This window comes from Eretmochelys imbricata, chromosome 3, assembly GCF_965152235.1.
Source record: "Eretmochelys imbricata isolate rEreImb1 chromosome 3, rEreImb1.hap1, whole genome shotgun sequence".
Classification (NCBI taxonomy): Eukaryota; Metazoa; Chordata; order Testudines; family Cheloniidae; genus Eretmochelys; species Eretmochelys imbricata.
Genome location: NC_135574.1, coordinates 97,435,745 through 97,505,492, shown reverse-complemented (window position 1 = coordinate 97,505,492; position 69,748 = coordinate 97,435,745). Strand labels below are relative to the sequence as shown.

Here is a 69,748-nt window from a genome sequence, read left to right as displayed (position 1 = left end):
GAAGTGAGCTGTAGCTTAAGAAAGCTTATGCTCAAATAAATTGGTTAGTCTCTAAGGTGCCACAAGTCCTCCTTTTCTTCTTATGAACTAATAAGCAGATTTGTGCTTCCAATGCATGTTTCTACTCCACAACTCCTATGGGCCTAAAATGGTATGTTACTTAATTGGAGAAACTGAGGTGTTCTCATTGCTGCTCTGTTTGACCTGAGTGGCTAGTCAGTTTGGGGCCCTGTGGGTGTTCCAGCTGGGAGTAGAAATTAGTGATAGGTATTACTTTGATGCATTTTGTTCATTTACAGAGAAGGTACCAAGTCCTGTGTTTCTGAATGCCGAATGAATCAAATGGCAGGAAACAGCCTTTTTTTTTTGCTCCCAGCACCAAAAGCACTCTTTTCAGCCTGCACCTCTGACCCAGAAACCCAGGTTTCTTCCAGGAACAGCCAGCATGCTTTTAGCTGCTCCGTTAGGCTGTCTCTCTTTGTGGTCTACCTCCCCCCAGCACACACCTACCACAATACGCAGCAAAAGCTCCTGAGCAGGTTCACACGCTCCTTTTCCTTTCAGTAGGGCTTATTTTCACAGTTATGTTAACTGAAGGAAGAGCTCACACCTATCAACCTCAATCCCATAACAAGTTTCCACCCAACTCATAACACTTTTTTCCAAACTCTTATTACCCACAAAGGGCTCTTCTGTTTTATTTACTGTGATTTACTGCTGTGTAGGTCTCTTATGTGCATAAAACAAACAAACAGAAAACACTTTGTATTTTCTTAGTTTAAATGAAAAAGGAGAACAATTAAGGAATTCATGTTTTCTTCACCTTTTTTTCCAAATTACTGTCAGCCTTATAGGAAGGTTTAGAAATATGTTAGAAACTGCTTCAACTGGTGAGTTAAAGTCCTTAGAGTTGAATTTGCAGGGATTAGAGGCAGAGGACAAGATTTTTCCGGTGTACTTAAACTGTGCTTTGTACAGTTGACTGCAGGGAGAGGAGGAGGATTGGCTTTTGATTCTGGGGGCCTCAGGGCTTCTCTAACTTGAGCCAGCAGGAGCAACCCTATAGAAATAGCCGGAATTGCCAGTGCAACACAGTATGCTCCAGCAACTTCTCCTCCTGACCTTAGTATGCCTGAACAAGGGGAATCCTTAGCTGCCTTTTTAAAATCAACTTTCAGTCCCATTTGGGCCTCCAGAACTGTAGAGAAGAAATGCACCAGGGTCCTACATCAGGCCCAGAGTATTCTTGATTGAAGGCGCTCAGCTCTAGAAGTTTCTTTTCCTGATGGTCTAATCCTAATGGTCTTTTCCTGATGGCCTGATCTGGCTGATGTTTAGCGCATAGTGTGAGATGACTCATACTTTTGCCCAAGAGAAAGTGACTATAGTATGAATGGATGCACTTTTCCTTCTTTTTCGTTCCTTTAAGATCTCCATCCCCTGCGTAAATAAAATTCAAACGTACAGAAAAAGCAAATTGGACAAAGAAACATCTCTCCGTATGAGCAAACAACAGTGTGTGTGTATGTGGGGGGGCGGGGGAGGGGGAGGGAGAGTTGTGGATTAAAACATTTAAAGCTTCAATTTATTCAAGGCAAAAGTGAAAAGCAATTTTAAAAAAAGCAACAGTATGGTTGCAGGTTCACAATGTTGAATCGACAACATACTGATCTACATGAAAACAAATCTGAGGAGGAAGAATGAGAGGAATGAAGATAGGGAGACACAGGAAGGGAAAAAGAAGACAAAGGCTCTTTGAGAAGGGAAGTGAAGACTACGGCTGTCACTCCACTACAGCAGCACAGCTGCACCACTGTAGCATAGATACTTCTGACATCAACTGAAGGGTTTTTTCCATTGATATAGTTAATCCAGCTCTCCAAGTGATGCAGTTAGGTTGACAGAAGACTTCTTCTTTCGACCTAACTGCGTCTACACTGCATATTACGTCAATCTAACTACACTGCTCAGGGCATGACATTTTTCACAGCTCTGAGTGATGTAGCTAGGTCAATCTAATTTTTAAGTGAAGACCAGGTCTAAGTGAAGGTTCATTAGCTTGTCTGATGAGAACCTACTGTGACGCGTTGGACCCCCCTGTCCCGCCACCTGATGTGCTGGGGTCCCACTGAGCCCACCCATTCCACTAGCCTGGGCTCCCTCACCCTGCCCTGCTGCACACACACACACAGGTAGGGATGCACCCCGCTGTAGAATTACACAGAGTCTGCAATCAGCTGTGTGTGGGAAGACTCAGCTCAGAGAATTGCCCAGTACTCTGGTGCACACACCCTCTGGAGTGTAAACTTAAAATTATATTGCCTTGCACTGTATGGAGATCTATACTGTGTAAACTCATGAAATTTGCCCCCTCCCTCAGTGTGGAGGAAGATATGCACAGCTTTTTTCCCCACCCTCGAGTCATGAATTGCACAAACTGCATTATGGAATAAACAAAAAATAAGTTTATTAACTACAAAAGATAAATTTTAAGTTATTATAAAGGATAGCAAACCGATCAAAGCAGATTACTGATCAAATAACACAAAACATGCAAATTAAACTTAATACCCTAAGGAATACTGGATAATTTCTCACCCTAAATGTTGTTTCAATTAGATTACAGAGTTTCTTGAAGGTAAACTGCACTGCTTGCAGCTTAAATCTCCAGCGATTCCTTTTACAGGGTGACCTTTCTCGCCTGGGCTCAACCCCTGCCTCCCCCAGCTTAGTTCCTTTGTTTCTTCTGGTGTTTTCAGCAGTCTTCCTTCTTGGATAGGGAGGCAGTGGACAAGAGCCCAGATTAACTCACTCCCTATCCTTAAATAGGATTTGCATGTGGCTGGAACGCTTTGTTTCCTAGTTTGGCCCCCACCCCTTCCCGTGGAAAAGTACCAGCATTTCAGGATGGTATCCTGTACCAGGTAACATGATCACATGACCCTGCAATGTCAAAGCAGCATCCCAGGAAGCTTCTCAGGAAGGAGGGAGATGAGTATCTTCAAAGTCCTATTGTCCTTCCTAATGGCCCATCCAGGCTGTTTGCATATTGTCTGGTGGGCGTTCCCCAGGTTAAAACACAGTTGTAATGATTACATAATCAGTATTCTAACTTCATATACAGAAATGATACATGCATACAAATAGGATAATCATAGTCAGTACATCATAACCTTTCCAATGATACCTGACATGACCTATCTTGCACAAAACATATCTTAGTTATGCCATATTCATATCATAAGCATATTGCTGAAGAATATGGGGCATTGGGTCACACCTACAATAAAAGTTAACCAAAAAGAGTTTTTAGTAACATTTCTTGCATTTCCTTGTACTGGGAGAACAAGTCAGGTTGTCTCTCCTAGACAGGATGATTTTTTTCCTCCATTAGGCGGATAGAAGCTAAATCTGATTTCCACTGTGAGGATGGTGTATGAGAGGGATGGGGAACTTTCCAGTGTCTCAGTGAGACTATTTACACAAGATGAGTAAGAGCTATTAGGACACATTTTAGAGATAAGTATGGGCTCATCCTCATCAAAGCCAAGAATGCAGAGTCTAACAGAAAGGATGATATGGCAGCTTAGTTCGTCTACCTGAGGGCCAAGGCGGTAAACCTCAGTGCTAGTCAGAAACCAGAATTTTTGTTCTATGGTAAATGCCAAAATTTTGAAAAAAAAATGCAAATATGAACAAAAAGTGGAAATTTCAAAATGTAGTGTGGAATAAAAATGCCAAAAAATTTCAATTTAGAACTATTGAAATATTTTTTTAATAATTTTTTTTTTCAAATTTTACATTGTCAAACCAAATCAATTCAACATCATTGAAACAACTTTTATATTAAAGTGTTAACTATAAAGTATATAAATAAAATATAATACTAAATATTTTAATTTACACTCAATTCAAAACTAATCAAAATTATAAGGTAAAAATGAGATGTTATTACCATATCAAAATGACATGTTTCTACATTTTTTAACTGAAATGAGAAAGTTGAAATGAAAGAGACAACTTGGGTGAAGTAATATATTTTATTGGACCACCATCTGTTGATGAGAGAGACAAGCTTTTGAACTTTTGGACCAACTTCTGCTGGTGAGAGAGATACAAGCTTTCAAGCTTACACAGAACAGAATTTTGTCCAACAGAGGTTGGTCCAATAAAAGATATGACCTCAGCCACCTTGTCTCTCTAATATCCTGGGACCATCATGGCTACAACAGCAAAGTTGAATTGATTCATTGAAACTTTTTCCCATTGAAAATGTTGTTGAAATATATCTGTTCCCATGAACTGTTCTGATTTCAACAAAAGAGCATTTATCTGAAGATTTTTCAACTAGCTCTAGCTGGCCCTCAAGGGGGGATATCAAGGGCAGGACCAAACAATGTGTGATAGTGAGTGATATGAATGGCTATCACTTTGTAGATTCAACTAGTCTTATAATCTGATTTTTCTCTGATAGAATCTGTTCAGTATTAATAAGTTCATTTTACAGTGTGCTGGATTTATTTCCAAACTTCATCCGCCAGAAATATTTCATGTTTGTCATTCCACATTGTTTAACCTGTTATTTTGTTGTTCGTTTTTTGCCAACAAATTTGGTGATGGGTAAATGTTTAAAGACCTAAATTAAGTTATTAAATATAATAAATTCAAAAAGCAGTATTCCCTCTTTCTCTATATTTTTATGGAAAACGTGGCCAAATTCCTGTTTTCCAGAAGTTCTGTAATAAACAGTTCTGTCTGTTATTTATATAGTTATTTGATCCACATAGAACTCGCTAATTATGCTGGGGAATGTATAGTAATATTATGAGTTTCTCTTTGCATCTTCATTGGCTCTGCCTGACAACCAGGCTAGTCAGAAAAGCAAATACACATTTCATTGTCTAGTGTAGATTGGGCTAATGCATTGCTTGCCAATCACATTTTAAGAACATAATTCTAGTGTATCAATTATTCTTTATACACATGCTGTACATACATCATGCAAGAATATTAATGATCAATAAGCTATTAGTTTTCCAGTATTATGTGCCACCTTCTGGATATATATCATGACAACAGTGTGTTAGACGTAGTGAGTATATCAAGCCTGACAGGAGTTGCTGAAATAGAATAATGAACCACCTGTGGGTTTCTGCATCACACCCACCTTATAGAAATTTCATCTAGACACATTTCCCTAGTTTTTGTATTAGAATGTCATGTGGGACTGTCAAAAGTCTTATTCAAATCAAGATATATCACATCTACAGCTTCTCCCCTATCCATAGGTAAATACTTCTGTTGAAGAAGGAAATAAAGTTGGTTTGGTATGGTTTGTTCTTGACAAATCCATGTTAGCTATTCCTAATTACCTTATTGTCCTCCAGTGTCCTACAAATTGATTGAAACCTGGAAAGATATTGGAACAAATTGTTAAACAAAGTTAGGCTGACTGGTCTATAAGGCCCCTGATGCTCTTTGTTCCACTTTTTAAAGATAGGTACTATGTTTGCCCATCTCCAGTCTTCTGGGACCTCAACTCCTGGAGTTCTTAAAGATGATTCCTAGCAATTCCAAGGTTGCTTTAGCTATTTTGTAAATATTCTAGGATGAATTCCATCAGGTCCTGTCAAACTGAATACATCTAACTTATCTAAATATTCTTTAACCTGTTCTTTCCCTATTTTGACTTGCATTCTTTCCTCCGTGCTGTTAATATTAATTGTGTTGAGTATTTGTAACCTTTTAATGAAGACTGAAGAGAAACACACATTCTTGAAGCTTTCTTGAAGTGATCAGTTATTAACCCTCCTTCCCAACTAAGTAGAGGACCTACACTTTTGTTTCAGAGGGGTAGCTGTGTTAGTCTGTATCCACAAAAACAATGAGGAGGCTGGGTGGCAGCTTAAAGACTAACTGATTTATTTGGGCATAAGCTTTCATGGGTAAAAAACCCACTTCTTCAGATGCATGGAGTGAAAATTGGTTTGTCTTTCTCTTGCTCCTAATATATGGAAAGAACCTCTTACTGCCCTTGATGTCCCTTGCTAAGTATAATCATTTTCCTTAGCCTTTCTGATTTTGTTCCTGCATACCTGTGCTATTCTTTTATACTCCTTCTTAGCAATTTGACCATGTTTCTACTTTTTGTAGGATTCCTCTTTGATTTTAAGGTCATGTGTCAAGGTTCCTTCCCCACTCTGATGTGGGGACCTGCATGAAAGACCCTCTAAGCTTATTCTTACTAGCTTAGGTTAAAAACTTCCCCAAGGTACAAACTTTGCTTTTTCTTTGAACCCTATGCTGCCACCACCAAGCATTTTAAACAAAGAACAGAGAAAGAGCCCACTTGGAGACGTCTTCCCTCCAAATATCCCCCCAAGCCCTACACCCCCTTTCCTGGGGAGGACTTGATAAAAATCCTCACCAATTTGTACAGGTGAACACAGACCCAAACCCTTGGATCTTAAGAACAATGAAAAATCAATCAGGTTCTTAAACGAAGAATTGTAATTAAAGAAAAGGTAAGAGAATCACCTCTGTAAAATCAGGATGGTAAATACTTTACAGGATAATCAGATTCAAAACCTGGAGAATCCCTCAAGGCAAAATCTTAAGTTACAAAAAGACACAAAAACAGGAATATACATTCCACCCAGCACAGCTTATTTTACCAGCCATTTAACAAAAGGAAATCTAATGCATTTCTAGCTAGATTACTTACTAACTTAACAGAGTTTCTGAGACTGCATTCCGGATCTGTTCCCTGCAAAAACATCACACAGACAGACAGACCCTTTGTTTCTCCTTTTTGTCTTGTCTTGTCTTGTCTTCTCATTGGTCATTTTGGTCAGGTGCCAGCGAGGTTACCTTAGCTTCTTAACCCTTTACAGGTGAAAGGGTTTTGCCTCTGGCCAGGAGGGATTTTATAGCACTGTATACAGATAGGTGGTTACCCTTCCCTTTATTTTTATGACATCATGTAAGAGCTCCTAATGGAACCATATTGGCCTCCTACTATTCTTCCTATCTTTCCTTCACATTGGGATAGTTTGCAGTTGTGCCTTTAATATTATCTCCTTGAGAAATTGCCAGCTCTCCTGAACTCCTTTTCATCTTAGATTTTCTTCTCATGAGACCTTACCTACCAGTTCTCTTGTAAGGTCTGAGGCCTTTTTCTAAAGCCATATTAGGAGAGCAGCAACCACGAGCCAAGAAGCAGAAAGTCACATCCTGACATTCCATCTAAATTACATTAAAATAATGTAATATCGGGCTATTAAGAAGGTGAATCCTGTCCTAATAGCACCCACCATCACCAGATAAAGAAACAGATCTTAAGATGTTTAAAGAAAACTTTGATTGCATTCTGTCTGGCAAAAAATCACTTATCAACAGTTGTGATTGTGAAATTTATACTTTTATTGTTTTGCCTTTATGGTCCCCACTTCTCTATTGTTTGTCTGTATGATTTCTGTCTGATTCTTTAATTGTTTCTGTCTCTTGGATAACTAATTTTGCAAGATTTAAAGGAAGTAAGTTGGTGGGGTATGATTGGTTAAAGAATTGTTTTGCAATATGTTGGGACTGGTCAAAAATTATTTTGCAATATTTTAATAAAATAATTGATTAAGGTTTAGTTAAGCAGGACTCAAATGTCAGTATATAAACTGGGGTCCAAAAGGAAGTTCTTTGGAACCAACTCCAGGACACAGCCCAAGATCAGAGCTGCCAGACCTCAACACCCTGCCAACTATATCATACATGAGCTGGAATCTTCAGATGACCTGATTCTGACTGGCCAGCAGGAAAAGTTCATCTGCCTTATTGGGAGTGGTGAGCATTGTATACTTAGCATGTGCATTCTGTGTTGGTGATTGTTAATAAATAGAGATTAAGGATATTACTATGTAAGGCTCTTTCACTGAACCTAGGAGGGGAAAGGGTGGGTGCCTAAATTAACAGGGTTACACCTTGAACTCATGGAAGAGTAAAGGTGTGTGCCCTAGAGTGCGCAAGTAACAGATTTGGGTTATGCCTTGATCCCACAGAAGGGTAAAGGTGGGTGGCTAGAGTGTGCAGGTAACACTCTGAGTTTGTTAAAATCTGATTGGTTGAAGTCCATTGTCCTTATTCTGCTGCTTTCACTCCTTCCTTTCCTTAGAATCATGAAATGTATCATGTTGTGATCACTTGTACCTGAATTGCCTTCACTCTTCAGATTTGCTACAAATTCCTCCCTCCCAGTATATCAGAATCAAGTCTAAAATGACTGTTCCCCTGGTAACTTTCTCTAATTTCTGGAACAAACAGTTGTCCCCAGTACATTCCAATAACTTGGAAATTTTGTGCTTTGCTGTATTACTTTTCCAGCAGATGTCTGGATAGTTAAAGTCCCCCATTACTACTAGGTCTTGTATTTTGGATGTTTCTGTTATGTATTCTAGAAACGCCTCATCTACCTCCTCTTTCTGATTTGGTGGTCTATAGCAGCCCCCTACTATGACATCACTCCTATTCTCCCTCTTTTGTCTTTACTCAGAGACTCTCATTTGGTCTGCCTCCCACTTCCTTCTGCACCTCAGAACAAGTGTATGTTTTCTTGATGTATAATGCAACACCTCCTCCCTTTTTACCTTGCCTGTCCTTCCTGAACAAGCTATATCCCTCTATGCCAGTATTCCAGTCCTGAGACTTATCCCACCAAGTCTCTGATGCCAATTAAGTCATAATGTAGCATATGTACTAATGTTTCCAGTTCTTCCTGTTTATTCCCCATACTCCCTGCATTTGTGTATAGACATCTAAAGTGTTGAGCAGATTCCCCCACTGATTTCCCTCCTGTTGCTCCTATAGCCCCATTGTAATCAAACTCAGAAGGAAGAAAAAGAGGTATTTTTATTGTTGTTTTTATTTTGATATACTTGGGAGATACTCAGATACAAAGTGATACTGGCCAGATAATGCTTGGATATGTAGACAAATCTACATAATATTCACAAGAATAAATAAATATTTGAATAGTCTTTAGTAAATTAGAATGGCACTCTTTCTATTTTTACCAAATATGTTAGGATTTCATCAATGAAATACTAGCTTGTTTAATCAAAGCATACATTAATTAATTACATATGGAATTATCTCTAGCAGAGGAGAACAGTTTGGCAGTGTCTCTCTACCTTTACCAATTGCATTAGGAGTTTTCTAATGAAATGTAATTATGATTTTGCTATACTTGAAATGCAAATCAAGGAAATGAACAAAGGAAAATCCAGTTGTTGTCATCCTGCTGCTGCATCAGAAGGCGTCTGGCATCACTGTCTCCTCATGCTAGTCTTCCTTAAAAAGAAGAATAAATAATTGATCGAAATCTATTGTTTCCCTGGAATGAATTCTGAAGGAAAATTGTCTCCATCTACTGCAACCTAATTCTCCTGTTTGCCTTGCAATCCGATACTGCCATGTGCCGCTAAGGAGAACTGCAATTGAGCCTCAAGGCCTGGGCGTGGTTCTTGTCGTTTAATCTCTTCTTTTCTTTTCTCTTCCCTTTGCTGCTTCCTCCCTCCCCCACCCTCTCTCTCCGAGGCCCAGTGAGGTCAGCTCAGGAATATTGCTGCATTTCTCTGAGATACTCTGGCACAGCTTGGTACCTCGTGTGTGTATGCATTTTACCAGCCCAGCAGCAGACAAAGTGGTGGTGAGTAATGAGACTGCCTTACAGTAGAGCCATTGTTGGTGTTCGGGTTTTTTGATTTGTTTTTGTTTTGGTTTTTTTTTTTAGTAATGTTCAATACGATTAAAACTCAACACATTGTAAATCATCTAGGGTAACCCTGCGAAAACGCCCTCTTCCTTCTGCATCCTAAAATCGGGACAAAAGCCAGAAGCACCAACAAGCTTTAATAAACACGCTTGCAGTGTGTGCAGCACATTGAAACCTACTAGAATAAGAAGGACGTGATCTGTGCTGGGAGAGTGAACAAATTAAATGGAAGCCCCTTCTGAATTCCTGGCTGCTTCTGTCTCGGGGGATTTAGTTCCACACTGGCCGGTGAAAACTATGAACCTCTCTCTGGTTTGCAGTTGGGGGTTGTTTGTTTTCTTTCTTCTTTTCCTTTCCTTTCCTTTCTTTTTTCTTCTTCTTTTTTTTTCTCTCCGCCTTGGCAGTTGTTTCCAGCAGGAAAACCTGCAGAGACGCAACCGCGTCCTGTCAGCTCTTTTGACGCCACGTGATTTTGCCTCTAGCGAGCTGATTCTATTGCAGAGTTTGTGCAGAGGGAATGGGGAATTCTTATTTGGAGATGGATTTTGGTTGCATTAAAAAGATTCTTTAATTTGTATAGAAGTCTGCCGGTGCTGGAATTTGGGACACGAGGGATTCAAGTTATATTCCTGGCAGATCTTTGCTGAGCTTGATGACTTTGCTGCAGTGAAACTTCAGGAAGAAATCCAGGTAGCGTGTAGGGTTATAGATTTGTTGGTTTAATTTTCAGCAACACCTAAAAGTCATAGTAATGAATAAGATACTGAAATCAAGTTGATTCCAGCCATTTTCAGCGTCTCTATATGCAGTTGTTGATTGCAAGAAAAAAGAGGCTTTTTCAATAAGAGAATTCTGGAAAAGAGCAGCTTAAAATTCTGTTTGTAATAGGCAACAGAAATGTAAAGGAACATTTCATAAATTGTTTTTATAAATTAATAGAGTATAGCCCCTGGCCCCACTTCTGGCAATTAATATATTGGTACTTTCTGCCCAATTATGTACTCCTGAACATTAGTTTTCAATACTTTAACTAAAATCATTATTGCAGATGTCAATGCATGTAACAGTAATCAGTGCATCCCTGGCAATAAGCAGTGTCATAGTTTAGAGTATGTTCCAGAGTTATCTAATTGGTACAGAATATAGAATGACCTTGCCAAATTCAGGTTTCTCTCTTTACTGTTTAATGCTTCAGCTAATTTTAGATCATTCGAAATTTACTGGGACCCCTAAGGTTTTTACTTTTGCATAAATTATCACTATAAATAAAAGTTGAATAAAGGCTATTAATCACAGTGATCATTTTCAGATTATACTAAGAAACATCTTTGTAAGGTTGCACCCAATAAATATCCTTTTTTATAATCGATTGTGACCATGGAAACTATCACTTTGCTAATATAGAAAAAAGTTGCCAACTGAGCGTAATTTGGTAACCACAGTAACAGTCAGCCCTGGAGTACTCTAAATGTGTTCTCTGTTTCCTAGCCTTTTAAATATAAAGATGGGTAAAATTGGCCAGAGAGAGACTTCTCAAAATTAATAAATGTAATAATCACTGAGAAATCGGAGGGAAAAGTAAACTTTCACATATGAACCTTAAGAACTAGTGTTATAACGCCTCCGGACAACAAACTAATTACAAACCTGGGGTCAGAGGTTAATTTAGTAATATTAATAACAATAACCCACACCATTGTTTAAGGGCGTGGCTAGTAGCGACTCCTCTGTTTAGGTGGGCTAACCCTTCATACAGCTGGGAGAGTCCCTGTTAGGGCGAAAGGAACTTCTGGTTTTTATTTTCACGTGTGCAACCCCAAGAGCATAAAATACTCCCTTCCCCACCCCTCTTGCCAATGTCCTTTTTGACAGCTTGGTGAGTCCTTTCTAGCACGATAGAGATACATTAGCATCTCTAGCTGATCCACACCGAACAACGTTGGCCCGGGTGAACAAAGCAAGTAGGAGGTGTCCGAGCCAAGTGCCACTTGTCATTCCGTACTGAATGGAACGACGAGTTGTGACATCAGCAGAAAAAATGTCCCCTAGACTGACATAAAGGAGCCAGGGTCTGATCTCAGCTACACCGGAGTTACTCAAATGATTTCAACAGTTACTCCGAATTTACATGGGTGTAAAGGAGACCAGACTTTGGCTGGCCATCCCAGACGGCGATGTCTGCAGAGCACACCAATTTTTAACTGGCTGGGGACTGAAATCAGGTGCCCGAGTTTACAGCTGTGTGGAGTTGGTTGGAACAAAGCGCTCGGCCTCCAGGCGTCTTCCCTCTCCAGCAGCAACGCGGCTCCTAACTAACAGCTCGGAGAGAGCGGGCGGCATCAACATAAAGCCTGCGGGCAGCGCCCCCTCCCTAGCGCTGGGGCTGGGCACGTGCTGCCCCGCGGGGCTCCGTGCCTGGGTTTCCTTGTAGCAAGCCCGGCTGCGGGTGTGCCGCGCTCACTCCGGTGCGAGCGCTGAGCGTGTGCGCCTCTCTCTGCCCCCCCCCCGCCCCCCTTCTCCGTGCTGCTCTTTCCCCAGCTCCCAGGGAGGAGGCGGAGGAGGATGCCCCGGCTGCCGGCCGCCAGCGAGGCTCCCCGGCGCTAGCAAGCAGCGATGAACCAGCCGCCTGCCGGGGGCGCTGCGGCTGCTTCCGAGCCTCGCCAGCATCCGGAGGGCAGCAGCAGAAAGCAGCAGCAGCAGCAGCGAGCGTCCTCTCCGGCGGGCCCCCGGGACAGCCGCCCCGCCGCCGCCGCCGCCGCCCCCCCGCGAGCCGCCGCCGCCTCCAAAGGCAGCGGGGCGCGGCCGCCGCCGGGGCAGAGAGGCGGCCGGGGCCGGGCGGACAGGCCGCCGCCCGCGCTGCTGCGGGGCGCGGCGCTGCCGGGAGCTGTCCAGCCCGCGGCTGGTGCTGAAGCGCAGCCGCACGCGGCGGGGGCCGCCGCAGCCTCCCGGGCGCCGGAGCCGCCGCCCTCCGCCACGGAGCCGGCCGGCGAGCAGCCGCCGCCCGCGGGAGGAGGAGGAGGGGCAGGAGGAGCGGGCGAGCGGGAGGGGGCAGCCGCGCTGCAGCCGCCGCCCAGGAACTGGAGGGGCAAAGCGGGGCGGGCTCCGCAGCGGGGAGGCGGGGAGGCGGCCCCGGCTCCTCCATCTTCCTGTGGCGCAGGCAAGGGCCGGGCGGCGGGCGGCGGCGGGTGCTGGCGGGAGGGATGCCTGCAGACTGAGCTCATCCAGTTCCACCTGCGGCGGGGGCTGGCGGCCGCGGCCCAGATGCAAACCAAGGGCGGCAACCCGGTCCCCGGCGGCGGCGGCGGCGGCGGCGGCGCCCCGGCCGAGGCGCCCCTGGCCTCCTCCCCCTCGCCCATGGCGGCGGCCGGGCTCGAGGGGCTGCAGCAGGGCGCTGGGGACGGCGGGAGACCGAGCCCGCCGCAGCAAGAGGAGCTGCAGGAGGAGATGGAGAGGCTGCGGGAGGAGAACGAGACCCTCAAGGTGAGTGGGGGATGGGAGAGAGTTCCCCCCCCCTTTATTCCCCTAGGGAGGTGGAGAAGGATGGCTACAAGGGTGTGAACCCGGCCTCCAGGCAGGTGGGGGTGGAAAGGGGCTATGCCTGGGTTCTCCATCCCCTGCCCCCAAGATGGGGGCCCAGCACATGGCATCCACCCCCGGCAGAGGTAGAGGGTGGGGCTGGGAAGATTCCTTTGGGGAGATTTGTGAGCTGAGCTGGAAAGGGGCAAGGCCTGTCACCCACACCCTTCCTGGGGAGTGATGGGGGGAGTAGAAGGGGAGAGAGCAGGTTAGCCAACCCCTTCTGCTGCTCCACATCTGTGGGTGGCCAGAATGCTGCACAGCAGATACAAAGCATCGTGGGCTAGATCTCTGCTTATTTCCTATTTCTTCTGCTAGCTCATGAGAGGGAGGATTTATAATAATATCGGGATAATACTATACAAGGGCAATAATGTGTTTTAGTTCATAGTATCTCTTTTACTGCCCTCTGTTTCTCCCATTTGTCTTATTTTTTAATGGGCATGGAGGGAGAAGACCTGTTTTCCAGCTCCATTTTAGCCACATTTCCCTATGTTTTATCTGTGTATCTCTGATATTTATTTTCTTGGTCCATCCGTTTGTGTTCTCCTCCTGTGCCTGACTGGGTGTCAGAATGAGATAGATGAGTTGAGGACTGAGATGGATGAGATGAGGGACAGTTTCTTCGAGGAGGATGCTTGTCAGCTGCAGGAAATGCGTCATGAACTGGAGAGAGCCAACAAGAATTGCCGAATCCTACAGTACCGGCTCCGCAAGGCTGAGCGCAAGAGGCTCCGCTATGCACAGACTGGGGAGATTGATGGAGAGCTCCTGCGCAGCATGGAGCAGGATCTCAAGGTACAGAAGCACCTAGTCTCAGTGTGTGGGTGGGTGGCTGAAGAAGGAGAGAGCTGAGTGCTGAGACAAAATGGTGCTCCCATATCCTCTCTGACTCAGACATGCTGCTCCATATCAGTTTGAAGCACACATCTTCTCGACCATGCAAGAAGCACAGGGTATAGCAGGCCAGACTTACCCTTTGGTTTGGGGGGCAGAATTTTATGGGCCATGTTTTGGGCGTCAGATTCATCTTTTATTCAGTCTTTACTCAAGCCAATTCTTGTTGAAGTCAGTGGGAGTCTGAGTAATTTCCCTGAGTGATTACACTCAGACCTTTTTAGGTCATTACAAACAAACAGCTTACACCCTATGGGCCAGCTTTTGTAACCCAACTGAATAGTCCCATTGGCTCCAGTGGGACCATTATAGTATTTACTCAGGCTTCAGTGAGACTATTTGTCTGAGTAAGTTATTCATAGGGTGAAATCATACCTCCACTGAAGTCAATGGAAAAACTCCCATTGACTTCAGTGGGAGCCAGGATTTCAGCCATCGATCTTAAGGCCAGAAGGGACCATTACCATCATCTAATCTGACTTCCTGCATAATACAAGCCATAGAGTTTCACCAAGGGATTCTTGCCTCAAGTCCATAACTTCTGGCTGAGCTACAGCAAATCTTTTAGAAAGAAAACCAATCACTTCAAATGATGGAGGATCCACTGGTTTCGTAGGCAAGGTGTTCCAATGATTAATTGCCCTCATTGTTAAATATTCATTGGGCCAAATTTGTGCCTTATTTCTAGTCTGTTGTATTTTATTTCTAATCTGAATTTGTCTAGCTTTAGTTTCTATTCACCACATCTTGTTATGCCTTTAACTGCTGAATTATATACCTCTACTGTTAGAAATCTTGTCACTGTACTTATCAACTCTGATTAAATCACCTATTAACTTTCTCTTTCATAAACTAAATACATGCTTTAATCACTGTAAAGCAGGTTTTCCAGAACTCAAATAATTCTTGTAGCTCTTTTCTGAATCCTTTTCAATGTGTCAACATCCTTTTAATAGTGTGGACACCGGAACCAGACACAGTATTCCAATAGTGATCTTGGTAATGCCATATACAATGATAAAAACATCTTATTTCTACTTCAACTTAATATTCCCCTGCGTATACATTCAAGGATCACAGTTGCTGTCTTAGCCACTGCATTGCACAGCAAGCTTATGTTCAGCTGATTATCCACCATGCCCCCGAAGTCCTGTTCTCAGTTACTTCTTTCTAAAATAAAGTTCCTCATCATACAAAGGTGACTTATAGTCTAGTTTCCTAGATATTTGATTTTTCCTTTAGCTATATTAAAATGCATGTTGGTCAAGTGAGCATAGCTTACCATGTGATCCAGATTGCTCCATAGAACTGACCTGCCCATATCATTATTTGCCATTCCACCAGTTTTTGTGTCATCTACGAACTTAACCAGCAATTGATTTTATGCTTTCTTCAAGATGCGTGATAAATACATAAAATAGCACAGGGACAAAAACAGATCCCTGTTGGATCCCACTAGAAATGACCCCACTGGATGATGATTTTTAATCAGAATATCTTGCATGACTACATCAAAAACCTTACAGAGGTCTAAATACATTATGTCAATATAGGTACCGTACCTTTGTCAGCCAAATAGGTAATATTGTCAAAATAGGATATGAAATGCTATTCAGTCTCAGGGTTGCAGAATCTAGGCCATATATCTGAGTTTCCTGCTATGCCAGGGCTTGGAAGGAGGGTAACAGGTGCTACCTGTGGAATCCCTATGTTGGAGAACTACCCAACTGATCAACTAAGCACAAAAGGGGGGGAAAGGAGGTCAGGATCTAATCCTCTGATTTAATGTGATTTTCACCCTATCCTGCAGTCCCTTAGCCTAGGATCTGCTCGGAATTCAGCAAAGATGATCCCCCTCCCCCGCCAAGGTGTGCGTGCGGGGTGTGAGTGTAAGAGGTGGGGCGTAGGGATAGGGAAGTCATTGAATGAATGCTGCAGCCTATTGTATCAGTACTTTACACACAGTTGTGTTTCCTGTCATGAAAGAGTGAGGCACTAGCTGCAACTCTTTTTTGATAAAATTCTTCTGCATTGCTTTCTATGCAATATTTTTTTCTTTAGAGGTCTGTGTATGGGTGTACATGAAATAGAACAGAGTATTAAAAACATGCAATAAATATTGTATTGGCCATAAAAAGTGAGAACTCTGAGCTCAGACTTAAGTAATGCAAACACCAATGAAGGATTAACTGTGTCTTTAAATTTTAAAGAAACTAACACGTCACATATTTCAAAATGATTGTATCGAAGTCATCGTAGCTGTTGTTGTTTACCTAAATATTTGATATATGTGTTATTACCATTTTAAAAGTGCCATAAAGTTATAATATAACGTTCTGAATGGCATAATTGTCATTTACGTAAGTGAAAAAAGGGATTGGGTCCTGGTACATTTCCTTAAACCAGCGGTTGGCAAACTTTTTGTCCCGAGGGCCATATCGGGGTTGTGAAATGAAATGGAGGGCCCGGTAGGGAAGGCTGTGCCTCCCCAAACAGCCTGGCCCTTGTCCCCTATCCACCCCCTCCCACTTCCCGCCCCTGACTGCCCCCCTCAGAATCCCCGGCCCATCCAACCTCCCCTGGTCCTTGTCCCCTGACCATCCCCTCCCGGGACCTCCCGCCCCTAACCACCCCCCCGGGACCCCACACCCTACCCAACCTCCCCAGGCCCTTGTCCCCTTACCGCCCCCTCCCGGGACCCCCCGCCCCAACCACCCCCCGCCCCAACCACCCCCCTGGAACCCCACACCCTATCCAACCCCCCCTGCTCCCTGTCCCCTGACTGCCCCCCCGGGACCCCACCCCCTATCCAACCCACCCCCATTCCCTGTCCCCCAAACCTCCGCCCCATCCAACCACCCCCTGTTCCCTGACTGCTCCCCAGGGCCTCCTGCCCATTATCCAACCCCCTCTCCCCTCCGCCCCCTTACCCTTACCATGCTGCTCAGAGTGGCAGGACAGGCTTATTTGAAAGCCTGGGAGGTGGGCGGACACAAGCCCCGTTGCCCGCATGGTGGTGTTGCTGCTGGGCTGGGGAGGCCAGGACACAGCACGGGGGGTGGGGTTGGGGGTGAGCCTCCCTGGCTGGGAGCTCAGGGGCCGGGCAGGACGGTCCCGCTGGCGAGATGTGGCCCGTGGGCCGTAGTTTGCTCACCCCTGCCTTAAACCCTCCTCCTTGTGTCTATGCATTTCAAAATTGAAAACAAAAACCATGAATGCTTCTATGCACTTTAAAAACATACTGAATTTTAGTGTTAGACACAGGTGTCTGGTCACAAAATCTAAGGCTTATCTTATTTTAAAATTAAAATAATTAGCAATAATAAGGACCAGATTGTGACCAACCTTGCATGCCTAAACGGGGGGAGGAAGTGAGGAGCTGTCCCCTCGTTTGTGCTTCATATGGCTAGAGAGGGTAGATCTTGCTGTTAGTCAGTGCTTCCATGGACATTAACTGTCTGAAAGGGACATGGCAGGGTGCATTAGGAAAGGGAGCGGTCAGTGAAGGAGTTGGGTGGACTGTCAATGCAGCATTCAGTCCCTTTCAAGTACAGTTTCCAAGGATGGTGGAGTTACTGCTTCATTGTGCACACCCGGGAGTCCAGAGATGGAGTATTTGTTTAGGGCCTAATCCAATTCCCACTGAAGTCAATGGAAAAAATCTTCTTTCCTAACTTTAATGAAAGTTAGGCTGAGTTCCTAGGTAGTCAGAATCCCACTGGTCGACTCTGGCTTCCGCACATCTCTTCCATGCCCCTTCTACTGAAAAAAGTCAGAAGTGATCATTCAGACGGTACTGCAGAAATACATACTTTTCATGTATTTAATGATTTATTTTTGCAAACACCCTTTCTTTTAGGTTGCAAAAGATGTCTCAGTAAGACTTCATCATGAGTTAGAAAATGTGGAAGAAAAACGAGCTACAACAGAAGATGAAAATGAAAAGCTAAGACAGCAGCTTATAGAAGTTGAGATTACTAAACAGGCTCTACAGAATGAATTGGAAAAAGTGAAGGAGGTTAGTGTTATTTACTGGTGATACTTCAAAATATGGGAACTGTTTTTAATCCAGCTGGAAGTTTTGAAATTACCATTGCTGAAATAACTAATATTCCATATGTCCATTGCAGTTATGGGAGTTCTGAGGGTGCAGAACTTAAGGTGGCAAATGGTCAGGTTGAATAGCTTGATTATTAAGAAGTTGTAAACATATTGGAGAAATTAAATGGGCTGTTAATATCATTTCACAGACATACATAACCAAACTGTTGTCTTGTTTTTTTTCTGAAGCTGTGGGATTGTGGAGCTGTCATAGCTAAGCCGTGGGGCTCTGAGACATTCTGCCTATGCAAGGCAGATGCATGAAGAATGCTATGGGGAGTTTTAATGTAAATGTGCTGAATCGTGTCCTGCACACCTGCTTTTGTAAGCTGGAGTATGTGCTCCCGCAGCAACTGCTGTCATATCCTAGCAGGCATGCAGAGGAGCTAGGTCCTGGCCATGTTCCCATCCTAACTACATTCCCTTCGAGTTTTGGAATGCTAATGAGTGCACTAGCTGTTCTTTCAGCCTAGTGCTCAATGAAATGTTAGGTCTGTATTGTACGTTACTGGTTCACATGTGCTAGGCTGAAGAAAATGCTCTTTATCCTCTTCCTCAGCCCCCAGGTTCAAGAGTATCCAGATTTTTCCTAAGAAAATAAACAGAAAAGTCTGCAACAGCAATACATAGCATAGCAGATTGAAAGGTAACAAAGCAAGCATTAACAAGAAAAAGTGTGTGGATTAAAAATGAATATTCCTAACAGATTTAAGGAATAACTCACCATTTCAGTATATCCATTCTGGCTGCCATTTTAGTGAGACTTCCCAACAGAAATTCCAGTTGCTAGTTTGATCTTGTTAGAGACTGAAGAAATGTATTTAAGTTGCTAAGAAAGGCAGGAGATTTTCAGCGTTGTAGGGTAAGTTCTATTATTTTTAGAATTTGTTTTGTTTAATTTAACAATGGTTTCATGTATACAATACCTGTGTTCTCTTTGCAGGTGTTGATACTCACACTTGTCAATAGAGGATAAAGTGGTGTCCGTTGCCACACCCCCACAAACTTCCTTCCATTGCTTTTCCAGCTAGTAACTGGTTTGCCAAGAATATGAAAATCAGAGGCTGCTCCATCTTCCATGCTTGAGACTCTCTTCCTCTTCTGGTTTTGTTCTGGTCTTCACTGTAAAATACCACTGCTCTCAGCTGCCACACCCATCTGCTGTATGAGACTGTGGTGCTTCTCTAGTTACCCATAGTGCTTGTTGCTAGACTCAGCCTTGCTCCAAACCTTCCCCAGTTTCAGTCCATTCAGACTCCCTGGGTTGCTGTTCAGGGTTCAGTCCTACTTCTGATTCTTTTGCCCCAGTCCAGTGCTGAAGGTTATGCCATGGTTAGCGTCTACCTCACAACCTGCTTCCTCTTGGTCTTCGAATTAAGATCAAATGTGGTATCAGTTTAATATCTCATACGTCATCTATTAGGGATCTACATCTTGTACATATAGGGGAATGAACTTGATAATAGGCCTTTGTCATCATCAGCTTCTATGATCTCCTCCTGGATCTATTCTGTATACACTTCTATCCCATACCACTGAACCATGGATTTGCTCCTCATATCTTCCACTTCTCCCTGTATCTTGAGTATCTGTCATTTCCCTTCTCTGGTCCAGCAAGAAGGTTCCTTGGAACTCTAGGATGAAGGAGAAAGCCAAGATGGATTAGAGGTTGGTGCTGTTCTCCTTGGTAATAGCTTCAGGAGGTCAGAGCTCACTGATGATACCTGTTATCACAGAATGGGGACACTGGGCCAGAGAGGAGAAATGGGGCACCCTTTGGAGACTGGGCACCAGAAATCAGGGCCCTGGGTACAGACACGGATCATGAGAGGCAAAGTTGTATCTCTATACTGAGTTGGATTGGAGAGCTGCACCCTAAGGATGGGGTAGGTGAATATTATCAGGCTGGAGCAGAAAAGTCAGGAGAGAGACTTGTACCTCAATATCAGGCTGCTGATGCTCATCCATGTGGAGCAGGAACCTGGAGTAGAGGATGCTGACCTTGGCTAGGATTTTCAGCACAGGATTGGGGATAGAGAAGGGTGGTTGAGGAGAAGCACTTCAGACAGAGGAGAGGGATATTGAAGAAAAGTCTAATGTTATGCATGTTGCAAGCCTTTTGCCAGTTGGAAGAACAGTGGAGGAAGCTAGTACTGATTTCCTGAGTACTGATTTCCTGTCTTGTGTTGCTTGAAGTTGAAGTTCAGCATCTATGAAGAAACTATGGAAGTAAAGTTAACATGAATCCACCATTAGAACCACCCAAATAATTCTGAAGTAGAATAGAGTTTATCTACACCAGATTTCTATGTCTGCTGCCTCTCATACCTTCAGATGCTGATCTACATTTCTCGTGTCTTCAGTGATATCATCAGACTGCCACAATGGTGGCTTCCTATTTTCTTGTGAATTGAATCATAGAATCATAAAATATCAGGGTTGGAAGGGACCTCAGGAGGTCATCTAGTCCAACCCCCTGCTCAAAGCAGGACCAATCCCCAAATTTTGCCCCAGATCCCTAAATGGCCCCCTCAAAGGATTGAACTCACAGCCCTGGGTTTAGCAGGCCGAATTATTTCTCTTTGGAACTCTAGTTCCACAGTTACTCTTGATTTACAACAGAGTAACTGTGATCTGAATGTGTCCCAGTAATTTGAATATCTTTTATATTGCATGTCATCAAATTTGCTGGAAAAATGTGAAATTCTAAATTCATGTATTGGAAAAGTAATGAGCCTCTCTGTTCTTTAAAATGCATTGAAGTGTAACTTCTGTTGGGAGTTTGCTCTTTTTCTATGACAAACAGTGTGGAGATAGCAGAGATATGCCAAATGATACACAAGAAAGTGTGGAAACCTTTCATGCTATTTAGCATGCCTCAGCTCACCAAGCAGAGAGTGATCGGAGCCAAACATTTCATAGTAAAGATGCCACGCCTTTAAGGCTGCTATTAAAGAAGATGGGTTGGCCATATTGCAAGCAGGTGGCATTAAAGGTACATGGGTTGTGCAGAGATTGATCCAGATACTGGATACTTTTACACACATACAGACAAGCACACGTATGTGTGCACACACATACACTTACACACTTAGTATCAGATTCCTCTCTGCATTTGGAACTGTTGAAAATTGAAGGAACCATGGTGTGTTGCCTGATGAGTGGAAATTAATGTTGCTCATGACCACAACAGCTTGCAGTCAGTTTGACATCAGAATTTAGGGAGCTGTTTTGGGGTAGCATGTGATAGAACTGTGTTTTCCACTGACTGCTCTCACCTGCAGTCCAATAATGCCCTATTTAATGCACCCTGCAGATTCTTTGCTTAGCAACCTTACCACTGCATATCTCCAGATGGAAGCAGGCCAGTTAAGCTGCAGTGCACAATGCAGATTTTTCATGTGCACGGTGGGGCTTCAGCCTTTCTTTGTAGCAAATTACTACTAATTGCTTATATCTGTGCCCCATTATTAATAATTATCATTAATAGTAACATTTTTATTGCAGGGAGCATAAGATGGTAGATATACAGGTTCTGTAATTCATTTGGGTTCTCTAGCATATTTATTAGATTTTTTAAGAAATTCAGTTCATTAGATATGCAACTTAATATTAAATATATATTAGAGGTAGAGCAGTTATCTAGGTCAGCAAATATATTACTATTTAAAGCTGACAAAGGCATAATAATAATGAGGAATTAATTACTGAGGGCTACATTTTGTGTAGTCTTTATCTAATTTCTCAGAGGTGTAGTAGATAGTAAGGATTCCCCCATCTTGTACATCCATATTAGTGCCAAATTCAATTGCAGCCAGGCACCTGGCTGTATAGGTGCTCTGCCCTAGATGCTTCCTGTTGGGAGAAATAGAGTAGGTATGGAGTAGGCTGGTGGCTGGGGGAGAATGCTAAACCCCATAAATGGGTTTCAGAAATCCCTTCTCCAGTGCAAAAGTGAAGCCCTGGGAGGCATTGTGCCTTTCTGAGAAGGAGTGGTCCACCTGTGGATGATCTTTTATTATGCACTGCATGAAAACAGAGTCTAAAACAGGCCATGTAGTTTAGTGAGTAGGGCACTGGACTGGGAGTCAGGAAAGCAGGCTTCTCTTCCTGGCTTCGACACTGACCTTCTGGGTAAGGTTAGGCAAGTCACTTCACCTCTTTGTTTTCCCTCCAACCCTTGGTCTATTTAGGTGACAAAGTCTTTGGGATGGAGATTATTTCTTACTATACAATAGGGCCCTGGTCTAATACAATAGGGCCCTGGTCTCAGCTGAAACCTTTAGATGCTAATGTAATAGAAATAGTATTAAATTAGCCCATGATATTTAGCACTTCATATGTCTGAATATGTTAATTCATGTAAATATTAACTTATTAATGGAAATAATTATGGGTGAAATGGGATTACTCCATTCACATATTTGTACTATCTGTGTTTCTGGTAATGATGTCTGTAGTTACAGTTGCTTAACATTTCCGGTTATAAGATCTTGTTTTCAGTTGCTTATAGTTGTGTCCAACTTTAATGGCTAGTGCTGACATTTTCCACACTGAGGGTCTTAATCAGGCTGAATGTTGTTATTAAAAATTTCATGAAAATGGTTCATCTGTTTCTAAGAATGAAATTAAGGAAAAATATATTTTGCTATGTTAAAAAAAATGTCCTACAACTGTTTAATTGACAAGGTCTAGCGCCTCCCTGCTTTGGAACAAGTACTTGAAATATGGCTGGGGATGTGCCTTTGCCATCCCCTTGGAAATACATCCAAATTTGGCCGAGGTATAGGCCACTGAAAAATTTCAGCTCACACATGCTCATTAAAGATTTGTTAGACTTTGGCAACTAAATTCTCAGATGTTTCCATTCACAGTGAGTATGAATCCAGTCCCTCACAGATCCTCTGTGTCAACCGGATTGTGCATACGTCATCCCTATAGAGTGACTGAATGTGGTCCAGCCCAGGGTTCTAGGGCTGAGCAGAACTTTCCCTGCAATTATTCCTCTTGGCTGCTGGGGCTACTGTGGCACCAGAACTGGGAGCAGAGAGAGATTGTCTCTACTGTGCTTTCAGTGTCTCTTCCTCCCCAGCCTGCCAGTGTGGAGGAGAAGATGGAACAGCCTGACTTGAATGCAGAGAGGTGAGGAGCTTGGAAAGGTGGGGACTGAGACAGGGAAATGGTGAGGTGGATTCAGACAGGAACAGGCTGATCCAGTTCTAGTCTCCATGCCCAGCAGCCCTCGTCTCCCCTTTGGCATTCTGCATCTGAGTCCCATCCCCCTCCCCCTAGTCTCTCCCCAGTCACACCCAATCTCCTTGACAGACAGTATCTGTCTCCCTCCACAACTCCTTGTCCACAGTCTCCTTGCCCAATCAGTTCCAGATATCCGCTCCTGACTCCTCATCTGATCTACATCTCTCCTGTCTCCCAGTCCCCAGTTGTCTTCCTCTGCCCCTGTTCCTCTCAGTCCTTGTTCTGCTTCCCCTGCTGGGCTGGCTCCAAGTGTCCCTCCCTGGACTCCTCATCCAGTCTGTCTCCCTGGCTTCTTGTCCCAGTCTCCACCCTCCTTGCCTCTTTGGAACCAGTTCCTTTGTCCAGCCAGTCGCAGTTCTACCCCTACACCTGGGGTCTTTGTCAGATTCACCTCCCTTGCTCCCATTTCCTCCTCCTGGTCCCTAGTCTCAGGCTCCCCAGTTCCCTGCAGCTCCTAGTCTGAACTCAGTGTTCTCCGCCCCCCCAGCTAGCTCCCAGTCTCCTCTGCTCCCTATTTATTTCACTAACACCCAATCCCAGCTTCCCCTTCCCTCAGTGCACAGACTCCTTGCTTAGTCAATACCAGTCTCCCCGTCTGTCTCCCAATCTCCCCTGTCCTGGGTTCCAGTCCCAGGCTCCTTGCCCAACATGTCCCAGTGTCCATCGTGGCTCCCAGTCCCTATCCTTCTTCCAACTCCCTGTCACAGTTTCTTTTCCCTGTCTTTGCCACCAAGTTCCAGTCTCACTAGGCTCCTTTTCCCAGTCTACTCCCTTCCCTCCTACCCACTCCAGCTCTCGTTCCCTCTGCATTCAAGTCAGGTGGCTTTTTCCCCCTGCTGTCTGTGTGCCAACAGGCAAGAGTCACTGAGAGCACAGGGGAGAAATGTTCCCTGTTCTCAGTTCCAGTGCCCAGCTTTGATCTGGCCCAGGCTTTGTCCCTGTAACCATGCTGTGGGGATGGCTTATGTACAAGCTGGTCAGCATTAGGAGCTATGAGGGGATGCTCAGCACACATGGAATCTTCAGAGATTTTAGGTTTCAGAGTAGCAGCCGTGTTAGTTTGTATTCGCAAAAAGAAAAGGAGGACTTGTGGCACCTTAGAGACTAACCAATTTATTTGAGCAAAGCTTTCGTGAGCTACAGCTCACTTCATCGGATGCATCCTTGCAATATTTCAAATCATTGCTCCCAAGCATAAGTTCATGGAGGATAGGTCTATCAGTGGCTATTAGCCAGGATGGACAGGGATGGTGTCCCAAGCCTCTGTTTGCCAGAAGCTGGGAATGAACGACAGGGAATGGATCACTTGACGATTACATGTTCTGTTCGTTCTCTCTGGGGTACCTGGCACTGGCCACTGTTGGAAGACAGGATACTGGGCTAGATGGACCTTTGGTCTGACCCAGTATAGCCGTTCTTATGTTCTTATGAGTGTGCTGGACCTTCTCAAAGAAAAGGTTGCCAGAATTCTTTTATATTGGCAAAACAATGTATTTTTCGTAGCCTCATTATCAGAAATGGCTGAGCCATTTCGGCTGAAACTTTCAAAAAAAAAAAAAAAAATTCAGCCTAAAGCACACCACACAGCATGGAAAACTTCAGCATAAACAGTTTGTTTAGCAAAGATATAAGCAACTGAAAACATCAGGCCTCTTGTGACCATGCAGTGGCCAGTGTAATTGGTGGAGTGCAGGGCTTATGAGAGGGGGGAGAAAAGAGGACAATTGTATTATGGCCCTGAGCTCAGGGGGGCCCCTAACACATCTCTAAATGGGGTGAAATGGGAGTAGGTCCCCAGCAAACAATTTTTTCTCAATGGGCCTGGGTGGAGCTGAAGTGGAGAATTTTGTAATCTGCTCTGTGGTTACATTCATTTTATTTTGTTTTAGAACTGTACTTCTCACAGGTGTCTTTGGGAATACAGTCAATTTTTATAAGCTGACCAGTTTATGTGGGGATATGTTTAATTGTGTAAATACTAACAGCTTTAGGTCTGGTTCTGCCACCTTTGCTCATACTGAGTAGTATTTTTAACACTGCAGTTAGTCCCATTGAAATGAACAGGAGTATGTGCATAGTAAGGTACTGTTTAATGTGAGTCAAGATGGCAGACTTGAACCAATAGTAAACACCTGTTAACTAAATACAACAGACCACACCCCAAACAATAAACATTATGGGTTAGATGATCCCCTTGTTTGGCCTACCTGGATTTTAGGTCTAAGTCTTTTGGGGAGTGCTGCCTCCACTCTCTAGCTAAAAGAACAAGAGTACTTGTGGCACCTTAGAGACTAACAAATTTATTAGAGCATAAGCTTTCATAAGCATACAGCCCACTTCATCGGATGCATAGAATGGAACATATAGTAAGATATATATATATATACAGATAAGTTTGAAGTTACCATACAAACTGTGAGAGGCTAATTAATTAAGATGAGCTATTATCAGCAGGAGAAAAAAACTTTTGGAGTGATAATCAAGATGGCCCATTTAGACAGTTGACAAGAAGGTGTGAGGATACTTAACTTAAGGAAATAGATTCAATATGTGTAATGACCCAGCCACTCCCAGTCTCTGTTCAAACCCAAGTTAATGGTATCTAGTTTGCATATTAATTCAAGCTCGGCAGTTTCTCATTGGAGTCTGTTTTTGAAGCTTTTCTGTTGCAAAATTGCCACCCTTAAATCTTTTACTGAGTGGCCAGAGAGGTTGAAGCGTTCTACCCGTTTTTGAATGTTATGATTCCTGACGTCAGATTTGTGTCCATTTATTCATTTGTGTAGAGACTGTCCAGTTTGGCCAATGTACATGGCAGAGGGGCATTGCTGGCAAATGATGGCATGTATATTACATTGGTAGATGTGCAGGTGAACGAGCCCCTGATGGCGTGGCTAATGTGATTAGGTCCTATGATGGTGTCACTTGAATAAATATGTGGACAGAATTGGCATTGGGCTTTGTTGCAAGGATGGGTTCCTGGGTTAGTGTTTTTGTTGTGTGGTGTGCAGTTGCTGGTGAGTATTTGCTTCAGGTTGGGAGGCTGTCTGTAAGCGAGGACTGGGCTGTTTGTAAGTGAGGACTGGTCTGTCTCCCAAGATCTGTGAGAGTGAGGGATCATTTTTCAGGATAGGTTGTAAATCTTTGATGGTGCGCTGGAGAGGTTTTAGTTGGGAGCTGAAGGTGATGGCTAGTGGCGTTCTGTTATTTTCTTTGTTGGGCCTGTCATGTAGTAGGTGACTTCTGGGTACTCTTCTGGCTCTGTCAATCTGTTTTTTCACTTCAGCAGGTGGGTATTGTAGTTGTAAGAATGCTTGATAGAGATCTTGTAGGTGTTTGTCTCTGTCTGAGGGATTGGAGCAAATGCGGTTGTATCGTAGAGCTTGGCTGTAGACAATGGATCATGTGGTGTGTCGTGGAGGGAAGCTGGAGGCATGTAGGTAACTATAGTGGTCAGTAGGTTTCCGGTATAGGGTGGTGTTTATGTGACCATCGCTTATTAGCACAGTAGTGTCCAGGAAATAGACCGCTTGTGTGGAATGGTCTAGGCTGAGGTTGATGGTGGGATGGAAATTGTTGAAATCATAGTGGAATTCCTCAAGGGCTTCTTTTCCATGGGTCGAGATGATGAAGATGTCATCAATGTAGTGCAAGTAGAGTAAGAGTGTTAGGGGACGAGAGCTGAGGAAGTGTTGTTCTAAGTCAGCCATAAAAATGTTGACATACTGTGGGGACATACTGTGCCCATTTTGGAAGACGTAAGCGGCACCCTTTCTGGAGTTCTAATAACTTACTTGTTCCTGGCACAAGATGGCAGCAGGGGAGGATTTGTGATTCTTTCAATCACAGTTTCTTCCTAGGTCTGCTCCAGGGACAGAGGGCTCAGTCTATCTCTATAGCAAAACATCTACCAATGATATCCCTACCTAGAGGATTTCAGTTATCAGAGCTCTCAGTCTGTTGCCTTTCGTGAAAGCTTAATTAAAAATCATAATTAAGATACTTTATTTCCAAAAGGTTTGAGAAGCAAAATTAAATCCAGGATTTATTTAGCAAAATATTTCCAAAATACTCCCCAAACCTGGTGTTCTGTAAGCACTATATATACAGACTGACAGACCACCCCCCAACCCCCACTGAAGTCCACTGGAGTCCCATATGTTCAGGGCTTACATGACTGGCTTCCCAAATATTTTTCTTTTAAAACAAATGCTGAATATGGATGTTGCTCCAAGTCTGTGGGTGTGATTCTGACACCCTTGGTCACCGTAACTAATACGTTACTCTGTGAATATTCCCAATGATTTCACTGGGATCTAGGTTATCAGAATTTGGCTCCATGTAGGTGCTTTAAAGATAAGGAAACTGTGGTGTTGAAAAACAAGGTAATCTCCACAACAAAATATATTGTAGCTGTTCCCTTTAAGTCTTTTGAAAAGGGTGTTAATGATGTGTCACAAGCAGAAAAAAAAAAGTTTGAGAAGTATATACCAGTGTGATGCAAACTGAGTTTATCCAAGTGGAAACTGAACAGCCTGATGGCCATTGAAAATATGGGCTCCAAACCACTTATAAAATAGTACTGGAATATTTTTTTCAGGCTCAAAATATGCCTTCCTACAAGGAGATTTTCATCAGAAAAAAGTCTTAACAGGACCTTTTCAGGGTGACAGTGCTGCCCAAGTGCTGCTTGGTGTACCGTCATCAAATTGTCCCCAAGTTTACAAGGAATTTATATTAGCAGTTTTGCCTGTTTATACTATGGTTGCCACTTGAATATCCAGTAGTGATATCCAGTATTAGTGATGACTCCATTAAGGCCCCGAGGCACTGTACTAGCCCAGCAAACAGAGGAAAATATATCTAGCTCCTTAAAGTGTATCCCCGTTCCCACCAGCATCACTGCAGTCTTGCTTGGCTTCAGTTTGAACCAACTACCATGTGATAATCTCTTTTAGGCTTTGTGATAGCTTGTGACAGTGCTGAGCACATCTCCCCATAAGGAGCTATAGAGCTATATAGGAGTCTCAGTTGCCCTTCTTGGATCCATTGGGGATCAGTTTTCAAACTTTCACTCCAGTTCCATATATGGGCACTCATATTTTAGTCTTCTAGTTGTCAACTTGACTGTTCAAATGAGAAATTTGGTGGTTTAACTTAAAAGCCAAGGTCAGAAAATGGGGCTCCCCAGTTTAGCTAGTTCTACATCAGTTGTGTTACCTTTCTCATAGCTCATCATCTGAGTTGAGTGATTTTTTTCTCTGCTTAACTCTCCTCAGATAATATGACCTGAATTTTTTATCTCATCCCTGTTATCACTGTCATTTTTTTGTCATATTGATTGATTCAGTTTATTACATACCTTTGTAGCCATTCTCTATGGGATTACGTAGTACCATCTCAAAGAACATTTCTTTGGCACGTTTCTATAGAACTGGTCTAGATCCTCAAAGAAACAACACAGAGAGGGCCAGATCCATCTTCTTCCCCATATGACACAAAGGGGCAGAGGGCTACTGTAAGAAGGTAGCCAGGGATTCCCTTGACATAAAGGGGAATCTCTGGGTGTCATACATTACACCATGGCTCCTCCCCACCAACCCCAAGCACAGTGGTGTGTTGAGGGCCTGATGGTAGAGTGATCAGCTGTCCTGATTTTATAGGAACAGTCCCAATATTTGGGGCTTTGTTTTATATAGGCACCTATTACCCCCCACACCCTGTCCCGATTTTTCACACTTGCTGTCTGGTCATTCTATCTGACGGGGGCATAATAGAAGTGGAGACAGAGCATTTACCTTGCCTATTTAGACTGTAAACTCTTCACAAAGGCACCTTCTTTTTGTCATATGTCTGTATAGTGTGGGAACTCTAGGCACTACTACAGTATAAATAATATTAGTAATAATCATCCAGTGATTCTGAGCCAATGGAGCAGGCCCTGTATGGATTCCAGGGCACTCACTGGAGGATTATAGTTTCTTTAAAAATGTTTTGGTAATCTGAAAAAGCTAAATTTGCACCAGTGTAATTTAATTTTTTTTCAAATTATCAAAAATTGCTCATCAACACAAAGACATTGTTTTACAGAATGAGTACACATTTCAAAATAGACTTTGTTTTACTGAAAATCTCTTCAAGGCCATGAAAAATAATAGTTAAAAACTGTTTACCCCTCAACGCGCTGTGATCAGCTCACTCCCTCAATGCCTCCTGCCTCCTGAAGAAAAGCCTGGGAAAATAGATAGGGTTTGCAACCTGCTGCTGACAGTTGAAAAACTCAAGCTCTGTCAGATCAAAGGAGGAGTTGTCATGGCTTTCATGTAATTTATTATATCCATGGCCACTGCTGTCTTTAGGACTTCTTTCTCCTGGTCTCAAGTTTAACTCTTCAGTGAAAGCATATTGCTAGGCCAGATTCTCCAGTGCTGCTAGTAAGCATAGAATGGCACAGAACAAGGGGCTAATTAACAAGGTGGCTCAGGTCGCAAATAAGAAGCCTTGAAGCTCCCTTTGTTTTGCACATGGAATTTGTCACTGTATTTTTCCTGACTGGGGTTTGGGAGCGTCAAAGCTACCAGCATTCCTAGTTGTAGTCCTGCAAAGCACCACAATGCTAGGTTGCTTGCCATTGCCCCATGCTGGAAAATAGGATATACTGTTATAGAGGTAAGCTTTGTCCTGTGTTTCAGCAGTATCCTGCTAACAGTGCCAGGAATAAGAAGAATATTGCAATACAGATGTGTGCTGTGAGGCATGTCTTGGTCCTTCTGGGATTATGTCTGTACAATTTCAAATGCAAAATCAGGTGAAGGAAAATGGCAGGACCTCATTCTGTAATGCAGATGAGCAGTAGGCAGCTAATCCAAGTTCTGACCATTCCTATATAAAGGAATTATGATGTTAACTGTATAACGGATCAACAACTTGCTCATTTGTAACTTCCTCAAAATGACCCTTTTTAAGGTTGCTAACCTCCATTAGTAAGTTACACAATGATTGCAAAATGAGGTAAGCTGATTGAACCTAACATAGCTGTACATACTCGTTCTCAATAAGCTATAGCCAAATGACACAGAACTCTAGTGACCTATGGTGGAAGGTGCTAATCTAGCAAGGGTCTCTGCCTTTATGATCACAGTTTGAGTCTTTGGCTGGTGCAGAAATCGTAGTCCTTTCTTTTGTAGTTGCTGAAAAAAAAATCTCCCTTTCAAAGGTGAGTTAACACAGTTTATAGATTCTATTGCACACAACTGATAATGTAATTTGCATTCATTTCCAATGCACTCAATAAAAACAAGAGTTTGTGAAGTATGATAAGGACATTGGTTATAATATTGGGGCTCTTTAGTTGGGATGTACTCTGTGGTCCACAACGTCAATGACGCATTTTGCACCTGTCGGAGAATAGGCCTCTGTTCTGGAGGGGGAGAAGGTTATATCTGTTAGACAGAGATACTGCAGAGGCCATTGTGGACGCATTATCCAAGCCAACCTTCATCACAGCCAACATGTAGAGGCGGGTAGAAGTTGGTACCATTCTACCATTATGCCATTTTTCCTAATGCACTGAGCTTTTTGTAATGTGATCTGCAACCACAGTAACTGTTTTGTGTGAAGTCGCTATTTATATGTGAATAATGTGCTAAGAATTAAAAGTCAGCTTAAGCAAATATCTTATATGTAGGCTGACTGACCTTTCTTTCTTTCTTTCTTTCTTTCTTTCTTTCTTTCTTTCTTTCTTTCTTTCTTTCTTTCTTGAGGTGCAAGAGAGAATGGATAATACATGTGTCAATGGTGAATACTGCAAGCAAAACAGCTTCTCTGTAGTGTAATATTGCATATAAGTAATTATACAGAATTGTGCATACACCTCTGTAGTGATTCTGCATTCATTACTAGCATGATACCTATACTTTCTAAGCAATTCGCCATTCACTTCTGATTTTATTTGTAAACTGACTGCAGAACTACATGGACAGGGCACTTTTCTTCTTTTAAGGCATTGTGACTGAGTATATGCAGTTGAATTATGTATTTGTAGTGTATGTCATTGAACATTACATAGAGCCACTGGGGGTATGTCTACCCAGCAAAGAAAAACCCGTGGCTTGCCAGTGCCAGCTAACTTGTGCTCGCAGGGATCAGGCTGCGGATTGTTTCATTGCTGTGTAGAACTTTGGGCTGGAGCCGGAACTCTGGGACCCTCCCATCCTGCAGAATGCCAGGCTCCAGCCCAAGCCCAGAAGTCTACACAACGATGAAACAAGCAGCCGAAGCCCCGTGAGCCTGAGTCAGCTGGCAAGGGCCAGACATGAATTTTTCTTTGCTGTGTAGAAATACATCATGGGAAGTACAGCACAGCTGTGGTGTATGCAGTACTTTCACTATGCTCAGTGATTGGTCAGACCTCTCCACTGAATTCAGTGGAGTCGACACTAGTTGGGGGTATGAAGCTGCAGGCAGGATTTCTGGTGTTTGTTCATTGCCAGCTGGAGGCTTGTTTTCAACTTGTCACAGTATTCACTGCCTCAATAGCCAGAAAACTCTGACATTTTCAGTGTCTTAGTAGATCCAGGTCCTTGTAATGTTCTGTAATCAGAGTGCAAACACTGCAGCCATGGTTAAGAAGTAACAAAGTAAGTCTAGCCTATTGGACCAATTTTTTAAAAATAAATAAGTCTTTATTTCTGCGGAGATTCTTTTATATATTATGTGAAAAATTTCCCATTAGTAGTGATGGCAGCACACATGGAGGTATGTTAGAGAAACCTGTGGATAACCTTTTCATATTGTCTTATTTGATCATAATTGTATCATTTTATTAATGAATTTAGCTATTTTGACATTAAACCCAGTTTAGGATGATAAGTACATGTTATGGATGCTTGTGTAGGTCGTAGATGAGTGCTTGCATTTAGACGATATTCGCTGTGCACCTGCTCCCATCACTGTTGCCTGTAACAGGGACAGGTATACATACATCTAGAGTGTGACTGATGATGACCATCATGGCAACCTCATTACCAGGAGTAGATGTTACAGGCTTGACTGAACCTTTTACATTTTAACTGGTGCTAGAAGTTTGGATTTCCAATTAAGTGATTTATTAGAGACAGTGCACTAATGGCAATGTGGTTTTGAACTTCTTCTTTCTTATGGCTTGGGTAGGTAGAAACAATTACAAATTTATATCTAAGTGTGATAGCCAGCATGTTGCCGCAGCAGTGAGCTGGTGAATGTCCTTCAGGCCCCCAGCAAAAGAACAAAGGGGACATTCAGATGTGATGTGCTCTATCGTTGGTGCCTGGTGACCACAGTCACATACAGGTGTTTGCCTCATTTTCCATTTGAAGAGGGTTTGTCCACATCTCCCATGGGATGTCCTGATGCGATTCAATCTGCACCAGTCTTTCCGACATAAAACCCGGTGGTTCCTCAACAGGATCAATGACGAGCTGTTTGTTTTGCGTGGTCAGAGTGCTCCATGTGACTCTCCATTGAGCCTCAGCACCAAAGTTGGGTGTAAGGATCTTGATGCGGTTCCATAGAGGGTGACAGGATTTTCCCTGAGGGGTGGGAAACCCAAATCCAGTGATGTGGTAGGCACATACCATTCATCAGACCAATGGGGACATTTTTTTCTTGTTGGTTGACCACTAATGGGTTTCCCTTATAGTGCACCATCTACAGTGAGAAATAGCAGTTGTATGGTGACCACATTAGGAGTGAAGTGACTAGTGATAGCTCATATGTTTTGTGCTAAGTGCTTTCTCTGGTTGTCTTGGTACATCTGCTGTTTTCTAGGCCAGCTATTGCATATCTGCGTACTTTTTTTACGCAGAAGGGGGAATTATTTAGCACAGGCAAGTTATCATGATGTACTTTGCATCAGTATGCACATTCATGTGCATTCGCAGTGATCTGTAATTTATGTTGTGGTCAGAGTACTTAAGAGTATTGTCTGCGTTCTGTGCTGCAGTCTCTATTGTGATGGAATTAACAAAGTTGCATGAATACAAGCTGGTTCTCATCAGCAGGTGGTAAGCATTCAAACCTGGTCTATTGGTGATTTTTGAAAAACTGAGTATACCAAAAAAAAAAGAATTTACAAGAAGAGCCTGTAGAAGGGGTAGAGATGGCACGCACTCTTAGACCTGACCACCTTTTGCTACAAACAACTCCGCTATGGAACTTCTGCAACCCAACAAGTGACATAACGTGACTCCACATGACTGCTATTTAGTGCACAGTACATTATGGAGGATATGATGCTTTGGTAGCAGCACAATTCTGAATCTTATACAGGTGTATCATTGGTTTAAGTTCTTACTCACAATTACCGGCTGGGATACGCTGTCTGTTCAGTGTCGTAGTGATACCAGTCTAGCTATTATGCAGCTATGTCACATACGCAGTAGCTGTGTTGTTGGGAGAGCACCTGGGATCCCTCTCCCATTAGAATGGCTAGTCATAACTGTATACGGAACTGTAGAGCATCCAGACCCTTGGGAGCTGAAGCCATACATGGTGAGGCACCAAAAATGCCTTTGCATCCTGGCCAGTAACTGTAAATAAGCACAGAAAGCAATGGATATGCCATAGAAGAACACTCCTATTAGTCCACAAAGTCTCCACAGTGAATTCCATTTTTGGCGTGACTACTTTCTCTACACACTACGCATGGCAGCGCTACATAATCGGGAACGCTCTGTGGAGATTTGATGGAAATGGTGAGTTGGCAACGTATTCTGCCATCAAACCCATCCTTTTGTTTCAAGTTTGAACACACTGCATTCCAAAGCAGATGTTTTTGCTGCAGTGTCCAGGTTCTACCAGGTGCCCTATTACATGTGGCTGTTCCTAATTCCACATTATAGCAGCGTACTGTATATAGACTTAGCCTGTACCATGTGTCTGCCTTTGCATACGTTGTATCACTCTAAGGCAGATCACCAGTAATGTGGAGAGAGAGATTTTGATGATCTGCTTTTTCAGTGACCTTTGTGGTAATAGGTGAGAAGACAGATGATTGCTTAGGTTATCTAGGTTAGCAGTGCATTACCAGTGATCAAGATCTACACTGAGCTGCCTATTGTCAAAATGAGCTTTTCACATTCATAGCTAGGGGAGCCCTTTACATGGTATCTTAGATTATCCTTAAGGCTGCTGAAAGTACCACTGCTAATATACATCTGTTTTGCACCAGGCAGGGAGGTGAGGATCAGTGTGACATCTTTTTGCACCTGACAGTACTTCATTTTCCTGTACCCATGCACCCTGAACTCACTGTGCCAGAAGCTGCCAACCTCTGTTTTCCACTGCAATGACTTTATTGGCTAGTGGTAGGATTACACTGATGCAGCAGGACAAACTGCCTACTGTGCTCTGGAGAGTCTGACGCACTGTCTTGATGAGCTTAAACGTGGGGGAAATTGCACGTTACAAAACCAGCTTGTTTTATTCCCTTTTGTTATATGATGGAAAACATTCCTAGCTTATTTGCAAAGCTGTTAGTTTTTCCAAATCAGTTCCCCCAAAAGCAAACAGGACAGCAGAGAAGACAGCAAGAAAAAGAAAAGGCCAGCCCCTCCTTAAGATCAGGCAACACGTGGGTGGTGATTGTTGTCAATTCAGGAGAGAGATGGCTCTTTCCACAGGCAAGCAGTGTCCCCTTGTGGCCCCTCTGTCGCAGTGCGGAAGGTTGAATCAAGAGGTGAGGCCCAATTCTTTCCAATTCCCACATGATAAGGAGTTCCTCTCTGTCCAGCTGTCAGGTCCAGCAGGGACAGGATCTGGTGAGCAGGCAAGGATTTATATCCAGGCCTATCTAGGAGGTGCTGTTAGGCCTAATAAGTACTGTGGCTTGAAATTCAACAGACTATGCCTTCATTAGACTCCCAACTTGGAACAGAAAATAAAGAGAAGCAAATAAAGGGAGCAAACAAAACTGATGAAAAGCCCCTCCTTCAAAGTCTCTCTCTATATTTCATATTTTTTCAGTTTGTGGAAAATTATCTAGATCCAATTGCCAGCATTGGAGGATTCAGCTCTACTGGCCTGCAGAGGTCTGCAGACAACCGGAAGATCTGTCTACAAATCTGCCTGATCTTCTATTGGTCTTGTACACGGTGGATCTCAGGCAGTTCCACCCGTGTGTGCTTGCTGTAGGAAGCCATGTAACACAGCTTCCCGGGGCTTCTTCTTTCCTATTATTAATTATTTATTAATGTACGTATAATTTTATTTATTATTTTATTACGTATGTATTTGCGTCATGGTAGCGTCCAAAGGCCCCAAGGTGAGCTGAGGCCTCTTAGTGCTGTACAAATATAGTGCAGATGGTTCTTTTTGAGTCAATGCAAGGTCGGTGGATCTACAACTACACAAATTCACCAACCAACCACCTTATGTAGTTTTGACAAAGAAGCACTGTGCATCTCTGAGGCTGTATTCATCCCACACAGTGTGTTTGATAGGCAGTATACAAACACAGAACAAAAAGACTGTAAGACAGACAACAGGTAGATACAACAGACAGACTGGGGGAGCACAAGGACACAAGTTTACCATAGTCTCTGCTCTACCAAGTGCCCTGAGCCAGGCATTTCAGTTCAAAGGAGTCACTGCACTCTGAGACTTGCCTGTGCACCCCAGGATTAAGGGGACTATGTCCGTGGTGACCTTCAACCTTAATCTGGTTCAGTGGGAGCACTAAATGGCTAGATGTAACTTTCTTTGAATTTAATCAATACCAGTTCAGAATTTGATCAATATCAGTTGATCAATATCAGACAGCTGCAGCTGCACAGGAGCCAGCAAACAGAGCTGTAAACAGGGGAGTTTGAGTGGGAGTTCTGTTGGAGGAGAAGGTATTTGTGTGTGCTTGGTTTTGTATTGGTAGTATTTGTATGTGTAGAGGTTTGTAGGGGCTTTGTGCTGGGAGAGAAGCTGAGCCCTGATTAGGGGGCGGGGCTTCACTGACTAGGGGTCCTATAAAGGTAGCAGCCAGTCAGGCAGCGGCACAGGAGCCAGCAAACAGAGGAGTTTGAAAGGGGAGTTTGTCTTGCGGTGCTTGCGTTGGGTTTGGTTTTGCTGTGGGTGGTGGTGTTTTGGTGTGGTTTGTGTTTCCCAGATTAACAGGATTTAGGTGGGAAGGATATGACAGATACAGAGGTGGCAGTGGGAGTGACCCATGTAGCAGAAGACACAATGAAGATGACTGGATGTGGAAGCTGTGGTATGTACATGATCCTGGAGGGGGCACCTGGTAAGAGTTTTGTCTGCATGAAGTGCCGTCTGATAGAGCTGATGGAGGAAAAGATCCGAGGTTTGGAGATGCAGGTGGAAAGTCTGGTAGAGTTTAGGAAGGGGTTTGAGCAGATTATGGAGCAAAGACATGAGGTATCTGAAGGGAAAAGCTCAGACTTGCAGATGGAAGCAGGACTAGGGAATTCTGAGGGGAGACTGGGTGAGGAAAGTGGTCGGTGGAAGCATGTGACTAAAAGAACTAGGCAGAGGAAAAGACGGGCTAGTGAAGGAGAAATAGAGCTTAAGAATAGGTTTGCAGAGTTGGAAAATGAGGAAGGGGCTCAGCAGGTAGTCACTGAAGGTGACAGGGCAAGGAAGAAGAGAAGAGAGGTTAGTCCTATAGGAAAAGGGGAAGAGTTAATGGAGATTACACCAAATATGAGCCCCAGGAGGATACAGGATGGGTTAAAAAGGATTACAAGGGAGAATGGGAATGGAAAGAACTTGCAGCCAGAGGGAACAGGGGATAGACTGGAGAATAGCACAGTCACTAGGAAAAGGCAGGTCTATGTGATTGGGGACTCTTTACTGAGAAGAATAGATAGGCCTGTAACCAGAGCTGATCCAGAAAATAGGAGGGTGTGCTGTCTTCCGGGTGCTAAGATACGGGATGTAGACCTGAGGTTGATAAGGATTCTAAAGGGAGCGGGAAAGAATCCCCTAATTATCCTTCATGTGGGAACAAATGATACGGCTAGATTCTCGCTGGAAAGTATTAAGGGAGACTATGCTAGGCTGGGGAGGACGCTTAAGGAAATTGAGGCTCAGGTGATCTTTAGTGGGATTCTGCCTGTTCCTAGAGAAGGGCAACAAAGGTGTGACAAGATTATGACTATCAATAGATGGCTTAGGCAGTGGTGCTATAAGGAGGGCTTTGGGATGTATGGCCATTGGGAGGCATTCATGGATAGAGGACAGTTCTCTCGGGATGGACTTCATCTGAGTAGGGAAGGAAATAGACTTCTAGGATGGAGGCTGGCACAACTGATTAAGAGAGCTTTAAACTAGGAATTTGGGGGAGATGGTTGGGAGATGTCCAGGTAATCTCCACGCCAGAATTAAGCATAGAGTGGAAAGAAAATGAAGTAAGAGTGGATACAGCTGTAGGTAGGAGGAAGGGCAGTGTAGATACAAGTCTAATAGGTTATACTGGTAGTAAAATAACCGTGCCTAATAGGGTACAGAATGTGAGTGAGGCTAAACAGCAAAAATTAAGATGTTTGTACACTAATGCAAGGAGCCTAGGTAACAAAATGGAGGAACTAGAGTTACTGGTGCAGGAAGTGAAACCAGATATTATAGGTATAACAGAGACCTGGTGGAATAGTAGTCATGACTGGGCTACAGGTATTGAAGGGTATGTGCTGTTTAGGAAAGACCGAAATAAAGGTAAAGGTGGTGGAGTAGCACTGTATATCAATGATGAGATAGAATGTAAAGAAATAAGAAGCGATGAAATGGATATGACTGAGTCTGTCTGGGCAAAAATTAAATTGGGGAAGAAAACTATTAGAGCCTCCCCTGGGATAGTGCTTGGGGTGTGCTATAGACCGCCGGGATCTAATTTGGATATGGATAGAGCCCTTTTTAATGTTTTTAATAAAGTAAATACTAATGGAAACTGTGTGATCATGGGAGACTTTAACTTCCCAGATATAGACTGGAGGACGAGTGCTAGTAATAATAATAGGGCTCAGATTTTCCTAGATGCGATAGCTGATGGATTCCTTCAGCAAGTAGTTGCTGAACCGACTAGAGGGGATGCTATTTTAGATTTGGTCTTGGTGAGTAATGAGGACCTCATAGAGGAAATGGTTGTAGGGAATAATCTTGGCTCAAGTGATCACGAGCTAATTCAGTTCAAACTGAATGGAAGGATTAACAAAAATAAATCTGCAACTAAGGTTTTTGATTTCAAAAGGGCTGACTTTCAAAAATTAAGGAAATTAGTTAGGGAAGTGGATTGGACTGAAGAATTTATGGGTTTAAAGGTAGAGGAGGCCTGGGATTATTTTAAATTAAAGCTGCAGAAGCTATCGGAAGCCTGCATCCCAAGAAAGGGGAAAAAATTCATAGGCAGGAGTTGTAGACCAAGCTGGATGAGCAAGCATCTTAGAGAGGTAATTAAGAAAAAGCAGAAAGCATATAGGGAGTGGAAGAAGGGAGGGATCAGTAAGGCAAGCTACCTTATTGAGGTCAGAATATGTAGGGATAAAGTGAGACAGGCTAAAAGTCAAGTAGAGTTGGACCTTGCAAAGGGAATTAAAACCAATAGTAAAAGGTTCTATAGTCATATAAATAGGAAGAAAACAAAGAAAGAAGAAGTGGGACCGCTAAAAACTGAGGATGGAGTGGAGGTCAAGGATAATCTAGGCATGGCCCAATATCTAAACAAATACTTTGCCTCAGTCTTTAATAAGACTAAAGAGGATCTTAGGGATAATGGTAGCATGATAAATGGGAATGAGGATATGGAGGTAGACATCACCATATCTGAGGTAGAAGCGAAACTCAAACAGCTTAATGGGACTAAATCGGGGGGCCCAGATAATCTTCATCCAAGAATATTAAAAGAATTGGCACAAGAAATTGCAAGCCCATTAGCAAGAATTTTTAATGAATCTGTAAACTCAGGGGTTGTACCGTATGATTGGAGGATTGCTAACATAGTTCCTATTTTTAAGAAAGGGAAAAAAAGTGATCCAAGTAATTATAGGCCTGTTAGTTTGACATCTGTAGTATGCAAGGTCTTGGAAAAAATTTTGAAGGAGAAGGTAGTTAAGGACATTCAAGTCAATGGTAAATGGGACAAAATACAACATGGTTTTACAAAAGGTAGATCGTGCCAAACCAACCTGATCTCCTTCTTTGAGAAAGTAACAGATTTTTTAGATAAAGGAAACGCAGTGGATCTAATTTACTTAGATTTTAGTAAGGCGTTTGATACGGTGCCACATGGGGAATTATTAGTTAAATTGGATAAGATGGGCATCAATAGGAATATTGAAAGGTGGATAGGGAATTGGTTAAAGGGGAGACTACAACGGGTCCTACTGAAAGGTGAACTGTCAAGTTGGAGGGAGGTTACCAGTGGAGTTCCTCAGGGATCGGTTTTGGGACCAATCTTATTTAATCTTTTTATTACTGACCTGGGCACAAAAAGTGGGAGTGTGCTAATAAAGTTTGCAGATGATACAAAGCTGGGAGGTATTGCTAATTTAGAGAAGGACAGGGATACCCTACAGGAGGATCTGGATGACCTTGTAAACTGGAGTAATAGGAATAGGATGAAATTTAATAGTGAGAAGTGTAAGGTCATGCATTTAGGGATTAATAACAAGAATTTTAGTTATAAGCTAGGGACGCATCAACTAGAAGTAACGGAGGAGGAAAAGGACCTTGGAGTATTGGTTGATCATAGGATGACTATGAGCTGCCAATGTGATATGGCTGTGAAAAAAGCTAATGTCGTCTTGGGATGCATCAGGAGAGGTATTTCCAGTAGGGATAAGGAGGTTTTAGTACCGTTATATAAGGCACTGGTGAGACCTCACCTGGAGTACTGTGTGCAGTTCTGGTCTCCCATGTTTAAGAAGGATGAATTCAAACTGGAACAGGTACAGAGAAGGGCTACTAGGATGATCCAAGGAATGGAAAACTTGTCTTATGAAAGGAGACTCAGGGAGCTTGGCTTGTTTAGCCTAACTAAAAGAAGGCTGAGGGGAGATATGATTGCTCTCTATAAATATATCAGAGGGATAAATACCAGAGAGGGAGAGGAATTATTTAAACTCAGTACCAATGTGGACACAAGAACAAATGGATATAAACTGGCCACTAGGAAATTTAGATTAGAAATTAGACGAAGGTTTCTAACCATCAGAGGAGTGAAGTTTTGGAATAGCCTTCCGAGGGAAGTAGTGGGGGCAAAAGATCTATCTTGCTTTAAGATTAAACTCGATAAGTTTATGGAGGAGATGGTATGATGGGATAACATGGTTTTGGTAATTAAATATTCATGGTAAATAGGCCCAATGGCCTGTGATGGGTTTTAGATGGGGTAAGATCCAAGTTACCTGGGAAAGAATTTTCTGTAGTATCTGGCTGATGAATCTTGCCCATATGCTCAGGGTTTAGCTGATCGCCATATTTGGGGTCGGGAAGGAATTTTCCTCCAGGGCAGATTGGAAGAGGCCCTGGAGGTTTTTCGCCTTCCTCTGTAGCATGGGGCACGGGTCACTTGCTGGAGGATTCTCTGCTCCTTGAGGTCTTTAAACTACAATTTGAGGACTTCAATAGCACAGATATAGGTGTGAGGTTTTTTTTGTAGGAGTGGTGGGTGAAATTCTGTGGCCTGCGTTGTGCAGGAGGTCAGACTAGATGATCATAATGGTCCCTTCTGACCTAAATATCTATGAATCTATGAGTTGATCAGTTGAAAGGTTTGGTGGTCAGTTACAAGGGGTATATCCTCTCGAAGGAAAGAACACTTTGCTTTCACCACTGTGCTGAACTCTGCTTGATCAGAAAGTGCATGGTCACAAGCAACAGAAATCAGAATTGGGTCTGCTGCATGGCCAGCACATGTACAGAGGTTGGTAAAGCTGACTTTCATGTCTCACTTCTGAAGTGGGATATTGGCTTCAACTAGTTTAAATGACTACATTGAGCTATTTATCTCTTTCTGGTGAAGGCCACTTGCATTCCATATCCTTCTCCAGTAGTGACTGTAACATATGCCATTTTTAATATTAAGAGGACACTGACAGGGCTGTTAGGGCTGTAACTAGATCTAGCAACTTTCTGTTCAGTTCATGGGTATGAATATTCACTTGCATTTCTTAATATCCCTCTGTGCTACCTCCCTGCTTCATTCTTGTGAGCAGGCAGGGTACTGAAATACACAGGATATTGCCCTTGGAGTAGGCTGGGCAGAACCCTGGATTGGTAGGATATGTATGCTTGTGCCCATCAGAGACAAAGCAAGTGCCCTGGGTGTGTTGCTGGCAGGTTGCCCAGCATGATGATTGAAATAGTTTAATAGGAGTGTGGCCCTTGTCTTGGAAGGCTGATAAATTTTAGGAATGAAATGGACATTTTAAAACATATTATTTTGAGGGTAGAATGTATTTTCAGTCACCAGCCTGGAGAGGATCCATTCAGTTTCTAATACCTGTTCATTTGATTTTTTTAATAGGTGATAGTAAAGTGATTATTTCAGTTCTCGTGTCTGTTCAGGGTCAGGTCCTAGGGTCTGGCAAGAAGTGCTCAGAGCAAGTCAGGAGTTGGGGGAAGGGTGCAAAGGTGACTTTAAGCCAACTTTGCATTTCCCTGAACTTGGGGCAACTCTGTGCCAGGCTGGTCAGTAAGTGCAAGTTAGAGCAGCCTAGAGACCAGCATGGTAGACAGATGCACCAATATCGGGGAGTGCAAAGGTGGCTTAAAGCCAGCTCTAACTTCCAGTGGCTCCAAGAAGTTATTACAACAGCCAAGGATCACTTAGGTGTAAGAGAACTACATTCCGTTTTCTCTGGCCATGACACCTGTGCTGGCTGAAGATGGGGGCAGGGGTGAAGTGGGAGCTGTTATGGCAGCTCTATGCCACCCACTGATCCCTGTATGTTATGGTGGTTTCTCATGTGGTTGGCTTCAGCTGCTCAGCCCTGGTAAAGTGGTGAAGTTTTACCTCCATGTCTTCAGACTTGCTCTGAGCAGGATTACTCAACAGGCTGTAGAAATGCTAACAGCCAGTTTAGTGCTCCCACTGTTGCTAATTCTGGTAGAGTTGCTAATTGCTAGTGGGAGAGTTCCCTAAAATCCTCTGTGTAGTCACCATTTGGTAGACCATATCTCAGTCTTTTCCACTTCGGATACATAATTTGTTTCATCGGGTATTCCGGAAATATTCTTAATCAATTTTCATTGTAAACCTGTCTGACAAACACATTTAAAAAAATCAAAGTATACTAAATTGATCTTCAGACTAAATCAATTATTTATGTAGTTTGTCATCTTTTTGATCATAATTGTTAAATACAATGGTAGATTTTTTTAAAATGATGTTAGTTTTGTGGAACAGTCCCTGCCTACATTTTATCTAAAGTACATTTGAAAAATCTCGAGGGACATGTTAAAAAAAAGTTCAACCAGTTTAATATTTTCATTAACAATAAACATATAGTTAATTCCCTGTAAACAATAATATTTGTTTCGTTTTAGGGAAATATTTTGCTCTTGCTATCCCAATACATGAAAATATCGAACACAGTTTTCAAATTATTGAGGAAAAAATACTTTTGAGCACAAAAATTACATTTCCGACCAATAATGTGTGAAACCAGCTTTGAAATATTGGTGCTAGCTCTGTTGCTGCAGTTGAGAAGCAGTTGGGGGCGTTATTTGGATGCTGCCGCATTTCATTTTGTGGTGGTGTAATCCAGCCAAAGGAAAAGAATGGAGACAAGTAGAGAAATATATCCTAAAGGAATTCATGTACATAACTATTGTAGACAAATAGATTTTGCACATGAAAATTCTGCACATGGAAGTGACAGAATCTATAATCTGTCTTGTCAGGTGTTAGTGCACCAAAAGTGCATACATAGGGTATATGCATAAAATCTTATATGTGCCAAATGGAAGTCATAGTCTGAAAATCAGGCTCCAAGTGTCTCCATTTGCCTTGCTCTTAAATTTATTTTTCCTTTTTCTGTTTTGGCCTTCCGTATTCTCTCACTTCTTTCAATCCCAGCCCATATCCCCTTTTACCCAAAACACTCTCTTTTACCCAAAACACTCAGGTCTCTGCTTCCTGATCCTAAATCACAACTCTTTGTCACCCTGACTTGCCTTCCCCAAGCTCTTTCTCTCCTTCCATTTGGGGCCCAAATAAAAATAACATGAGGAATCTGATTCCATTGAGAGGGAGGACATTTTTAGTTTGTCCAGCGTTTATTATTCAGTCCCTAATTATTTTATGTTCAGTTTCCATTAATTAAAATATCTGTTAGCAGCAGTAGATAATTTCACACATTGAAAATAGGATCAGTGTTTTTTAAAAGTATGAAATATGAAAATAAAATGATGGCAGGCATGTGTAGACGTTCTAAATGGCTATCTACCCCATTGAAAAATCCTGTTGAATTTATTATTCAGGGGCTGCAGGATATAGTGTTTGATAGTCAGTAGATGACATTCTCTCTTCAGCGTCAGTATTGGATCAATGCTGTGACATGTTGTTAGGGCGCACTGTGTTTTTTTGAAGAGGTCATCTTTGGATCACTCGATGATTGCCCTGTTCTATTCATTCTCTCTGAAGCACCTGGCACTAGCCATTGTCGGAAGACAGGATACTGGGTGAGATGGACTATTGGTCTGACCCAGTATGGCCGTTCTTATGTTCGGAGGAGATATGGAAAACTGAGGTCTTGACCTCCTGTGGTCATTAAATTCCCATGGTACTTTTCACAGGAGAATGTGAATGTGTCCCCTGGTCCTCCCTCTCCCTCCCCAGCGTCCCACCCAAATTCTAATTGGGCACAATCTAACTACTCAAATCACTCCTTCAATTTTAATTGTATATGTGGTTTTCTTTGTTGCTTTCAGCTATAAATTATATAGTGTTGCTGTGTGCTGTTAAACAGCTGCTTCATTTCAGTAGAGGATGATATGAGCATTGGGTATCGTTAAAATTTGAGAAGAGCAGAATGAAAGGCAGTATATAAAGGCAAGTTATTGTTGTTATTCAAATGTTAGTTTCCTTTCTACCAAAAATGACTGTAGTGTTTGTTAAAAATTCGAGGCAAGAGTAAACACGTTTCTAGCTCTTCTCAAACCTGGAAAAATTGGATGAGGTATTTTTTTTGGCCAGTTTTATTTGTTGTGAGAATATTTTCAGACAGTCCTTGTCTTTAATTAGGAGCTGGCAGGCCTAGGTGAGAAGTTGGAGCTCAGCATTTCATAACTTTTGTATTTCTGGAGAGGTGCTGAGCTCTGAGAGATGAAAAAGATGAGATTAGGTGATGAAGAAGAACTATATTTTTAGTACCCCTAATATTTCATCGGTGGGCAGCATTGGCAAGGATCTGTTGTGTCAAGGTATGCAGTACTAATGCAATCTGTTTGCTTGTGGGGACTTTCCTTTAATAAAGCTTAATGTGAAGCCATAGGCGCCGACTCCGTGGGTGCTCTGGGGCTGGAGCATCCACGGGGAAAAATTAGCGGGTGCTCCACACCCACCGGCAGCCAAGCTCCCCGCTCCTCGCCTCCTTTCCCCCCCCACCCCGAGCACGCAGTGTCCCCGCTCCTTCCTCTCGCTCCCAGCGCTTCCTGGCCCCCTGCCACCTAACAGCTGTTTGGCAGCGCTTAGGACTTTCCGGGAGGGAGGAGGAGGAGTGGGGATGCAGCGCACTCAGGGAAGGAGGCGGAGAAGAGGCAGGGCAGGGGCGGGGACTTGGGGGAAGGGGGTGAAATGGGGATGGGAAGGGGGAGGGGATGGGATGGGGACTGTGGGGAAGGAGTGGAATGGGGGTGGGGCGAGGGTGGTGCAGGGCCAGGGGCGGGGGAGGGGGGGAAGTGTCGAGCACCCACTGGGCAGAGGGGAAGTCGGCTCCTATGTGTGAAGCTGAACCTCTCAAGTTCCATCTCTTTATGCATCCTTGAGTCCACTGATTTGAACATCTGCCTTAGTTTTTCTGCAAGAGATAGTTCCAAAGTGTAATGCCAGGTCTTAGCCTGCCCACTCTCCACTCTGAATTTTGACCATATATACTCATCTGGACATCATGAATCACGCCTGATTCTGTAATGGGCTCAAACTGGATCCCTGAATCTGAGCACCCTTGGGCTTGTCTGTAGTTGCTGCTGGCATTTATATGTTGTTTTCTTTAGTTTTGCTACACTGCACTTTGTGGATCTTGTTTGTTATGGGACTGCTGTGGTGGTGGTGAATGAATGGGACCTGTAGGTAGAGTCATGCACAGGGTTGTGTGTACAACATGCTGATCCATTGTTTCCTGATCCATTATGTGGTATGGACTTCAAACTGAACAAAGCTAGCTTTGATTTTAGGTAGTGTCTGGATTCTTGACCCAGTGGTGTAGAGAAGTGCACATTTCTTCTCTCTCTGCCACTGAGGCCCTTTGTGCCAGAGAGGGGAATGTCCTCAGAGGGAAGGCAGGCATGTTAGTACTACTGCCCTGCCTTAGGGAGTATGCCAGGGTGGGATAGATTTAAGTACTACCTGGGGTTGCATAGGGGGCTCAGGGCAGGGGGTTGGGGTATAGGAGGAGTGTGGGGTGCAGCAGAGGGTTGGGGTGCAGGAGGGGGTGCAGAGTGTAGGAGGGGACTCAGCACAGGTTGTAGGGGTGTGGCAGGGGGCTCAGAGTAGGGGCTTGGGATGCAGGAAGGATTCGGGGTGTGGGCCGCTTATCTCGATTGGCTCTGGGGTGGCAGCGGTGCACAGTGGGGCTAAGGCAGGTGCCCTGGCCCTGTGCCTCTCCTGGAAGTGGTCAGTATGTCTGGCAGTAACTAATGGGGTGGGGTTCCCCATTCCCAGCCAATGGGAGCTGTGAGGGGCGGTGCTTGTAGGAGAGGGCAGCACACAGAGCCTTCTGCCCCCACTTCCCCCAGGGGCCGCAGGAGCATGGTGCCAGCCGCTTCTGGGAGCAGCACAGGGCCAGGGCAGGCAGGGAGCCTGCCTTAGCCCTGCTGTGCCATTGGGCTGGCAATCCCGCAGGCCAGATTGAGAGCTCAGACAGGCCGGATCCAGCCCGTGGGCCTCCCTTGACTTAGAGGAAAATAAGGAAAATCAACATGGATTTGTCAAGACAAAATCATGTCAAACCAACCTAATATCCTTCTTTGACACGGTAACAAGCCTTGTGGATGGGGGGAAGCAGTAGATGTGATATATCTCGACTTTAGTAAGGCTTTTGGTACTGTCTCACATAACCTTCTCATGAACAAACTAGAGAAATATAGCCTTGATGAACCTACTGTAAGGTGGTGCACAACTGGTTGAAAAAGCATAGTCAGAGAGTAGTTCTGGGCACCATACTTCACTAAAGATGTGGACAAATTGGTGCAAGTCCAGATCAGAGCAACAAAAATGATTAAAGGTCTAGAAAATACGACTTACGAGGAAAGATTGAAAAAATTGGGTTTATTTAGTCTGGAGAAGAGAAGACTGAGAGGGGACATGATAATGGTCTTCAAGCATGTGAAAGGTTGATTTAAAGATGAATGTGATAAATTGTGCTCCTTAACTACTGAGGACAGGACAAAATGTAATGGCCGTAAATTGAAGCAAGGGAGATGTAGGTTAGACATTAGCAAAAACTTCCTAACTGTAAAGGTAATTAAGCACTAGAACAAATTACCTAGTGAGATTGTGGAATCTCCGTCATTGGAGGTTTTTCAGAACAGATTTGACGAATACCTGTCGGTATGGTCTACATCCGTGGTTCTCAACCAGGGGTCTGGGGGCAGGTTTCAGGGGGTCCGCCAAACAGGGCCAGAATTATACTTGCTGGGGCCCAGGGCAGAAAGCCAAAGCCCTGCTGCATGGGGCTGAAGTCCAGGCCCTGAGCCCTGCCACTCAGGTCTGAAGCTGAAGCCTGAGCAATGTAGCTTTGTGGGGGCCCCTGTGGCATGGGGCCCCAGGCAACTGCCCTGCTTGCTACCTATTAACGCTGGCCCTAGCTTTTATATGCAGAAAAGCAGTTGTGGCACAGGTGGACCATGGAGTTTTTATTGCATGTTGGTGGGGTGGGCTCACAAAGAAAAAGATTGAGAACCCCTGGTCTAGATAATACTTAGGCTATGTCTGCACTTCAAAATTAAGTTGACTTAACTTACGTTGGCATACAGCTGCTGCAGTAATTACAGTAACTCCTCACTTAACATTATAGTTATGTTCCTGAAAAATGCAACTTTAAGTGAAACAATGTTAAGCAAATCCAATTTCCCCATAAGAATTAATGTAAATAGCGGGGGGGTTAGGTTCCAGGGAAATATTTTTTTGCCAGACAAAAGGCATTATGTATTGGAGGGGTAGCCGTGTTAGTCTGGATCTGTAAAAGTGGCAAAGAGTCCTGTGGCACCTTATAGACTAACAGACGTATTGGAGCATAAGCTTTCGTGGGTGAACACCCACTTCGTCAGATGCATGTAGTGGAAATTTCCAGGGGCAGGTATACATATGCAAGCAAGAATCAGGCTAGGGATAACGAGGTTAGTTCATTCAGGGAGGATGAGGCCCTCTTCTAGCAGTTGAGGTGTGAACACCAAGGGAGGAGAAACTGCTTTTGTAGTTGGCTAGTCATTCACAGTCTTTGTTTAATCCTGAGCTGATGGTGTCAAATTTGCAAATGAACTGAAGCTCAGCAGTTTCTCTTTGAAGTCTGGTCCTGAAGTTTTTTTGCTGCAGGTTGGCTACCTTTAAATCTGCTATTGTGTGTCCAGGGAGATTGAAGTGTTCTCCTACAGGTTTTGTATATTGCCGTTCCTAATATCTGATTTGTGTCCATTTATCCTTTTACATAGGGACTGTCCAGTTTGGCCCATGTACATAGCAGAGGGGCATTGCTGGCACATGATGGCCTATATTACATTGGCGGACGTGCAGGTGAATGAACCAGTGATGGTGTGGCTGATCTGGTTAGGTCCTGTGGTGGCGTCGCTGGTGTAGATATGTGGGCAGAGTTGGCACTGAGGTTTGTTGCATGGATTGGTTCCTGAGTTTGAGTTACTATGGTGCGGTGTGTAGTTGCTGGTGAGAATATGCTTCAGGTTGGCGGGTTGTCTGTCGACGAGGGCTGGCCTGCCTCCCAAGGCCTGTGAAAGTGAGGGATCGTTGTCCAGGATGGGTTGTAGATCACCGATGATATGTTGGAGAGGTTTTAGCTGAGGACTGTATGTGATGGCCAGTGGCGTTCTGTTGGTTTCTTTCTTGGGCTTGTCTTGCAGCAGGAGGCTTCTGGGTACACGTCTGGCTCTGCTGATCTGTTTCCTTATTTCCTTGTGCGGGTATCGTAGTTTTGAGAATGCGGGCAGGAGGCAGGGGAAGGAGGGGGGAGGCGCGCTGAGTCCTCGCTCCTCCCCCCTCCCTCCTGCCCAAGGCAATCAGCTGGCTTGCTGCATTTAGGAGGCAGGAGGGATGGGGGAGTAGCGAGGACTTGGCATGCAGGCTCCCCCTCCTTCCCCCTCCTGCCCGGGTCAATCAGCTGGTTTGCGGTGTTCAGGAAGGAGGGGGAGCCTGCGCGCTGAGTCCTCGCTCCTCTCCCTTCCCTCCTGCCTCCTAAACGCTGCAAGCCAGCTGATTGCCGTGGGCAGGAGGTGGAGGGGGAGGTGGGAGGAAGGTGTTGATCCACGGGGTCTGCTGGCAGGCGGAGGCGGTGGGAGGGAGTGGGGGGCGTAGGGAGGCTGCCAGCTGTGGAGAAAGCAGGCAGCCAAACAACGTAATAGTGGAGCATTGCACAACTTTAAATGAGCATGTTCCCTAATTGATCAGCAACGTAACAAGGAAACAACGTTAACCAGGACGACTTTCAGTGAGGATGGCAAAGAGTCCTTTGGCACCTTATAGACTAACAGATGTATTGGAGCATAAGCTTTCGTGGGTGCATGAGTGAGGAGTTATTCACTCATGAGGAGTTACTGTACATTGCTTGTGCATGTCTACTTTGTTCCTTGTGTCAGTGGTGTGTGTCCTCACCAGGAGTGCTTGTATGGATTGTACTGTCAGTTTTGGGCATTGTGGGATGGTTCCTGAAAGCCAGTAACTGTCCACATAAGCAGTGCAGTACTACGCTGATACTGCATCAACCTAACTACATCAGCCTTGACTTTGTGCCGCTCATGGAGGTGGAGTTATTAAGTCCGTGTAGCGGGGCAGTTACATTGGTGGGAGCAAAATTTAAGTGTAGACGCTTCCATAGTTAGGTTAACATAAGCTGCCTTGCATCGACCTAACTCTGTAGTGTAGACCATACCTTAGTTCTGCCTCAGTACAGGGGACTGGACTAGATGACCTATTGAGGTCCCTTCCAGGCCTACATGTCTATAATTCCCATATTTAAAAGCTTCCAGTTATCTAATCAGCCAGAAGAACAATGTCATGTGACTTTGGTGACCCATCCTACTCTGTGAATAGTGAACCATTTGCAAACGCTCTACTACTTGAAAACTGGCCAGCAAGACAATTTGGTTAATACCTGTGACTAATTAATACTTTCACATACATCAGGATTCGTTTGCAAATAAACAGTGAACAGAAAAGAGGACTAAGCCCATCAGATAATTGATTCATAACAAATTATTTCACCAGCTCTAGTGTTAAAATTTATTTTTTTAAATATTTTTAAATGAAAGCAGGGAGGCCTAATTTCCTGATCTCTGGGAACTGCCTGTTTCTGATTCCTTCTTTGGCCTTGGGCAGAAGTCACTTAACCTCCCTGGGTGAAATCCTGGCCCCATCGACGTTAATGGCAGAACTTCATTGACTTCAGTGAAGCCAGGATTTCTTGCCTCAGTTTACCCATCTGTACAATATGAATTATAATAAGTTTGTTACCTGCCTCATGGGGATGTTGTAAGGATTTATTATTTGATGCTTGAATATTGAAAATGCAACCAAGAGTGGTTACTATTTTACTATGTCTTGTACAGCATTTCTATTGTGTTATTTTAAGGTAGAATTATCTCCCTTGTTTGTGATATTACAGGAATTAGAAGAAGCAGTCCACATAATTGTATGTGATTTGGTATGTTTTAGAAAAGGGGACTGAATTAGATACATGGTTGGTGACAAGTTCAATGTCTCTCACTTTTTTGTAGCTGTCATTGAAAAGAAGAGGGAGCAAAGACTTGCAAAAATCAGAAAAAAAGTCACAGCAGACACCCACTGAGGTATGTTGAAGTAATAACAGCCCAGATCCTCAGCTTGAGGCTTCTGTGGAGCTACCCCAGTCTACATGAACGGAGGATCTGGCCCTTTGTTTTTGTTGTTAGTTTTGACGTTTAGTATTATATCATACTGCTGTTTGGGAAATGGGGATCTTGGGCCCAAATCTGCAGTCTTGACAACTGACCCAATCCTGCATTGACAACAGTACAAGTGGACCTGTGCATTGACTGCAGTAGGGCTCCGCATGGGCTCAGAAGTCCAATTTGTAGGATCTGGGTGAAAGGCAAAACTCCCACTGATGTCAACAAGAGTTTCATCTGAATCAGGACTCCAGGACTTGGCCCTTTGGGTGCTGACTTTGAGATGCTTTTATGGGTCTGTTGCCTTATTTAACTGACTTTCAATTTTGGTTTTTCAGCCTGTTGGGTACGAAGATTAGAAAGTATCCTCTCACTCTCTTTTCACTTTCCACCCATCATGAGCCAATAAAATCTTAGTCTTTCATGAAAGGCTGCTGAAAACGTATGTTTTCTGGGAACAGAGCAGGCTTTCATAGCAAAGAAAGAAGGCTTTTTTGTCTTAATCTCATCTTCAGATGTAGAAAAATAATTGTTATAATCATATTTTAACTTCTAAAGTTATATTGCTTTTATTGTTAACCTTTTAATTTGAAGTTGTTTGATTTCAAGTGATGCTCTCTTTATTGACATAAAATTATTTTCATTTTTTTTTAAGGAGGACAATGAAGATCTGAAATGCCAGTTGCAGTTTGTTAAAGAAGAAGCTGCCCTTATGAGGAAAAAAATGGCTAAAATTGATAAGGAGAAAGACAGATTTGAACATGAGCTTCAAAAATATAGATCATTTTATGGGGATCTAGACAGTCCCTTACCGAAAGGTGAAGCTGGAGGACCGCCTACCACAAGAGAAGCAGAACTCAAACTTAGATTGAGATTAGTAGAGGAAGAAGCCAACATCCTTGGAAGGAAAATAGTAGAACTGGAAGTAGAAAATAGAGGACTGAAAGCAGAGCTTGATGATTTAAGAGGAGATGATTTCTCAGGAACAGCAAATCCCCTCATGGGGGAACAGAGCGAATCTCTCTCAGAGTTACGGCAGCATTTGCAGCTAGTTGAAGATGAGACAGAATTGCTGAGGAGAAACTTGGCTGACCTGGAGGAACAAAACAAGCGCATCACAACTGAGCTAAATAAATACAAGTACAAGTCTGGCACCCATGAGAGCTCGAGGCACCATGATAATGCCAAGACGGAAGCACTGCAAGAAGAGCTAAAAGCTGCCCGAATGCAAATCAATGAGCTCAGTGGCAAAGTCATGCAACTTCAGTATGAAAACAGAGTGTTAATGTCCAACATGCAGCGCTATGATTTGGCCTCTCACCTCGGGATCCGGGGCAGCCCCAGAGACAGTGATGCTGAAAGTGATGCAGGGAAAAAAGAAAGTGATGATGATTCCCGCCCTCCCCACCGCAAAAGGGAAGGTCCCATTGGAGGGGAAAGCGACTCTGAGGAGGTACGCAATATCCGGTGCCTGACTCCCACTAGGTCTTTTTATCCTACACCAACTGGGTGGCAGAAGAGCTTCACAGATCGGCAGCAGATGAAGGACATCCGCTCTGAAGCCGAGCGACTGGGCAAGACGATAGATCGTCTAATTTCTGACACGAGTACCATCATAACTGAGGCAAGAATTTATGTGGCCAATGGGGATCTATTCGGACTCATGGATGAAGAAGATGATGGCAGTAGGATTCGGGAGCATGAGCTTCTTTATCGAATCAATGCACAGATGAAGGCATTTCGGAAAGAACTCCAGACTTTCATCGACAGACTAGAAGTTCCAAAGTCATCAGATGACCGAAGTGCAGATGAACCTTTGTCAGTGAGTCAGGTAGTTTTTTACTTATTACAGCCTAGAGGTAAAAAGATACTGCCAAATAGTTTAAGCCTTTAATTTGCTCTATAATGCATTTCTAAATATCTATGATTTAATTTTAAATCCCCCAGTCCGTCACATGGGATTTGATCCTCCTAATGGAGTCAATGGGGCTACTCGTGTGAGTAATGACTATTCATGTAAGGAAGGGTTTGTAGAACAGGCTCCTCAACATTAAAAAAATAAATAAACAAAATACTGTAGATACTATTATCGTGGGAGACAGAACATTCTGGCTTTGCGGCAGTGTTTGCCAGAGTTGTTCTGACATCACCAATAATGTCAGTGCACAAATGTTCTTTGGCCTGAGGGAGTGAAATGGAAGCGTAATCTAGGTGATGACCAAAAACAAACTGTAGAATAGAATATAGCAAGTGCTTTAACAGATCAGATGGTTAATGAAGTATGGTGTACTGCATCTAGAGCAGGGGTTTCAAACTCAAATGACCATGAGGGCCACATGAGGACTAGTACATTGGCATGAGGGCCGCATCGCTGACCGCCCCCTCCCCCCGCTGCCCCGGCCCCACCCTCACGCCACACCTTCCATGAGGCCCCGCTCCTGCCCCACCTCTTTCCACCCCTTCCCTGCCCCCATTCCAACCCCTTCCCTGAAATCCCCACCCCAGCTCCACACCCTCCCTGCCCCCAGGGGGGGCAGGAGTGGTGTGGGGTGCAGCAGGCGGTTCAGGGCAGGGGATCGGGGTGCTAGAGGGGTGCGGGGTGCGGCAGGGGGCTCAGGGCAGGGGGTCCAGGTGCAGGAGGGGTGTGGGGTGCGGCTGAGAGCTCAGGGCATGGGGTCCGGAGAGGTGCAGGGTGCAGCAGGGGGCTCAGGGCAGGGGGTTGGGGTGGAGGATGGGTGTCGGGTACGCAGGGGGTTCAGCTGCAGCAGGGGTTCGGGGGGTGAGCTCTGGCCCAGCACGCACTAGGGGCAGGGCAGGCTCCCCACCTGCCTGTTCTGTCGCCGCGCTGCTCCGGGAAGCGGCCGGAACCTGGGGGGGTGGGGAGCACAGGGGTCTGTGTGTTGCCCTGGCCGAACCTCCAGGCACCGCCCCCCGCAGCTCCCATTGGCTGGGAATGGGGAACCGTGGCCAATGGGAGCTTCGGGGGAGGTACCTGGAGGAGTGGCCAGGGCCACCCAGGAGTGGCCAGGGCCAGACCCCTGTGCTCCCCGCCCCCCCAGGTTCTGGCCGCTTCCCGGAGCAGCACGGGGACAGGACAGGCAGGCAGGGAGCCTGCCCTGCCCCAGGTGTCCACCGGGCCGGGCCGGAGCTGCTCTAGGTAAACGCTGAGGGGGCGGGAGGGCTGCGGGGAGCTGGCAGGCCGCAGAAAGTAACTTCACGGGCCACGTGTTTGAGACCCCTGATCTAGAGTGAGTCAAGCCTATGCTGCAGCGCAAGGAAAAGAAACAAAAAACAACAAAACTCCTCCATACTACATGCGGTGTTATGCCATGCTGAATTCAAGGAGGTAATTCCTTCCTGACCCCTGTGACTATCATCTTATGCCCTTAAGTATAAGATTTAACTACCCTAATCTTAACATGAGTAACTTCAAATGTTGCTATTGGTCCTAAACTTCTCCAGACTTCCTAGAAAGTCTCATATTAGGTTATATTAACTTTGTACAGTACTTCTAGCCCTACAGTCAGAATTGTTGCCATGTGAAGCTGAAAGCTATTATTTCTTATTCATATGTTGACTAATTTAATTATTTGTTTCCTTGTATCAGAAAGTCACAGACAGAGTCAATTCCTGTCAGTGCACTGCATAAAATCAAAGTGAGACCGGATGCATTGCATCTTTTAACAAAAGGAAAAGACATTATACCATATTCTCATCCAGATTATGGGCCCGATCTGGCATTTATAATCATAGAATCATAAAAGGCTGGAAGGGACTTCAAAGAGTTAAGTCCAACCCCCTGTGCTAAGGCAGGACCAAGTAAACGTAGACCATTGCTGACAGGTGTTTGTCTAACCTGTTCTTAAAAAATCCAGTGATGGGGATTCCACAACTCCCTTGGATGCCTATTCCAGAGTTTAACTACCCTTATAGTTAGAAATTTTTTCCGGATATCTAACCTAAATCTCCCTTGCTGCAGATTAAGCCTATTACTTCTCATCCTACCATCAATGGACAGGGAGAATAATTGATCACGGTCCCCTTTATAACAGCCCTTAACATATTTCAAGTATGTTATCAGGTGCCCCCTCCCCCAGTCTTCTTTTCTCAAGACTAAACATGCCCAGTTTTTTAATCCTTTCCTCATAGGTCAGTTTCTAAACCTTTTCTTGTTTATGTTGCTCTCCTCTGGACACTCTCCAGTTTGTCCACATCTTTCCGAAAGTGTGGCACCAAGAACTGGTCACAGTACTCCAGCTGAAGCCTCACCAGTGCTGAGTAGAGTGAGACAAGTACTTCCCATGATTTATATCCAACACTCCTGTTAATACACCCAAGAATGTTGTTAGCGTTATTCACAGCTGCATCACACTGTTGACTCACTATAAACCCCAGATCCTTTTCAACAGTTCTGTCACCTAGCCAATTGCTCTGCACATGTAGAGCCCCTATTAATTTAAAAGGAGACCTGTGCATGGAGCATTTGAAGGAGGGGCTCACACTATGTAAGTAAAATTGATAACTTAGTGTTTTCTAAACGAACAAACAAATATGGTATTTAAATCAGTAATTTGGGGGCATAGCCCTGCAAGCATTCTGCATGCAGACCTTCCACTAAAGCCAATGGGAGATAAGCACATAGCACCTTTACAGGATTAGATCCTGCTTCACTGCTTAGTCTGTTGAAATGTTGAGGTTTCCTTTTTATTAATTAACTGTTCTCTGTGTCTTTGTATTTACTTTCCCAGATGTTCCAGCCTATCATTTTACTTATTCTCATCCTTGTGTTGTTTTCATCCCTTTCTTACACAACAATATTTAAACTTGTCTTCCTTTTTACACTATTTTTTGTACTGTAAACCTTTAATCATTTACTGTTCATTGTAGTATTATTTTCAGTTTGTTCATTTTGTCCACCCTCCAAGATAAGAAGTACAAGAGATATAGTTTCTGTAGTAGCCACTGCTGTAAAAACACTGAAGACTACTTGTTTGCAAAAAAGAACAAAACAAAGTGAAACAAAAACAAAAAGCAAAACCAAATCTAAAAAAGCCACCCAGTTGAATAAGAATTCTGCTCACCAAGGTATTCCAGGTAAGCTGATGGAAAATATAAAATATAAACTTTTTAAATTTTGTCTTAAGAAAATTGTTTTATACTTTTATAATAAAAATGTTCTTGAGAAAATTGAGCCAATTTAGCTAGTATTCATTCATTTTTACTTACTAGAATTGATTGGGTCATTTTGTTTTCTTTATTTCAAAATATTTGTATTGCAATCCCAAGTGAACAGTAAAATCACCTCCAGTGTGTATGTTACAATTGTTTTTCACTGCTTTTGTACATTTTGTGTGATGGTGGACCCATTTGATATTGATGTTTTTCACCACTGTGTGGTGTGGATTTGATGCTCAAATCCAAATGATAAAAACAGGAACTTTGCATTTAGTCTTCCTCACATATGTGACCTGCTCCCTGGCAGGAAGGGACATCCACAGCTTCTGTTGACATTGCTGAGAGTTGTGGATGCTCAGCACCGTTGAGGATCAGGCCTATAGAGTGGACTTTATATCCTATCCTGTTTGAGGTCCTTATCACTTCAGTGGTGAATGATAGGGAGGAGGTGTCAAAATTAGAATGATGTGTAATAAGACAGTTTTGTGTGAAAACATAGGTTGAGAGGTGGCATAGGGATAGGAAAAACTGCAATGTTCGCCTGGTCTATCCCTCTGACCCCATATTGATCAGCTCACCAGCCTTATCATGTCAGTCCATCTCTCTTGGCCACTTAACCCTAATTTGCCTCCCTACCTTACTGTAAGATCTGCTGGCTCACTCCACCCTGGCCTGACTTTTCACCTCCCCAGGTCTGGTTCCTGGCTCAAGGAGGAAGTCAGGAACTGGCAGCCACTGGAATTGAGTCAGATATGGAGAGCGAGCACATCTGGCAGAGGTAGAGCCCTCACTTGAAGAGTCCTATAAAGCTCAATCCTCTCCCCTGTATTATTCAACATGGGACACTGGGACAGCTGGTGGGGACAATATGGTCTGAAGTGACACCAGTACTCAGATGACACCCATTTCTACATCTCCTTTATGTCAGATCTAAACAACACCATCTTCCAGCTTTCTCTTTGCTTAGCTGAAATCAGCCCTTACATAAACAACAACTGACTAAAACTGAGCTCTGGTAAGATGGAGGTGATACTACTGGGAAGAGGGAAATGCCTCAAAGAATAGGCCTTCTCTGTAATGTACCCCCCACTAAGGCATCTGCTCTCAGGTTGTTAAATCAGTCTTCAACCCTGGAGTCTTTTGGACTGCTCACAGTGGCAAAAAGGCCACGTCTATCTGTGACCCATCTAAAGTTTGCAGCCCACCCTTTTGGCCATAGTGGTCCGTGCATTTCTGATTTTTAAGAGTGAGCATAGCAACTAAGTATTATCTAGGAATGAAGCCACACATCCTGAAAAAGCGTCAACTAGTATAAAATGTAGCAGCCTTTCTGCTTAGCAACATAGGTTGCCATGGACCTATCACAGCAGTGCTCTGTTATCTGCACTTGCTCCCAAATAAATAAAGTTCAGGTCAGTGTCTCTGTCCTAGTATTCAGAACCCTCCTGGGGATCAGCTAATTGAAGGAATGCCTTTTAGTGCTAGAGACTTAACTTTCAGAGGAGCTTGGACCTAACTTGTGGAATTCATTCCACAGGAGCTAAGAAAGTAGTAACTTCACAGAATTAAATGCAAACCTCATTTCTTTGATTGAGCTTTCTCTCAAAAAGCTCTTCTCCCATAACAACAAAAATAAAACAAAACAAACAATCAAAACCCCCTAACTATAATTTAATCAAGAAATTTACTTCTATCTTTTGTGAAGAAAGCAAAGGAAACTGTCTTTGTTATTTCTTTTTAAATTATTGAGAGGTGTGCAGATGCGATGGTAATGAGCACCACATAACGAGTAGGCCCAGGTTCTCAGGTCTTGGAGGACCTGCCAGGATGTTGCTAGAAAAAGTGACCTTAAACCATCTTCATATTTCTCAGATTCTGGGGAAGGATAGGACCTGGTCTGGTCCCTGGAGTAATTCAGAGGACCCTGAAGGCTTCTCTAATTCATGCCCAGTTGCCCAAGGGACCATTCCATCCATCAGAGATTAGTGGGGCTAGGGATGCTATGGCTAGATCATCTTTTCCCAAGGAACACTCATAATCTCCAAAGGGACATTCACTTATTGCTTTGTGACTTTTCTTATCCACTGAAAGGTCACTGAAGAAGAAAGCCCTCGCTTTTGCTCCCCTTCCCCACCCCCAATCAGGATTTCTCAGCACTTCCTGAGAAACTCCTATTTCCAGAGAGTTGCAATGCTGCAATTAAAAAAATATTTCTCCAAGCTAAAGCTTGTCATATAAAAAATTTAGCACAAAGGGATTTTTGTTTGTTTGTTTTTAAATCTCCTTTGAGGGAAAGATCAGTTTGGCATTTTTAAATGTTACCAACTCAATCAATAAAAAAGGAACATTCAGATCTGAGCCTGGAATGCTGGGCATGGATTTTAACTCATACCTTTCTGCATCGTTTATTTAATAAAAGTGCCTGATAAGGGCCTGATTCTAAATTCCCTCACCCAAGTTTAAATCCAGAATGAGTCCCTTGAAGTCAGTGGAGTCACTCGGCTTGCAATGGTGTGAGATCAGAATCTGGGTTAACTCTCAATTATCTTGATGTGTGTGTATCAGTGTTCCTGTAAAGTTATACCCTGGTGCAATATGTTTATTAATTTATAATGGTCCAAAATTCTTTCTGTAAACAGTATGACTGGATTTCTATAGGGGTTTTATGCTTTACAAAAACTATTTTTTTTGTATTCCTACTACAACAAATCATTCACACAGAACAGTTTTAATCCATCTGTGAAAGTTGTTTGCAGGGATTTGCTTCTACCTTGGAATTCAGCAGCAGCGATGGGTCCAATAATACCCTGAAATTGTGACATCTGAATCAAGAGGTGGGAATACCCCTGCATAGGACAGAGAATTTGTAACTCCATCAATTTCTCAGGATGCCTTCCTTTGCCTTGACAATGTCACGTCCACTTTTTCTGAACTGAGTTTAACTCTTTCAGTGCTCTAAGTTAGGCATTGGGAAAGCAGACCAGAGTCCAGGTTCCATGGAACTATGCTGATTTATATCAGCTGAGTATCTGCCCCAAACAGCTGAATATCATCAGCATAGCATATGGTACTGCAACCCAAATCATCTCACACTCTCCCTAGAGGCCTTGTATCGATGTTGAACAAGAGGGTTGACAGAATGAAACTCTGCAGACTAGGGCCTGGTCTACAATAGGAAGTTAGATCGGTATGTCTGCATATCTTGGAGGGGCAAAAAATCGACACTGCTGAGAGATGTAGCTATACAGTATGCCCTCACTATAATGAACCTATCAGGATCCAAGCCATTTGTTCGTTATAGCCACGGGTTCATTATAGCAAAAGAGCCCCGCTGCTAGGGTGGGAGGGTGGCTGAAAGCTCTTCCAGCCAGAGGCATATTAAGGTTTTGCCAGAGCAAGTGGGGGGCCCCCCAACCCCTTCCGCCTGCAGTCTTGCCCCCGTTCTAACCCTTCTGCCTGTGGCCCCGCCCACAGCCCCCACCCCACTCTGTCCCTTCTCCACACACAGCCCCATTCTGCCCCCCCACTGTGGCCCCACAACCTTACTCCTTTATCCCCTCCTCCCCCCATCCACTGTGGCCCCAAGACTGGCGAAGCTCCGTCCCCTTCCCCCACCATGGCCCTGGGCCACAGCAGGAAGTGAGAGCTCCCCCAGCCCTGAGGCCACAGCAGGGAGCTAGAGTTCCTCCAGTCCTGGGCCATAGGTGTAGTTTGGCTGCTATATTTGTGGGGACAAAGCGTGCCCATGCACACACGCATGCACACATCATGCCGAAGTCAGTCCCCTTGTTTCACTGGCTCTCACCCTCGGCCTACAGTGGTACCTGGGCTGTAAGTGCTGGGGGGGACAGGATGGTGCAGCGGGGGAGCCCCAGCTGCTGCTGGCAACCACTGCGGCACCGACTGCTGCAGTGATGTCCCTGTTCTGGCACTGCCGTTGTTGCCTCCCTGCTGGGGCCGCTGCTGCCCAGGGTATGCCACCCATTCCCGTATCCCTGTCTCTAACTCATCCCCTCCTCCTTCCTCTCCCCTTTTCTTCTCACCCTGTCTCCCTTGTTCTGCCCCCCACCCCACCCGCACACACTCACTGTTGTAGAGGAAACAGGTGAGCACTAGGACCCAGGAGGCTGTGTCCAGCTGCTGAGGCAGGACCCAGAGTGTAGGGAAAAATGTGCTCCATCCTGCTCTGTCTGCTCTCCATGAGCCAAAACATGCAGGGGGAAGAGGGGGACGATTCAGTATGGGAATGGCAAAGCCCATCCCAACCCTGGTGAGCAGAGCCAGGGAGAAGGGTTGGGGCATAGGGGTGCCAGTTTTTCCAGGGCCCCTGATTAGAGTTGCCAGGCGTCTGGTTTTCGACCAGAACACCCAGTCGAAAAGGGACCCTGGCAGCTCTAGTCAGCACCACTGACCAAGCCATTAAAAGTCCGGTTGGCGCAGGGCTGTCAGGCTCCCTACCTGGCTCTACGTGGTTCCTGGAAGCGGCAACATGTCCCTCAACCCCTAGGCGGAGGCGCAGCCAGGGGGGCTCCGTGCGCTGCCCCTGCCCCAAGCGCCGGCTCTGGAGCTCCCACTGACCATGAACCTGTTTTAGTAAAGTAAGCATTAATATTAGTCAACATGACTGTACACCATATCCTTAGATTTGATTAAAAATCTGGCTTTCATGTTAAAGGTGTCTGCATCATCATCAGCTTCATCATAATAACCTACCTCTCTATAATAAATTTCACCACAAAGGAAACCAATTCACTTTACAAGTTTACATAGGAATCACTTCACCAACCGTTGAAATGCAGGCACAGGTGCGGTAGAATGATACAGCTGTTTTAGCACCAAAATACTTGCAAACACTACCAGGCACAGTGCTCGTTGTCGTGAGTAGTCCCATCCAAGTAAATGGGACTATTTGTGGTAGAAAGGGCTACACACCACATAGTAATCATTTGAAGGACTGGTTCTTAAAACATGCACAGAAATGTTACACCACAGTTAAGGCAGGAAGTGAAATTAACATCTATTTGAAGCTGCAGAAGGAATTTTGGTAGGTAGAATGTAATTAACACAAATTTGAATTTGGGCAGAATGGTGGGATTAACATCCTGCTTTTGCGAAAAATGCCTTGGGATTTGACCACAAGGACCTTCTGTGCTTTATATCTGTCTGAAAGACAGCTCTTCCTGCAATACAGTGCCTCTGGAGCATTCATTCAATATTGCCTCAGAGGGAAGAGTCCCACTTATATAGGCCTAATTCTGATCCCACTTACAGTAGTGTAAATCAGAAGTGACTTCATTTTGAGAATTGAATCAGGTCCTGAATCATTAATGCTGCTCCTGAAGCACGCTTGAGTTTTTCCAAATGTCCCCTATTCTAGCACTGAACAGGTCTTACCCTACTAGTGAAATAATAACAAGATTACTAGGGCTGTCAATTAATCACAGTTAACTCAAGCGATTAACACAAAACAAATTAACTAGATTTTTTAAAAGTTGTGATTAATCGTAGTTTTAATCACACTGTTAAACAATAATAGAATACCAATTTAAAGATATTATAAATCATTTTGGATGTTTTTCTACATTTTCAAATATTGATTTCAATTAAACAAGAATACAAAGGATACAGTGCTCACTTTATATTATTATATTTGATTATATACATTTGCACTGTAAAAAAGATAAACAAAATAAATAGTATTTTTCAGTTCACCTAATACAAGTACTGTAGTACAATCTCATTATCATGAAAGTGCAACTTACAAATGTAGAATTCTTTTTTTTACATAACTGCATTCAAAAATAAAACAATGTAAAACTTTAGCGCCTACAAGTCCACTCAGTCCTACTTCTTGTTCAGCCAATCATTAAAACAAAAAAGTTTGTTTACATATATGGGAGATAATCCTGCCAGCATCTTAGTTACAATGTCAACTAAAAGTGAGAACAGGCCTTCACATGGCACTGTTGTAGACGGCATTGCAAGGTATTTATGTGCCAGATATGCTAAACATTCATATGCCCCTTCCTACTTCGACCACTGTTCTAGAGGGCATTCTTCCATGCTGATGATGGGTTCTGTTAGATAACAATCTATTACCCACACAAAATTCTCTGTTACTTGCACACTCTAGGGGCACCCACCTTTACGGAGTTCCTAGGGCTCAAGGCGTAACCCTCTTAATTTAGGCACCCACCTTTACCCCTTACCCTAGGGCTCAGGCGTAACCCTGTTAATTTAAGCACCCGTCCTTACCCTTCTGTGGGCTCAGGTCGTAACCTTACACTCTGCGGGTTTGTGGGGTCTTTTACCAGTGAAAGAGCCTTACACAGTAGTATCCTACTTACCCTCTATTTATTAACAATTACCAAAACAGAATGCACGCTAAGCATACAGTGCTTGCCACTTACATTAGGGCAGATGTACTTTTTCCTGATGGCCAGTCAGGATCAGGTCATTTGGGGGACTCCAACTTCTGCACAGCATGGTTGGCAGGGTGTTGAGGTCTCGCAGCTCTGATCTTGAGGCTGTGTCCTGGAGTTGGTTCCGAAGAACTTCCTTTTTGACCCCAGTTTATATAGTGAAACTTGAGTCCTGCTTAGCTCTACCTTAACCATCATTTTACTAGAATATTAGTAAACAATTCTCAAACCAATCCTAACATATTGTAAAACAATTCTTTAACCAATCATACCGCACCACCTTAATTGATTTACACCCAGCAAAATTAATTATGTAACAGACAGAAACAATCAAAGAACCAGAAAGAGACCATACAGACAAACAATAGAGAAATGGGGACCATAAAGACAAAACAATAAAGAAATCAGGATTTTACAACCACAACTATTGGTAAGTGATTGCTTGCCAGACAGAATGCTATCAAGTTTTCTTTAACCACCTTAAGATCTGTTTCTTTACTTAATAGTGGGTACTATTAGGACAGGATCGCCTTCTTGACAGCCCAATATTATATTGTTTAAATGTAATTTAGATGGAATGTGAGGATGTGACTTTCTGCTTCTTGACTTATGGCTGCTACTCTCCTAATATGGCTGCAGACAAAGGCCTTAGGCCTTACAATATGGCTACAGGAAATGGCCTTATCCTTACAGATCCAAAGTAGTGTGGACTGTCGCACATTCATTTTCATTGTTTGAGTCAGGTGCCACCAACAGAAGGGTGATTTTCTTTTTTGGTGGTTTGGGTTCTGTAGTTTCCGCGTCAGAGTGTTGCTCTTTTAAGACTTTTGACAGCATATTCCACACCTGGTCCCACTCAGCTATTGGAAAGCACTTCAGATTCTTAAACCTTAGGTCTAGTGCTGTAGCTATCTTTAGAAATCTCCTATTGGTTCCCCTCTTTGGCTGAACAAGAAGTAGGACTGAGTGCACTTGTAGGCAGTAAAGTTTTACATTGTTTTGTTTTTGAATGTGTTTATGTTAAAAATAATTCTACATTTGTACGTTGCACTTTCATGATAAAGAGATTGCACTACAGTACTTGCATGAGGTGAATTGAAAAATATTTCTTTTATCTTTTTTACAGTGCAGATATTTGTAATAAAATATAATAGCATAAAGTGAGCACTGTACACTTTGTATTCTGTGTTGTAATTGAAATCAATATATTTGAAAATGTAGAAAAACATCCAAAAATATTTATAATAAATTTAAATTGGTATTCTATTATTAACAGCGCCATTAAAACTGTGATTAATCACAACTATTTTTTTTAATCTTGTGGTTAATTGTGATTATTTTTTTAATCATTTGATAGCCCTAAAGATTACTGCCATGTGTGCATCATTATGGTAGCACTATTAAAAAATGAACATTTTAGGTCATTCTCTGGCCTTCACTGATTTCCTACCTGGGTAGATTCTGAATGTATTTTCTCTTTGAATGCAACCAGAGAAATTTAGTCAAGACTGTTTCCTTTTAAGATCCAGATGTACATTCTTTTAAATAATAAATGCCTCTAAAATGTTTTCTAAATTGTTACTGTAAAGTAACTTGCACAGATGAAAATAAATGGTAGTTTGAAAGATCTTGTTCAGGGACAAAGATATTTCTTTCATCTGAAAATATGGTTGCCTGAAGCTCCAGATTACAGATATAATAAAACAAGGGTCTGCTGACATCTGTCACCAGTGCTTTAGAATCAGAACTGGAAGAGAGCAGGTGCCCATATGAAGCAAAAATATACCCAGCAGTTGAATAATAAAAAATTGACAAAACCATAACTGTCTAAATGTGCATTATAAAAAAATATGAACTGCACATGAACTTCAAGGGTTGTTTACACAAACAAGCAGAGCCTTTGAATATAATACATCATTTCTTCTTATCAGCCCAGAATATAATGGGATAGGAGGGTGATTTTCAAAGGCAGAAATGTCAGGTAGGCACCTAACACCTACTGACTTAAATTTCTGACACTGTTATTTTCTTTTAGTGATGGGGAAACAATATGCACGACCAGGTTCTGCCATTAGATATGCAGTGCTTATTGGTAAACTATGATGTAATTTAGGAGAGTAAACAAGTTATAAATGTCTGCCATAGATTTCGAATGTGACCTTGAGCAAGTTGCATGATGTAGCTGTGACTCTGTTCCCCCAACTGTAAATTGTGGATGATATTTCCCTCCCTCACAGTGGTGTCAGTGAAACCAGAGGGGTTGAACAGTGTTTGTATTTTCCACGAAACCCCTTTTGCAGATGGAATTTAGTTACCAAGACTGCTGATGTATAAAAAGTAATAGAATACAGGAATCTCCTTTGTAGCCATGTTGACTCTGGTGCTTACAGTAGTAAATCTTTTCTTGTCACTAAGGGCTAGATCATGTCCAGAATAGGGGACAGTGCGGAGTAGGGTTGCCAACCCTCCAGGAATTAAAGATTAATCTTTAATTAAAGATCATCATGTGTTTAAATCTCCAGGAATACATCCAATCAAAATTGGCAACCCTAGTGCGGAACTGCATTGCCTCAGTGAGAGTTTGAGGAGGCACTTAGCAGAAAACTTCTCTGAGCTCTCCAGCTTGTAATGGGAACATGCCTGCTATTACATCCTTTTCTTGGGTGCAGTCTGCTAGCTGGGTGTCCCCATTCTGCTTTGCAGGCTGGTTGGGGGGAAGGCCAAGGTGCTGTCTCTGCTTTCCCCCCAGGGGCATGTTGTATGCCCCCAGGAGAATGGGAATTGAGGAGTCCCTGCACTCCCTCAGCACAAGTGCTGCAATTTTGCCTGGCCTTTAAACAGGTTGCAGATGGGATAAGACTTCTTGTGCCCTCCTAATCACAGCATGCCCATGTAAGAGCCGGGTAGACTCTGCCAGCAGGTGCCAGTCACACAGGGATCTTGTCTATTGAATAACAAGATGCCATTTTTAAAAAGTCATTTTCAAGTAGAACCGTACTTTAAAAATAAAATGTAGGGCTCAAATTCTGCCCTCACTCAGGCAAATACCTCTCTTGACTTCAAGGGGAGCTGCATATGGTCAGTGCAGAGGTGGGCTACAAACTCAGCTCCTTCACAATTCCATAAATTTTAATTCGAATCTTCTAACACTCTTAACTGAATCCAAAGCAGCTACAATCCTTATACACCTCTTTCTGTGGTGCTTACAAGGCCAGGTTATGATCCAGTGACTGTTGAAGTAATCTGAAAGATTCCTACTGACTTCAGTGGGCCTTGGGTCTGGCCTCCTACTGAGTAGCATCATATTATTCACAGGACTACCCCTGAAGCCTTTGCACTGTTTTTAGTCAATCCTCACTCTGACTGAGGCAAATCTCAAGTTAATTTCAGTAAAAACTGAGTTCAGGATTTGGCTGAGTCTGTGTTTTAATATTTTGTTTCACAGCACTTGGATGACGACAGGCACTAATTCAGTAAAATGTAATTAAATACATTGGAATTACAGTCTATATTAAGGAACGATAGGAGTAAAAATTCATAAGATAGTATTCTGCCCTCACTTACCCGGGTGCAACCTTGTTGACCCCATTGAAGCTGCAGTGTTGTGAGAGGAGGGTCTGATCCATAATCCTGGGTTAGGGGCTCAGTTCTGCCCTGCTTTACATAGGCACAGCTCCCATTGAGAACAGTTGGGTTGCTTGAGTGTAACTGAGGGCAGAAAGTAGCTCTGAGGTTTTAAAAAAGAAGGATTTCTAAATGAATGGGCTGAGGATTTTCCTCAGGGACTGTCTGTCATATTCAGACATCTTTGTTCTTTTTTTAAATGGCTTTTGAAACTTGTATAAACAGTCCGAGTCCCATTGCATATCTTTCACAGGGGCAGAATAAGCACCCAAATAATGTCTTCACTGGGACTTACTTTCTGACCATATAAGGAGAAAAAATGTATTTTCCCTGCAACCTACTTTGGTGTTTACTGTAAAATGCACCCTGAACTGAAACCCTTCTACTGTACATGTGTTTTAACATAGGCGCATCTTGTCATTCCAAAGAGGGAAAGTGCTGAGTAGGCAAAGTGCTCCTGGCTCCTCACAGCAGCACCTAGGGCAGACTATGTTCTTGATCCCACAAGCAACTCCTATTGTCTATAAGATGATCAAATTCTACTCTTGAGGGCATGAACATTGTTTCCAATCAAGGGAATGGGAATTGCATTCACATGCCTGATAGCAGATGTCCATCAGTCTTCTGTTCAGCACAGACAGAAGCTACTGCATACAGCTGGAGATTGGCCATCCACAATATGAGTCATGCAGGTGTGCAAATGGGTGAGGGCACAAGGAGTCTTAGCCCCCAGCCTCAAGCAGGGGCCAATCTCAGTTGCAGTCTCTCAGCACAACTAAGCTCCAGAACTACTACTGGCTAAAGAGGGAAATAGGGGCAGGAAAGAGACATGCCTCCATTCCCCTGATGCTTTCGCTGATGGCAAAATTGTATGCATGCCCACCCCACCGCACACCTGGGTGCTCCTTGGGGCAGATGGCTGCCAGAGTTCCCTCTGAGGTGATGTAGGTCCACAGTATATCCAGCACAGACCAATACCACGTGAGCATGGAATTTATAACCTACAATGCAGTGCAACAATACTATCCAATTAGATATGCAAATGAAAGGATTTGTCAGAGTGGGCTAGACACTCTACCCTGCTCCACTGAGACCCAGGAGAGCAGGGGCACAGTGGTTGTTCATTGGTTGTAGCTGCTTGATTCTCTGCTGTCTCGCTCGAGCCTCCAGCCTGTCCAGCTCCAGCCGAAGCATTGCAGGGTAGCAGCTCAAACTTATTGTATTGGCATAAGGTCCTTCACTGATGTTGTAGCTGAGGAGGATTTTTTGTAGCAGAACTCAACTTAGTCACACCCTCTCTTTGCCCCAAGCCAATCTTGGATGTCTCCTCCATCCCCTTGTGCCAGGGTTGAGGGGTGCAGTTGTAACAGGAGACATCTCCACCATCTCTGCCAGGTTTCTGCCAGTGAAGAGCTCCCCTGTGCATGGAGATTCTCTGCTGGCTATTTCTGGCCAGTTTCTGTGCTTCTAAGTAGTCCAAAAGTGGACTTAATGGACCAGGGAATCTGGCCTAATATCCTTATACAGTAGCAAAAATGTTTGTGTATTTTCTGAACAAGCCATTGTCAACATTCCTAGAATACAAATAAAATAAGATTACACAATGACTAGTAATGTCTTATTTCAGAAGTGATAATGTAATTGAATGCAAAAAGTAAAGATTTTAGTATGGGGGAAGAGTGGGTATTTTAGAGGAGCTGTGGATCATGAAAAGTTGCCTGTTTAAACAAATGTGGTTTAGCTTCAAAGCTCCTAAAGAACTTAAAATGTATCCCTCAAAATTGGGCGTGGAATGTAGAAAAGAATCCTTCTTTAAAACACAGAGTTGCCTTTAACTAATAAAAGAAATCTAAAATTGTCCATTGTCATAGCTTTAACATTAACATTGGTTGCTCTGGCAAGCTTTAAATACTAGCTGCACTATAAAACCTAAAAATGTCCTGGACTTAAAGTTGTTTACACAAAATATGAGGAGATATAAAGTTACAGAGCTGGGGGCTGGAAGAAGTGGCTTTAAAACCATCCTCCATGTACTGACGTCACATGGAACCCAGCTGCCGGGATGATGCCAGACAGAACTGTTTTTCAGTTTGCAAAACCGAAGTTGGGAAGTTAATCAAAGAGAGTTGCAAGTGCTGCTCCAATTGAAAAATTCTTTCTTTCCTGGTTTCTTGTTTTCTTTAAGGATCAGGATTCACAGAACTGGAACTCTTTATCCCAGCTAGCTATGCATTTCACTGCTTTCACTACTACACTGAAAAATGGACTGAAAAATTTCTGAAGGATTGTTTACTCCACAAAAGGTAAGTTCTTTTCTTTTCTTTTAAAAATCACAGTGGTTTTTGAAGAGTTTTGGCCTTATTTGTGAAATAGAAAAGAAAGGTAACAATACACATTATTAAGGCTGTAAACAGTTTGACTAACGGCTCTTGTAAACATCTGCCTCATTTTGATATTTGTATCTGACCAATAATAGTTTAAAAGTGTGATGGTGGTTGTTTATTCTCAAGGAAAGGCTGTTCAGTGGTTCAGTCAATGTTTCCAAACTATGGAATGATTTATTAACAAGACAGAGATGACAGCCCATTTTTGCACATTTGATCTTTTGTTTTTTAAATAGTAGAGTGAGACTCTGAGAGTTTCTTATGGGTTTAATATAAAGTGCATAGAATCTATGATGCCTGCCACTTCTTTAAAAAAATATGAATAGACCCATCCAGAAGCCAGCACCCTATCTTACTGTGAATTAATCACTAGTAAAACAGAGGAAGATCAGTTCACCTGAATAGCTGTGCATATCCACTCCAGTTAATCTCTGTTGAAAAATAACACCTCCTCTTCTGATGTCACAGCAGATTATTTTTAGAAGTTGCCATACCCCAGCAGAGATTTAGTTCAAATTATTTTGCATTTTTTGATATTTACATAGGGGGGAGGTAGAGGGAAGAAAGAGTAACATCAGAGACCAGGAGCAGCATAAAACCTTTTTATTTGAGAGGCGAGAAGGGTACGCTGAAAGGAGAAATACAGCTGATGTTGACAAAATTGATTATTTGTTTAAAGTTGATTGCTGTAATGAGCTTTTGACCTTGTCTAGGACGTGTGGAAAGTGCCAATACAGCCAGATTTCAGACACTGTACTGCTCCCCAAGGCAAGCTAAAATTGCGGCTGTGTTGGGGTGATAGGACTTCACATGTGAAAGAAAAAGGTATTTTAATAAAAAGGAAGCAGTGGCTTTTGACATTTGTTTGTTTTGCTCAAGCCATGTGGAATACCTGTGGGAACAGCCCCATGTTTTATACAAGTAGTGAGTATACTCACAGTATTAGAGATTGGGAAATCAACAAGCAGAGAAAGAGACAAAGATAGGGACAGGAGTCAAAGTCCTCTAAGGAATTTACCCACCATAACAACAGCAGTCGCAGCATATGGTCACCCAGCCATCTGAGCGAACATCAACAATCATGAACTTCACTATGAGTAGTTGCATCTTAAGAGGAAATTTGAAGGGAATAAGTCGTGATATGAACAGGAAAAGAAACCATGGATGAAAGAGAGAAGCACTTTTGAGGGAAGATACAGTTACAAGTAAATAGCTGCAACTAACTTTTTCCAGGACTTGATTGCATGTTGAGG

General features: G+C 43.4%; 1 protein-coding gene across 1 annotated transcript; it reads left to right on the top strand.

The window, feature by feature from the left end:
- Nucleotides 1–12,376: 12,376 nt before the first annotated feature.
- On the top strand, nucleotides 12,377–55,749 carry MTCL3 (MTCL family member 3). Its single transcript, XM_077811735.1, has 6 exons — nucleotides 12,377–13,243; nucleotides 13,913–14,137; nucleotides 18,096–18,254; nucleotides 50,741–50,812; nucleotides 51,546–52,721; nucleotides 55,639–55,749. The coding sequence occupies exons 1-6, from the start codon at nucleotides 12,377–12,379 to the stop codon at nucleotides 55,747–55,749; spliced, it is 2,610 nt and encodes an 869-aa protein (XP_077667861.1).
- The last annotated feature ends 13,999 nt before the right edge of the window (nucleotides 55,750–69,748 follow it).

Bases quoted from the DNA above. Each gene is read 5' to 3' on its own strand.
- MTCL3 (XM_077811735.1), top strand. From the start codon at position 12,377: ATGAACCAGCCGCCTGCCGGGGGCGCTGCGGCTGCTTCCGAGCCTCGC. The intron at 13,244-13,912 runs GTGAGTGGGGGA...ACTGGGTGTCAG, and splicing joins AGGAGAACGAGACCCTCAAG to AATGAGATAGATGAGTTGAG. The intron at 50,813-51,545 runs GTATGTTGAAGT...TTTTTTTTTAAG, and splicing joins CACAGCAGACACCCACTGAG to GAGGACAATGAAGATCTGAA.